The sequence below is a fragment of the Oncorhynchus tshawytscha genome, linkage group LG07, assembly GCF_018296145.1.
Source record: "Oncorhynchus tshawytscha isolate Ot180627B linkage group LG07, Otsh_v2.0, whole genome shotgun sequence".
In the NCBI taxonomy this organism is placed as follows: Eukaryota; Metazoa; Chordata; class Actinopteri; order Salmoniformes; family Salmonidae; genus Oncorhynchus; species Oncorhynchus tshawytscha.
The window spans coordinates 21,301,830-21,373,918 of NC_056435.1; the positions used below are offsets into that span (position 1 = coordinate 21,301,830).

The window sequence follows — 72,089 nt, forward strand, 5'->3', positions numbered from 1 at the left end:
CTTGTATGTCTTCCATTTCCTAATAATTGCTCCCACAGTTGATTTCTTCAAACCAAGCTGCTTACCTATTTCAGATTCAGTCTTCCCAGCCTGGTGCAGGTCTACAATTGTGTTTCTGGTGTCCTTTGACAGCTCTTTGGTCTTGGCCATAGTGGAGTTTGGAGTGTGACTGTTTGTTTGAGGTTGTGGACCGGTGTCTTTTATACTGATAACAAGTTCAAACAGGTGCCATTAGAGGTTTAACGAGTGGAGGACAGAGGAGCCTCTTAGAGAAGTTACAGGTTTGTGAGAGCCAGAAATTTTGCTTGTTTGTAGGTGACCAAATACTTATTTTCCACCATAATTTGCAAATAAAATCATCAAAAAATCCTACAGTGATTTTCAGGATTTTTTTCCTTCTCATTTTGTCTGTCATAGTTGAAGTGTACCTATGATAAATTACAGGCCTCTCTCATCTTTTTAAGTGGGAGAACTTGCACAATTGGTGGCTGACTAAATACTTTTTTGCCCCACTGTATATTATGACTACATTTTGAAGTTTTTGTTTTGCATTTTTTTTTTTTTTTGCTGTTAGAGCACACTAAATGTTTTCTGGACGTAAGGCGAAGTTGTAATGTAATGGCGACTGTGCTTGTATCTAAAAGTGCAGCAATGGAAGTGTGTGATAAGGAATGGAAAGTATTTCAATCAAAGAATGGAACAAAACGAGCAAAAGTTGTAGTAGAAGACAAGGACCGGTCAAATTTCTTAATGGACTATGTTTTTTGAACAAGGAGATTCATCTGGGAAATCCATTTGTAATATCGAGGACTGTGAATAAACCAGTGGGAAAGGTGGATGAAGAAGGTGGATGAAGTATGTGCTGGATCTGGCAAAATATTCCATGTGTTGATCTTCGGAGCAGGGCGCCTGCCAAAGGAGTTATAGCTGGAGTGTTGTTGGATATAGATGATGAGTACAACTTCATCAGAAAATCCCAGGAGTGGTGAGTGCACGTCGCCTGACCCGTATGGTAAATGGAAGGAAGGAGAAGCCTGTCAACATTGTTATTTGAGGAGACTGGATATGTGAGGTATGTGATGAAAGCATGTGTCCAAACCATTACAGTATGGAAAATGTAAAGGATATTATCACATGTCAAATGTTTGACTGGAGAGGTATTATATTGAAGAATCTGTGAATGGAAAATGTTGCAACTGTGGTGGGGATCATACTACGGACTTCCTTTAAGGTTGCGCAGCGGATCTCCTATGTGGAAGCCGGTGAAGAGAGTCGAAGGAACAAGAGGCAGCATTGTTGAAGATATAGCGGTGGATGCATTGCAACCTGTTGCTAGTGTTTCAAGTCAAATTGGGTGATCTGGATACACTCATTTTGAAGAAGGTGGATTTTGGGACACTTATAGCCACAGTGATTCATTGTACAGCACAAGTGTCTAAGAAGTCCAAGAATCTGGGTATCATTATATCTGCAGCCGAGAAGTTTTTGGGGCTCAAAGACTTCACGACAGAAGCATTACAAGGACTACGAATTGTCCCGCCCTCACAGGAGGCTTCTGAGCCTGTGTTGGGACCTGATTAGAATGAGGTTTTTACTGAAAGCAGGTTGATTTTGTTTTAGTTAATACATTTTTTGGTAGTTTGTATGATATGTTTACCCAAATGGTTTTTCCTTTTTGGGACCCTTCTTATCCACCTGCACAGTAGGTGGCGGAATGCACATATAATTGTTACGAACGTCATTATACCATAGAAGAAGGAGCGATTACTTGTTTTCATGCAAGTTTTTTCACAGAAAAATACTCCATCAAACATCTTAGTTAGATGTAAATTTGCGTGACTAAGCTCCCTTCAGCAAAAACAACTCATGTCAATTTTGATATCTTAGATTAGTACTTTGAAGAAGTGTATACTGACTACGGCATCTCAAAATGAACAAACTAATATTGCCACTTTTCTAATTTTTCGAGCGAAGGTCTTAAGGAAGTATGCAAGCACAATTGTTCGGTTTGGTTAGCCGACAAAGTACTTCAACAAAGTACTGAGTAAAGGGTCTGAATACTTACGTAAATGTGATAGAATAAGGCTGTAACGTAACAAAATGTGGAAAAAGTCAACAGGTCTGAACACTTTCCGAATGCACTGTATATACAAAGAAATATCAATAGAAAACAGTTCAAACAAAAAAGTGCAGCCAGTTTGCAGTCTTTCCAGCTTCAGATCTCTTGTGGCATGTCTTGTAGGGTATGCATGGGTGTCTGAGCTGTGAGACAGTAGTTCAAACAGACAGCTCGGTGCATTCAACATGTCAATACCTCTCATAAACACAAGTAGTGATTAAATCAATCTCTCCTCAACTTTGAGCCAGGAGATTGGCATGCATATTGTTAATGTTAGCTCTCTGTGTACATGCAAGGGCTGACCTGTTCTGAGCCAATTGCAATTTTCCTAAGTCCCTTTTGTGGCACCTGACCACACGACTGAAATGTAGTCCAGGTGCGACAACTGGGGCCTGTAGGATCTGCCTAGTTGATAGTGCTGTTAAGAAGGTAGAGCAGCACCTTTATTATGGAAAGACTTCTTCCCATCTTAGCTACTGTTGTATCAATATGTTTTGACCATGACAGTTTCCAATCCAGGATTACTCCAAGCAGTTTAGTCACCTCAACAATTTCCACATGATTTATTACAAGTTGTTGAGGTTTAGGGTTTAGTGAATTAGTTTTCCCAGATAAAATGCTTTTAGTTTTAGAAATATTTGTACTAACGTATTCCTTGCCACCCACTCTGAAACAAACTTCAGCTCTTTCTTAAGCATTGCAGTCATTTCAGTCGCTGTAGTAGCTGACGTGTATAGTGTTGAGTAATTTACTCAACGCCAATGGCATGTCGTTAGTAATGATGGAAAAAAGTAAGGGGCCTAGACAGCTGCTCTGGGGAATTTCTGATTCTACCTGGATTATGTTGGAGAGGCTTCCATTAAAGAACCCTGTGTGTTCTGTTAGACAGGTGACTCTTTATCCACAATATAGCAGGGGGTGTAAAGCCATAACCCATGTTTTTCCAGTAGCAGACTATGATCGATAATGTCAAAAGCAGCACTGAAGTATATATATATACACAGTACCAGTCAAAAGTTTGGACACGCCTTCTCATTCCAGGGCTTTCCTTTATTTTTACTATTTTCTACATTGTAGAATAATAGTGAAGACATCAAAACTATAAAATAACAAATGGAATAATTTAGTTACCAAAAAAGTGTTAAACAAATCAAAATATACACTGCTCAAAAAAAATAAAGGGAACACTAAAATTACACATCCTAGATTTGAATGAAATATTCTTATTAAATACTTTTTTCTTTACATAGATGAATGTGCTGACAACAAAATCACACACAAATTATCAATGGAAATCACATTTATCAACCCATGGAGGTCTGAATTTGAAAATTAAAGTGGAAAACCACACTACAGGCTGATCCAACTTTGATAATGTCCTTAAAACAAGTCTAAATGAGGCTCAGTAGTGTGTGTGGCCTCCACGTGCCTGTATGACCTCCCTACAACGCCTGGGCATGCTCCTGATGAGGTGGCGGATGGTCTCCTGAGGGATCTCCTCCCAGACCTGGACTAAAACATCCGCCAACTCCTGGACAGTCTGTGGTGCAACGTGGCGTTGGTGGATGGAGCGAGACATAATGTCCCAGATGTGCTCAATTGGATTCAGGTCTGGGGAACGGGCGGGCCAGTCCATAGCATAAATGCCTTCCTCTTGCAGGAACTGCTGACACACTCCAGCCACATGAGGTCTAGCATTGTCTTTCATTAGGAGGAACCCAGGGCCAACCGCACCAGCATATGGTCTCACAAGGGGTCTGAGGATCTCATCTCGGTACCTAATGGCAGTCAGGCTACCTCTAGCGAGCACATGGAGGGCTGTGCGGTCCCCCAAAGAAATGCCAGCCCACACCATGACTGACCCACCACCAAACCGGTCATGCTGGAGGATGTTGCAGGCAGCAGAACGTTCTCCACGGTGTCTCCAGACTCTGTCACGTCTGTCACATGTGCTCAGTGTGAACCTGCTTTCATCTGTGACGAGCACAGGGCACCAGTTGCGAACTTGCCAATCTTGGTGTTCTCTGGCAAATGCCAAACGTCCTGCACAGTGTTGGGCTGTAAGCACAAATCCCACCTGTGGACGTCGGGCCCTCATACCACCCTCATGGAGTCTGTTTCTGACCGTTTGAGCAGACCCATGCACATTTGTGGCCTGCTGGAGGTCATTTTGCTCCTCCTGCTCCTCCTTGCACAAAGGCAGAGGTAGCGGTCCTGCTGCTGGGTTGTTGCCCTCCTACGGCCTCCTCCACGTCTCCTGATGTAATGGCCTGTCTCCTGGTAGCGCCTCCATGCTCTGGACACTACGCTGACAGATACAGCAAACATTCTTGCCACAGCTCGCATTGATGTGCCATCCTGGATGAGCTGCACTACCTGAGCCACTTGTGTGGGTTGTAGACTCAGTCTCATGCTACCATTAGAGTGAAAGCACCGCCAGCATTCAAAAGTGACCAAAACATCAGCCAGGAAGCATAGGAACTGAGAAGTGGTCTGTGGTCACCACCTGCAGAACCACTCCTTTATTGGGGGTGTCTTGCTAATTGCCTATAATTTCAACCTGTTGTCTATTCCATTTGCACAACAGCATGTGATATGTATTGTCAATCAGTGTTGGTTCCTAAGTGGACAGTGTGATTTCACAGAAGTGTGATTGACTTGGAGTTACATTGTGTTTAAGTGTTCCCTTTTATTTTTTGAGCAGTGTATTTATATTTGAGATTCAAACTCTAAAATGTCTTTACCTATCACATCTATAAATAGTCAACTTATTAATCATAACCATGTTTCATATCATCATGCTGAACAGCCGTACTTATGATTTAGCACTACATAAATTGGTTTAATTATTTACTTGCTAATTAAAATGGGAACACATTAGAAATATACACACACTGGACTGGTTATTGACTGGAGACGTAATACGCTGAAAACAAGTCCCTAGTGGAAAGACAATAACATTGATGCTTGTTAAAGAAGAGATGGGGAGAGAGAGACCGAGACACTTAACATTGGTACATTCAGAAACTACTCTCACATACAGTAACCACATACTCTGCACATGAATTGCAGCCCGCTTTGAGTAAGAAATGCCTGGGTTCGCTGGGGATCTCTCAGTGAACAGTGCAGCCTTGGAAAGGAGGTTGGGGCCTCCTGAGTGGTAGTGGTCAAAGGCACTGCATCGCAGAGCTAGCTGTGACACTAGAGATTCTGGGTTCGAGTCCAGGCTCTGTCACAGCCAGCCGCGACCAGGAGACCCATGGGGCGTCGCACAATTGGCCCAGCATCGTCCGGGTTAGGGGAGGGTTTGGCCGGCAGGGATGTCCTTCTCCCATCGCGCACAAGAGACTCCTGTGGCGGGCCGAGCGCAGTGCATGCTGACACGGTCACCAGGTGTACTGTGTTTCCTTCAACACATTGGTGCGGCTGGCATCCGGATTAAGTGGGCATTGTGTCAAGAAGCAGTACGGCTTGGTTGGGTTGTGTTTTGGACTCATGGCTCTCGACCTTTGCCTCCCGAGTCCGTACGGGAATTGCAGCGATGAGACAAGACTAACTACCAATTGCATACCACGAAATTGGGAAGACGTTTGTAAGGCTCTGATTGTTCGAAATGGTTCCAACAAGTCTTCTATTGTTGTCCTTCTTTATGCAGTGCCTTGCAAAAGTATTCATCTCCTTGGCGTTTTTCCTAGTTGTTGCATTACAACCTGTAATTTAAATGGATTTTTATTTGGATTTCATGTAATGGACATACACAAAATAGTCCAAATTGGTAAAGTGAAATTGTAATTTTTTAAACGGAAAAGTGGTGCGTGCATATGTATTCACCCCCTTTGCTATGAAGCCCCTAAATAAGATCTGGTGCAACCAATTACCTTCAGAAGTAACAAAATTAGTTAAATAAAGTCCACCTGTGTGCAATCTAAGTGTCACATGATCTCACCTGTTCTAAAAGGCCCCAGAGTCTGCAACACCACTAAATCAAATCAAATTTTATTTGTCACATACACATGGTTAGCAGATGTTAATGCGAGTGTAGCGAAATGCTTGTGCTTCTAGTTCCGACAATGCAGTAATAACGAACAAGTAATCTAACTAACAATTCCAAAAAAACTACTGTCTTATACACAGTGTAAGGGGATAAAGAATATGTACATAATGATATATGAATGAGTGATGGTACAGAGCAGCATAGGCAAGATACAGTAGATGATATCGAGTACAGTATATACATATGAGATAAGTATGTAAACCAAGTGGCATAGTTAAAGTGGCTAGTGATACATGTATTACATAAGGATGCAGTCGATGATATAGAGTACAGTATCAACGTATGCATATGAGATGAACAATGTAGGGTAAGTAACATTATATAAGGTAGCATTGTTTAAAGTGGCTAGTGATATATTTACATCATTTACCATCAATTCCCATGATTAAAGTGGCTGGAGTAGAGTCAGTGTCATTGACAGTGTGTTGGCAGTAGCCACTCAATGTTAGTGGTGGCTGTTTAACAGTCTGATGGCCTTGAGATAGAAGCTGTTTTTCAGTCTCTCGGTCCCAGCTTTGATGCACCTGTACTGACCTCGCCTTCTGGATGACAGCGGGGTGAACAGGCAGTGGCTCGGGTGGTTGATGTCCTTGATGATCTTTATGGCCTTCCTGTAGCATCGGGTGGCGTAGGTGTCCTGGAGGGCAGGTAGTTTGCCCCCGGTGATGCGTTGTGCAGACCGCACTACCCTCTGGAGAGCCTTACGGTTGAGGGAGGTGCAGTTGCCATACCAGGCGGTGATACAGCCCGCCAGGATGCTCTCGATTGTGCATCTGTAGAAGTTTGTGAGTGCTTTTGGTGACAAGCCGAATTTCTTCAACCTCCTGAGGTTGAAGAGGCGCTGCTGCGCCTTCCTCACGATGCTGTCTGTGTGAGTGGACCAATTCAGTTTGTCTGTGATGTGTATGCCGAGGAACTTAAAACTTGCTACCCTCTCCACTACTGTTCCATCGATGTGGAAGGGGGTGTTCCCTCTGCTGTTTCCTGAAGTCCACAATCATCTCCTTAGTTTTGTTGACGTTGAGTGTGAGGTTATTTTCCTGACACCACACTCCGAGGGCCCTCACCTCCTCCCTGTAGGCCGTCTCGTCGTTGTTGGTAATCAAGCCTACCACTGTTGTGTCGTCCGCAAACTTGATGATTGAGTTGGAGGCGTGCATGGCCACGCAGTCGTGGGTGAACAGGGAGTACAGGAGAGGGCTCAGAACGCACCCTTGTGGGGCCCCAGTGTTGAGGATCAGCGGGGAGGAGATGTTGTTGCCTACCCTCACCACCTGGGGGCGGCCCGTCAGGAAGTCCAGTACCCAGTTGCACAGGGCGGGGTCGAGACCCAGGGTCTCGAGCTTGATGACGAGCTTGGAGGGTACTATGGTGTTGAATGCCGAGCTGTAGTCGATGAACAGCATTCTCACATAGGTATTCCTCTTGTCCAGATGGGTTAGGGCAGTGTGCAGTGTGGTTGAGATTGCATCGTCTGTGGACCTATTTGGGTGGTAAGCAAATTGGAGTGGGTCAAGGGTGTCAGGTAGGGTGGAGGTGATATAGTCCTTGACTAGTCTCTCAAAGCACTTCATGATGACGGATGTGAGTGCTACGGGCGGTAGTCGTTTAGCTCAGTTACCTTAGCTTTCTTGGGAACAGGAACAATGGTGGCCCTCTTGAAGCATGTGGGAACAGCAGACTGGTATAGGGATTGATTGAATATGTCCGTAAACACACCGGCCAGCTGGTCTGCGCATGCTCTGAGGGCGCGGCTGGGGATGCCGTCTGGGCCTGCAGCCTTGCAAGGGTTAACACGTTTAAATGTCTTACTCACATCGGCTGCAGTGAAGGAGAGATCGCATGTTTCCGTTGCAGGCCGTGTCAGTGGCACTGTATTGTCCTCAAAGCGGGCAAAAAAGTTATTTAGTCTGCCTGGGAGCAAGACATCCTGGTCCGTGACTGGGCTGGGTTTCTTCCTGTAGTCCGTGATTGACTGTAGACCCTGCCACATGCCTCTTGTGTCTGAGCCGTTGAATTGAGATTCTACTTTGTCTCTGTACTGGCGCTTAGCTTGTTTGATAGCCTTGCGGAGGGAATAGCTGCACTGTTTGTATTCAGTCATGTTACCAGACACCTTGCCCTGATTAAAAGCAGTGGTTCGTGCCTTCAGTTTCACACGAATGCTGCCATCAATCCACGGTTTCTGGTTAGGGAATGTTTTAATTGTTGCTATGGGAACGACATCTTCAACGCACGTTCTAATGAACTCGCACACCGTATCAGCGTATTCGTCAATGTTGTTGTCTGACGCAATACGAAACATCTCCCAGTCCACGTGATGGAAGCAGTCTTGGAGTGTGGAGTCAGCTTGGTCAGACCAGCGTTGGACAGACCTCAGCGTGGGAGCTTCTTGTTTTAGTTTCTGTCTGTAGGCAGGGATCAACAAAATGGAGTCGTGGTCAGCTTTTCCAAAAGGGGGCGGGGCAGGGCCTTATATGCGTCGCGGAAGTTAGAGTAACAATGATCCAGGTCTTTCCACCCCTGGTTGCGCAATCGATATGCTGATACAATTTAGGGAGTCTTGTTTTCAGATTAGCCTTGTTAAAATCCCCAGCTACAATGAATGCAGCCTCCGGATAAATCGTTTCCAGTTTGCAGAGAGTTAAATAAAGTTCGTTCAGAGCCATCGATGTGTCTGCTTGGGGGGGGATATATACGGCTGTGATTATAATCGAAGAGAATTCTCTTGGTAGATAATGCGGTCTACATTTGATTGTGAGGAATTCTAAATCAGGTGAACAGAAGGATTTGAGTTCCTGTATGTTTCTTTCATCACACCATGTCACGTTGGCCATAAGGCATACGCCCCCGCCCGTCTTCTTACCAAGGGGCACCACGAAGACCAAGGAGCTCTCCAAACAGGTCAGGGACAAAGTTGTGGAGAAGTACAAATCAGCGGTGGGTAATAAAAAAACTTTAAAACTTTTAACATCCCATGGAGGGAGCTCCATTAAATCCATTATAAAAAAAATGGAAAGAATATGGCACAACAAACCTGCCAAGAGGGCCACCCACAAACTCATGGACCAGGTAAGGAGGGCATTAATCAGAGGGGCAACAAAGAGACCAAAGATAACCCCGAAGGAGCTGCAAAGCTCCAGCAGGAGACTGGAGTATCTGTCCATAGGACCACTTTAAGCCGTACACTCTACAGAGTCGGGCTTTACAGAAGAGTGGCCAGAAAAATACATTGCTTTAGAAGAATAATTTTTTTTTGTTGGTGTTCGCCAAAGGCATGTGGGGGACTCCCCAAACATATGGAAGAAGGTACTCTGGTCAGAGTAAAATATAGCTTTTTGTCAATCAAGGAAACGCAATCTGGCGCAAACCCAACACCTCATCACCCCCACAGTGAATCATGGTTGTGGCAGCATCATGCTGTGGGGATACTTTCATTGGCAGGGACTGGGAAACTAGTCAGAATTGAAGGAATGATTTGATGGCGCTAAATACAGGGAAATTCTTGAGGGAAACCTGTTTGTCTTCCCGAAATTTGAGACTGGGACGGAGGTTCACCTTCTAGCAGGACAATGACCCTAAGCATACTGCTAAAGCAACACTCGAGTGGATTAAAACCTGTTATGGCTGCGATCCCTGTACAGGGACCAACATCAGGGGAAATTTCAGAGTGACAACTAAAAATACAACATCGTAACATTAAACATTCTTGAAAATGCAAGTGCCTTACACCCTTCAAAAGATTAGAATCTTGGTAATCAAACTACCATGCTTTTGTTTGAGAAGAGCAATCAACAACAAACATTTTCCGCCATGACAGTTTTTACACATTCACATCTGAAGGTAAAATTATGACTTACATTCTGATATCTTGCTCTTATTCCTCTTCCTGAGGGTCCCAGTGATCAAATGAAGTGCAGTTTTCTTTGATAAAATCCATTTTTATAGCCTAAATCGAAATATTTTGTAAACCGTTTGTGCCGTGAATTCCATCTATCATTTTTTTACGGAGGATTCGACGTGATTACACACCGTAAACAATTGTTTATCTAGTCATGGTTGGTTTCAGTGCATTCCTCTGGATGTTTGCGACACAGCCAAACGTCATTGTTTTTTTTGCGGGGAGTATTGACCGAAGTGAACTGATCTGAAGACAACGAGCAATGACTACCTTACGCATAATTTTAGCGACGCTTCATTGATTGACTATATTTCTGCCCAATGATCTTCTTGAAATCTAGCTGGGTAGATAGCCAATAAGCTGAGGTAAACGCCAGTATGTAATGGTTTTTGGTTGGACCACCATTCCTTGTTTGTAATCGCACGCGTAAGGAACTCCATTCTCGCCTTGACGATCAGAGGAGTTGCTGTAAGGCTTATTACGCGCAGCTGTATTTCGGAAAGTTGTATTTAACGATTTCATTGAAGATATCATGGCGAATAAATCAGGAAAAGCCAAGTCAAAGTCTAAAGTGAAAAAGTGAAAGTGAGGCTTTTTGTTTGAGGAATCTTGGAGTGTTATGATTCAAACGAACTGAGGAGCTGTTTCTGCAAGGACAGGATGTACTTCTGGACGGGTAAGTGCTAATACCGTTGTTAAGGTTTTCTTCCGTCGAAGGAGAGTCGGACCAAAATGCAGCGTGGTAATTTTCATACATGTTTAATGACGAAGAAAAACGAACAATACAAAAACAACAAACGGAACGTGAAAACCTATACAGCCTATCTTGTGACAATAAACACAGAGACAGGAACAATCACCCACGAAACACTCAAAGAATATGGCTGCCTAAATATGGTTCCCAATCAGAGACAACGAGAATCACCTGCCTCTGATTGAGAACCGCCTCAGGCAACCATAGACTATGCTAGAAAACCCCACTAAGCCACAATCCCGAAACCTACGAAAAAAACCCATACACAAACACACCACAAAATAAACCCATGTCACACCCTGGCCTGACCAAATAAATAAAGAAAACACAAAATACTAAGACCAGGGCCTGACAGCCGTTTTATGAAATATAAAAATATATATATTTTTTTTTTTGCAATGAAATGTGTGGTTGGTGTGTGTGTGTGTGTGTATATATATATTTTTTTTATTGAAACGGAATGGAGTAGAACAGCAAACACACATGGCCACTGCGCCTGCTACTCTCCATTTCCATATGAAATAGCCATTGGGTGCTGTTCAGGAGGGCGCAGGCCCACAACAATGGCCGGAGTTGAATGGAACAGCACTTCACCTTAGTGACTGTTCCCTCTGCTCTATACAACACATATCTGTTTATTTTATGTGATGATAAAAGGCTCATACAATACAAATATTTTTTAAATGTTTTCTTTTACAGTGATAGCGACTCCGACTGGGAGCCCCCGGTGCCAAGCTGCCCGCTCTACCTCTGCCCCCAGTGGTGTTCATACGCCATAGTTCATTACTGCAGGCATGACTGTGCCTCAGGGCCAAAAGGGCACAGCATGGAGGCGTCGTTGTGTTCTGTGTTGCATGAACGGCACCACTTGTTCAGTTTGCCTCTGCTTTACATCAGAAAGAGACTGCTATGGGACATGGCACAGGTAGCAAAATATTGAGTCGGCACTTTAAAAAAATATATATTTATTTTCTAATATTTTTTAAAACTTTGTGTGTTAGAATTGGTTTTTGATATGTTGTATATAGTTATTTGCACTGTTGTATATAGTTATAGGTAATTTCACCAATTCGGCCACTTGGGTACATTTGGGCAACTTGTGTGGGACACCTGGGTGACTTCATGCTAAATGCCATGTAGCTCACCCATTCCTGAAGTTATCAGTCTGAAACGTTGCACACCTACAGTTGCCCTCTTGTGTTATCCATCAAAATTATCTCCAGCATCCTATTCTAGTACATGTGAAAGATGCTACAACAATAAAAAACAGAAAATGTATGCTCTCTTTTCTTCCACCAGATCTACTGTGTTATATTCTCCTACATTCAATTAACATTTCCACAAACTTCAGAATGTTTCCATTCAAATGATACCAAGAATATGCATACCCTTGCCTCTGGGGCTGAGCTGCAGGCAGTTCGATTAGGGTATGTCTTCAGGCGGAAATTGAGAACAAAGGGATGCAGCCATAACAGGTTAAGGGGAAACATGTAAATGTCTTGGAATGGCCTAGACAAAGCCCAGACCTCAATCCAATTGAGAATCTGTGGTACGACAAAGATTGCTGTACACCAGCGGAACCCATCCAACTTGAAGGAGCTGGAGCAGTTTTGCCTTGAAGAATGGGCAAAAATCTCAGTGGTTAGATGTGCCAAGCTTATTGAGACACACTTCAAGAGACTTGCAACTATAATTGCTGCAAAAAGTGGCTCTAGAAAGTATTGATATTTGGGGGTAAATAGTTATGCACGCTCAAGTTAATTTTTTGGGGTCTTATTTCTTGTTTGTTTCACAAAAAAAATATGTTGCATCTTCAAAGTGGTAGGCATGTTGTGTAAATTAAATTATACTACCCCTCCAAAAAATCTATTTTAATTCAAGGTTGTAAGGCAACAAAATAGGAAAAATGCCAAGGGGGGTGAATACTTTCGCAAGGCCCTGTAGTTGTCTAGTATCCAGTGACTTGTCATGTAGTCCTGAACAGAATTACAGAGTGGACTTTTCTTTCATTCACTCTTGAGGCTTCTTTGAAGATAGGCTAGCCAGCTGTATTGATGGTTGGAGCAGAGCAACAGGATGGTCATACTTAAATTCTCTTTTGAAGATACTTTACTTAGGACAGCTAATCAGCAGTACCAGTGATTGTCCGGGAGATGAGTTTATCGTCTCCACCTGATGTTGAGATTCAAAGTTCAAACCACTTTAAAATGCGCAGCTGCAGCTTCACGCCTTTGGTCTAATGTGTTTTTTCTTAATCCATCATTTTATTCAGATTGCTTGAAAGCTGCAGCTCCGGCCGGCTAGTCACTGTGCAAAGTTTGTGGAAAACAATTATCTCTTACAGCTTCTCAAATCACATCCCTCTCTTAACAAAAACACTCATCATTGTTCATATTACATGCACAATGCATAGTATGGAAACATATATGTAGTGGGTATACTATCCAAGGTACAGTATTTCCTTTGACATTTTTTCATGAAATCACAAAATAACAAACTTACATTAGTAAGTCTGACCATTCCATATGATCTATGTTAGAAATTTTGTTCCAGTATTTGCATTTGAATGCTTCAGAGTTTCAGCTGGAAAAAGTATTGAAAAAGTACATTCCTTTGGTGAATCTTGAGAGTGCAGACCTGATTTACAACAGAGCGTAAGTTGGTCCTCATGAGAGCCAGTTTCATCATAACGCTTGATGGTTTTTCCGACTGCACTTGAAGAAGCTTTCAAAGTTCTTGTAATTTTCTGGATTGGCTGACCGTCATGTCTTAAAATAATGGACTGTCGTTTCTCTTTGCTTATTTGAGCTGTTCTTTCCATAATATGGACTTTTACCAAAAAGGGCTATCTTCTGTATACCCCTCTACCTTGTCATAACACAACTGACTGGCTCAAACACTTTAAGAAGGAAAGAATTTGTGGAATTTAACTGAATTTGAATTGTTTGTTGAACTCCCTTATCGACAAGTGTCCCAGGAGCCTAGCTTCACCCTCTCCTCAAGCTAGGTCACTTAAAGCTATTTGTGATGATCTGGGGTATGCTGATGTCTGGAGAACCTTTCATCCCTCCAACAGAGTTCACCTTTTTCTCTGCACCTCATGGATGTCAGACTAGAATAGATTACTTTTTTATGCCCAGGATGTCTTTGCAGTCTGTTTTATCTGCTAATATAGGAAGCATAGTCATATCTGATTATGATCAGATATGACTATGCTTCCTATATTAGTAGATAAAACAGACTGCAAAGACATCCTGGGCATAAAAAAGTATTTACTAAGATTGAGCTCCAAACTATTTCCGAAGAACAGAGGTCTCTCCTTAATGCCCCTATTACAGAGGAAGAGATAATGTTTGCAATTGAGAATCTGCAAAATGGTAGGGCCCCAGGGACCAGATGGGTTTAGTTGTGTGTTCTATAAGGAGTTCCATGGACTGATAATTGAGCCATTGCTTGATATGTTTAACCACATTTTCAGATGACCGCCTCCCTCAAACGCTGAGGGAAGCTAACATATCACTTATTCTCAAAAAGGGAAAATGCCCAGAGTCTTGTTCCTTGTACAAACCTATTGCTCTTCTGAACGTGGATAGAAAATTGCCTTCTAAAATCCCAGCCACATGACTAAAGGACTTAATGCCATTAATTGTGAAAGGGGACTAAACTGGCTTCATTAAGGGCCGTAACTCATGTAATAATGTCAGGTGGTTTCTTAATGTTATTCAAGTCTACCAACGAAGTGCTGTGGATGGTCTTGTGCTCTCCCTAGATGCTGAAAAAGCATGACAGTGTGGAGTGGTCCTGCCTATTCTTTGCTCAAACTACATTTGGTCGAGGTGACAACTTTATAAAATGGGTTAAGGTTCTAAATGATGATCATCAGGCAGCTGTCCTTACTAATGGGCTAAGGTCAAATGGCTTCACCACACACAGAGGTGCTAGACAGTGCTGTCCTTTGTCCCCTGTCCTATTTGTGCTCTTTAAATCAAAAATAACAAATCTTTATTTAACTAGGCAAGTCAGTTTAGAACAAATTCTTATTTTCAATGACAGCCTAGGAACAGTGGGTTAACTGCCTTGTTCAGGGGCAGAACAACATATTTCTACCTTGTCAGCTCGGAGATTTGATCTTGCAACCTTCCGGTTACAAGTCCAACAATCTAACCACTAGGCTACCTGCTATTATAGAACCACTGGCCCAGTCAATCTGAGTAACACCTGCTATACAGTGTCTGCTTGGTAATGTTCATCATAAAATAAGCTTGCTAATGATGTTTTGATATTCATCTCCAGCCCAGAGACTTCCATTACATATCTTGTTAATAGGCTACAAGAATAATTTAACTAAATCAGAAGCTATGCCACTTGGTAGTATTCACTCTGTACCTTTCCCCCCTTTCCTTTTAAATGGCCTCCCTCAGGTTTTACATATCAGGGTATATTCGTAACTCCTAAGTTCCAGCAAATGTACAAAGCCAAATTTGTTCCCTTATTTGATACAATAAGGAGCGCTGGAACTCTCTTCTGATTTCATGATTGGGTAGAATATCCCTCTTGAAAAGGAACATTTTACCTAGACTACTTCACCCAATCCAAATGATCCCAATCTTTCTTTCCAATAAGGTAATAACATATTTAAATGGCTGGTTAAGTTCCTTCATATGGAGAAAATGCAAGCCAAGACTTAAGATGTAAATATTGCAGCTGCCAGGCTTGATCTGCCCAATATTAGGCTTAATCAGTGGCGTGCCCGCCTATGTTATATTTCTGACTGGATCCCAAATGATGATGACTCTATTTGGTTAGATATTGAGACTTCTTTTTCAAAATACCCCTTGCAGGATCTTTTATTTTTCCAAAGCTTCAAGTCAGCAAAAGTTCACTGCAATAATCCCATTACACTTAACACAAAGCAAGGAGATCAGTTCAACATTTTTTGGGGAAGGTCCAAACTAACCTTTGCTCTTACCTCGATTCTTAACCACCCAGATTTTGTACCATGATTGCTGGATGCTGGCTTTAACATTTTGGCTCAACAGGTTATTCTGTTACGATGTCGCCGAAGAACCATCTACTAGCCCCTGCCCGCTAGCTTTTCTGAACGCTGTGTCACCTGCTCGCCTAGCGTAGTAGTGACTACCGAACAGCACCCTGACTCACAGATTGCTGCTCTTTTGACACTATGATCACCCGGCTACACCACTGATGCCCCCTGGACTGTTTCAATAACACAGTACCTAATACTCACATCCTACCATACCCTTGTCTGTACATTATGCCTTTAATCTATTCTACCACGCCCAGAAATCTGCTCCTTTTACTCTGGATGCCTGGTTATTCTTTAAAAGTGCTTTCCTCGCCATCTTAAATAAGCATGCCCCATTCAAAAAATGTTGAACTATGAACAGATATAGCTCTTGGTTCACTCCAGACTTGACTGCCCTTCACCTGCACAAAAACATCCTGCGGCGTACTGCATTAGCATCGAATAGCCCCCACGATATGCAACTTTTCAGGGAAGTTAGGAACAAATATACACAGGCAGTTAGGAAAGCAAAGACTAACTTTTTCAAACAGAAATTTGCATCCTGTAGCACAAACTCCAAAAAGTTCTGGGACACTGTAAAGTCCATGGAGAATAAGAGCAACTGTGAATAAAAGCAGTGAATAAAACACACTTAGGGAGGAGGCTTTTTGAAACCAAGGCTTTTACAGTTACAGAAGTCAACAATTGAGAACGCCTGGGGAATAGGAGTGGTGCTGGGGGCTGCAGGGAATGGGTTAACCTCTACATCACCAGAGGAGGAGTAGGATAAGGGTACGGCTAAAGGCTATAAGAACTAGTCGTCTAGTGCGTTAGGAACAGAGTGTAAAAGGAGCAGATTTCTGGGTGTGGAAGAATAGATTAAAGGCATAATGTACAGACAAGGGTATGGTAGGATGTGAGTACAGTGGCATTGAGTGACGATGAGAGAGGTTTCGTCTCTAGAGGCACCAGTTAAGCCAGGTGAGGTCACCGCATGTGTGGGGGGTGGAACAAAAGGGCTATTTAAGGCATATTGGGCAGGGCTGGGAGCTCTACAGTGAAATATGACAATCACGAACCAAAACAGGCATATTGACATTAGGGAGAGGCATGTGTAGCCGAGTGATCATAGGGTCCAATGAGTAGCAATAGGTTGATCAGGGAGCCGTTCAGTAGTCGCTACGATGCTAGGCGAGCTACTATCACTACCGCTCTGAGACCAAGGACTGTCGCCTTGCAGATTTGATCATCTGTCCACCAAAGCCTTTAACGGGGACACGACTGTCAGAATTGGAGGCTGTTTTACTAGCTTCTTGAAGATTACAACTAGCTAACTGGTAAATTAGACTTTTCCCTAAAGCTCATTGCCAAGACTGCCAATACATACTCACCTCGCACAAAAGGCTTGAAATGCTTCAGGTTGGTTATTACTATGTGGCAGTGTTCTCTCTCCTTTTCAGAAAGGTCCATCGCTAAGTTTTTCTCCCAAGTTTTAGTTAGCTAGGCAGGTAGCCTAACTTTAGCTTGGCTTGTTTACTTCTCTAGTGGGGTCATCTCAAATTTACGAGGAAGCATGTGCCTGCAAATAGTATGCATATGACAACCAATCATAAAGTCATTCATTAAAATCACACTTTAACCAACACACATCTATTTTTGTGACGACCTGGACCGACCGCTTGGTTTTGAAGTATTGAAACCAAACCATATGGATTTGAATGAAAAGTATTTGAATAAACATGAAAAGGTGAATGTAAGAAGCATAATTTGAAATAGGCTACATCATATTAAACAGCATAAACACACTCTAAACAGGTCAGTAACCAGACAGGGAGCGTAAGGAACAAAAATAAATGATTTAAGCTATATTATTTCAAGGCTATAAGCTACATTGTGAAGCATGTCCGAGTGCTACACAATTGGCTGGTAGGAACATGAAGCGCTCAGTGTTTAAACAACATTTTGTTGTATTAAATCATTATAGTCTATAAATTGCAAATATAAGCTGTAATTTACAAATTAAGTGAAAAATGATTTACTGGTGCCTTTAAATAAAAAAAATTGAAACACAAGTTTGGCCAGTCTGTGGCTTCAAGCTCATGCAATGGTGCCTGGAGAGCAGGCCAGCAGTGGAGAATACCCTCTCCACACTTGCAGAGCCACTGGGGATGCTAAACACTATTTTGGCCACTCTAGGCAGAGATACAGTTTTTTGTTGTTGTTTTCTATAGGTAGACCTAAAGGTTATTAGGCAAAATAACCCAATCAAAACGTAAAACTATTTGAATGTGGGAATATACCAGGTGTATTGGGCCAAACTCAATTATGACCTATTGTAAAGATAATGCAACAAAAATGAGCTAAACATTTAAGAGATCAGATTTTTTTGTTTATAAATACTTTGCTATAATGACACACTTAGTTATCTACACAACTCATTCCTTTCTTTTATCATGTGCACATAGTAAGTACAACATCATGCTTTAGGGTACGCGTCTTTTCAGATTCCACAATGATTATTTAGTTATGGACACTACATCACCGCACTCCCTCTTTTGCTCTTGTTCCTGTGTGTTTATCAGTTTCTTTATGAAAATGTAAACATTTTGCTAACTCCATGACAGTAGCTAAAGCAGCACACAAGTACACTACAATGCATGCTGGGCCAGGCATGCCCTGAGCTGGTGAATTTAAAACATTTTTATTTATTTAACTATAAGTCAGTTAAGAACAAATTCCTATTTACAATGACGGCCCACAGTGGGTTATCTGCCTTGTTCAGGGGCAGAATGATAAATTCTTACCTTGTCAGCTCGGAGATTCTATCCAGCAACCTTTTGTTTAATAGTCCAATGCTCTAACCACTAGGCTACCTGCTGCCCCGTGAAGCGAGCGCTACTGCAGTGAAATTGGAATGGGCGAGAAGGCCGACGGTCCAGCCTTTGGGGATATCGCTCAAATTGAGCATAATGAGCGTCTCCTCACAAATGTATTTTATTTATTTAACTACGCAAGTCATTTAAGAACAAATTCATATTTACAATGCCAGCCTACACCGTCATTGTCACATACTCTGGTTGGGGAATGCTGCCAGCATGGCCGTTGCCTTTAAAACACATAACTCATTGCTTCAAGCCACACCCACCAAACAGGAGCAAACGTACGTCAAAGTCTGTTCAATAACGTACATTAACGTTTTTGGGAAGTGTTTAGTTCAGTACAAACCGTTTCGCAATGTAGCAAATGCGAACTGAGCGCACCTCAGAACAGTGAGTCACAGTCAATGCTGTATATATAAATCATAGGTCACAGCTCGCCGTGTATATACATGGTTTGCGCATCAGCCAAACTGTATCCGTGCAACGAAACAATGTTAGCTCGCTAGATCAGAATGGTTCGTACGAGGCTAGATGTGCTTACGCATGGTCTAAAGTTTGCGGGGAGCTGAGTACATAATTTAAAAAAAATAAATGCCAACTTTTGGCGCACACACATTTTGGGGTGTATGTTGTAAGTATGCACGGTTTATAAATTAGGCCCCTGGGGTGTAATCATTAGTCCAAACTAAAACAAGTTTCTAATGGAAAAATTCAGGTAGATCCCTCGCCGTTTCATTCCGTTTGCTTCTGGGTTAAGAAACATTTTGCAACAGAATCGGCGTACTGAATACAGTCATTGTTAATGTGTCAAGTCATTGAGATACCAGTACCTGGTATTTTATTAGGATCCCCGTTAGCTGTTGCGAAAGCAGCAGCTACTTTCTGGGGTCCACAAAACATGAAATAATACAAAACATTAATATACAAGAACAGCTCAAGGACAGAACTACATCATTTTAAAAAAAGGCACATGTAGCCTACATATCAATAGACACACAAACTATCTAGGTTTAAACGGGAGGTGTTGTGCTCTTCTCCTGCCCCCAATGAAATATCAACCTATCCGGAGCATTGGAAACTGTAAGGCTGGTGAATGTAAAAATACTTACTGGAGTATAAGTATAGAAGTAGTTGTCCTGTATTTCATAAAATAAGAGTTGGCTACACCATAAACAGTTTTCCATTCATACGTGTCTGGTACATTTCCACAGTAGATTTGCCATGGTAAACGAGGAAATACTTTATTCGAGTTGTTCGGAATGATTGTCAAACAGATAAATCGCCTGTAGTCTGCTCATAAAGTATGACTTAGATGTTTTGATGATAATACCAACCAGAGGACGAAATAGTCTGGAAAAATGTTGGCTGCAATCAAGATTAAAAGATAACCTCAACATCCACATTAGAGTGGTAAATTGCTGGCAAATGTTGGTGGCAAATGAGATCAACTGTGCCAGAGATTTTAGAGCATATTGATGGTTTGAGAGATCAGCTGGCGATAATCTGGTGGCTTTCGATGGTTACAATTGGCCCTGTATCTCCTTGGACACCAGAGGCTCATCCCAGCCTACAACAAGTTAATTCACCTTCAAGAAAACACCTAATGCTTAGGTTTAAATGTTAAATGTGTTTGTTACCTGTCAGGTATTTTATGTCTGTAATATCTATTTGTTAACATTTGTAATGTCTTCAATGTAAAATGTAAGCATTTTTATTGATGTGTTGGACCCCAACAAGATTAGCTGGCATCATGACATCAGTTAATGGGGTTCCTAATAACTTCAAATTCCAGCCTACAATATTACTGATAAAATATCATAACTGCATTGATTTCAATAAATAGTTTCCTCAGTCATTTACTGTAGACAGAACCAATTTCTTATTAAGTCTTAATGTGCTCTAGCATTTCAGTGTGCCAGGTTTTTTCAAGCCCCTTTCATTATTTATTTGCATTAAAAAGTTCAGGCTTTAGTGGTCAATGTCAAATTATATTTCTGAAAAGTTGTGTTTGTATAACATTCTTACTGTGGCTCCAAGATGTCGCCCCCGCCTGACCACCTGAAACAAGAGCCTGCCAGAGGCTGAGGGCTGCAGCTCCTCTCTGGGGCTCCCGCCATGAAGGAACTGCTCTCCTTGTGCTACTCCTCCCCTGTGTTGCAGTGAAGCTCAGGCTCCAGTGGTACATTTTGTGTCCAATTTTGTAAGACATAATTCAGACATAATTTGAGTGAATGTGGTCAAATTAACACATTTTCTCACTCACCCTTTTGAAATCAAACGACTGGTTATTCCCTAGAGTTCTTAGAAACAAATACATGTGGAACCTGTCCAATTTGAGCCCATGGATCTGGTTGGGTGAAATGTAGTGCTTTATCACAAAAGGGCACAATTCTTTGCTCTAGCTTCTCCATTATTGCAGCACAAACAATATGCTTCGAACCACAGCATATGAATCAAACAAACACAAAGGGTAAAATAGTGATTAAAAAAAAGTGTGACAAAGGCAAACATCTGTTTTCAACAAATGTTTTATTGAGTGAAATGGAAACCTCGTTGGCCGTGGAAAACAATCACACTTGGCATTACAAGTTTGCTTTGCATATACCGACAAATCCCACCTGCACTTTTTGCGATAGAGCTTTGGCAACTTCATTTGTCAACCAGAAATAAAGGACAATCATGAAAAATTAAAAGAAAACAAATAATTCAAAAGTAATAAGAAAAATACAATGTGTCTTTCAGCTCTGGTACTGGAGTTGCAAAGAGAATGGAGAAACTGCGGTAATAAACAGTTAAACCTTATATTTAAATTACGTCATGCCTAACCATTCCTTAAGCCACCCCCCAAAATGTATATATTTTTTCAATTACTTATTTAAGTATACATCATCTCTGCCATATGTGACATTTTCTTGGGAATATAAAGATAGTATTCCATGTAACCAGAAAGATCCTCTATTGTGATGTCATCAACATAGGCCCGAGCCTGTTCGGAACAGGAACGCGGGGAGGTTGATGTGGTGGACCCATCGGTCTGAGTTCTCTGTTGCAGGGAGGTCTGGGACGTATCCTCTGGGCTCGCCAGGTTCCTCTCGCACTCTGAGAGGATGTTACGGAGGCCCGTGAAGGAGTAGACCTCTATGCCCTGCCAGCCCGTGCACTGGCACTCGCTCTGAGCGCAGGGGCACGGGCCTCCACCCTCGTGGAGCTTTGACAGGGACCTGAAGTCAGAGGGCACAGCTCCGGTTTTGGCTTCAGCCCCTACGCAGTGAGCTGCCTCTGGGACATCCTTGTCGTCAGACAGGGGCTGTCTGGGGCTGCCCTCCAGCTTGGCTGTGGGGCCTTCCCCAGAGGCAGCGGGGATGTGGGGCTCATAGCCAGCACCGCCAAACACAGGGGAGGAGTGGCCCGAGGAGAGCAGTTCCTTCTTGGCGGGGATCTCCAGGGAGGAGCTGCAACCTTCAGCCTCTGGCAGGCTCTTGTGTTTCAGATGGCCAGGTAAGGGCGACATCTTGGAACCACAGTAGGTGAACTTTGGAGGATGGAGAATGGGAGACTTGGATCTCCGGCGTCTTTGGCTTCTCACGGCTCCTCTTGACGTCTTCCTCATACAACTACTACATAGAAAAACAAAAATGTTAAAACCAAACATAACTATGATGGTAAAATAAAAATGGACCAAAACAGTCATTCGGATTACCATGCCTTTTGAGTGACAAATAAAACGCATAATATTTTGGGGGAATAGAAATGCTGTAAATTAGAAAAAGCACTCCGTCTCGTGGCTATATACCAGGAAGTTTGAAAAGATAGGCTGAGTGGGCGGGGAGCTTACAGTCATGGTCTCGCCTTGAGTGACAGTTCTTTGAAATGCCCATGTCAAGAAACTTGCAGTGAACAGTTGCAGTAAAATCATCAAGCAAATGTTGTGATACACAAAGCAACTCAAACACTGAAATTGCATCAATGATGCCAAACAAGTGTTGTATATTTTTTTTTTTGACATGTCTCTTGTGATGCGGTTCATAGCAGCACTGACAACTGCATCAGAACTACCCTTTCGCCCTTTTGTTCCATGCTGGCTGAATACCGAGCTAGCCAGTAACTAGTTAGCACCATACACAAATGAAAAGGGAAACATTAGTATCTAGCTGAATAGTGTACATTTTTAAATATATTTGCCGACACCCTACAGTCAAATTTTGGGACCAGTAGTATAGCTATCTTGCTATATAAACCCCACCCCTTTGCAAACACACTTTGCGGATGTTGGTTACAAGGCAGTACTTATAAACCCACCTCGTGAACCCAAGTGTTTTACATTGGGGGTGGAATTGTAACTTTATGATCAAACTTTATCAATGTAGAAAGCAACAGCAATTTTTCACACTTTGGTCATCATAGTTTGATTTGGTGTCATCCAAATATAACATTTAATGAAAAACATGATTTTGAATGTTGATGAGTCTTTAAAATGGTACAAAGTAAACATTAACTGTACTTGGTTGACTTCCGCAGCAACAAAGAGCACGTAGCAAGATGCTAATCTCCTTTGCAGTTCTTGTCATGCAGCTATCAAGCTGCAGAAGAGTGGACCATACTTTCCTGCACATGCGCAGATGCTCTGTGTGGGTGCTTTAAAGTGCTGCCTTTTGCATTGCTCTCACTCTGCAATATCTTTGGTTCACACTGATGTCTTATTAACTGAATCTATTGTTTGGTATGAGCCATTGTTTACTTGTGTAATGACATTAGGGCTGTCCATGTATTTTGTTATTAGAATCAGATTAGTCATTTCTTACAAATATTTGTCAAAGATTTGCGCCCGTTGCTCGTGACAAAATGTTATTTTGGGAATATTCAAAAATCAGCAAAAATTATTTGAATCAGAGTGAAGGAGTGGAATCAGAATATATTTGGATCTTTGTGGTTAGCCATAAATGACCTCGATAAACAATGAAGTTATAAATTGACAAGTTGACAGATTTTACTTAGCAGCATTACATTCCTTTTGGTATTCCAGAATACAGTATGTGTGAGATGTTAGCCGCTGCTGTGTGTTAAATCGGTTGTTTTTTCAGCTGAAAAAAATAGTTTGTTTTCCCTAGGATTCTTTTCAGCAGTGGTGACAAAGGAAGCTTGGGGGCCCAGGGGTATGCCCAGCCAATATACTTTTTTGGGGTAGAAAGACAGGTCACTTCTAGTGACTTTTTGAAAGGACATTCTGCATGGCAACAAAAACCAAATGCATGAAAATACATGCAATAAAATGCAAATGAATTACTTAAAAATCATACAATGTGATTTTCTGGATTTTTGTTTTAGATTCCGTCTTTCACAGTTGAAGTGTACCTATGATAAAATTACAGACCTCTACATGCTTTGTAAGTAGGAAAACCTGCAAAATCGGCAGTGTATCAAATACTTCTCCCCACTGTATATCCACAGTAAAACGAGTCCTATATCGACATAACCCGAAAGGCCGCTCAGCAAGGTAGAAGCCACTGCTCCAAAACCGCCATAAAAAAGCCAGACTACGGTTGGCAACTGCACATGGGGACAAAGATCATACTTTTTTGGAGAAATGTCCGCTGGTCTGATGAAACAAAAATAGAACTGTTTGGCCATAATGACCATTGTTATGTTTGGAGGGAAAGGGGGGAGGTTTGCAAGCCGAAGAACACCATCCCAACCGTGAAGCACGGGGTGGCAGCATCATGTTGTGGGGGTGCTTTGCTTCAGGAGGGACTGGTGAGCTTCACAATATAGATGGCATCATGAGAGAGGAAATTTATGTGGATATATTGAAGCTACATCTCAAGACATCAGTCAGGAAGTTAAAGTTTGGTGGCAAATGGGTCTTCCAAATGGACAATGACCCCCAAGCATACTTCCAAAGTAGTGACAAAATGGCCTAATGACAACAAAGTCAAGGTATTGAGTCGCCATCACAAAACCCTGACCTCAATCCTATAGAACATGTGGGCATAACTGAAAAAGCGTGTGCGAGCAAGGAGGTCGACAAACCTGACTCAGTTACACCAGCTGTGTCAGGAGGAATAGACCAAAATTCACCCAACTTATTGTAGGAAGCTTGTGGAAGGCTACCTGAAACATTTGACCCAAGTTAAAGAGTTTAAAGGCAATGCTACCAAATACTAATTGAGCGTATGTAAACTTCGGACCCACTGGGAATGTGAAAGAAATAAAAATATCCTATTATTCTGACATTTCACATTCTTAAAATAAGGCGGTGATCCCAAATGACCTAAAACAGGGAATTTTTACTTGGATTAAAAGGTCAGGAATTTTGTTAATAACTGAGTTGAAATGTATTTGGCTAAGGTGTATGTAAACTTCCAACTTAAACTGTATACGGAACTAGTAAAAAGTTTGGACACCTCATTCCAGGGTTTCCCTTTATTTTTTAAAACTATTTTCTACATTTTAGAATAATAGTGAAGACATCAAAACTATGAAATAACACATGGATCATGTAGTAACCAAAAAAGTGTTAAACAAATCTAAATATATTTGAGATTCTTCAACGTAGCCATGCTTTGCACACCCTTGGCATTCTCTCAGGTAGTCACCTGAAATGCATTTCAATTAACAGGTGTGCCTTGTTAAAAGTTCATTTGTGAATTTTTTGAGCCAATCAGTTGTGTGGTACAGACGATAGCTCTATTTGGCAAAAGACCAGGTCCATATTATGGGAAGAACTGCTCAAATAAGCAAAGAGAAACAACAGTCCATTACTTTAAGATATGTCAGTCAATCCAGAAAATGTTAAGAATGTTTCTTCAAGTGCAGTCGCAAAAACCATCAAGCACTATGATGAAGCTGGCGCTCATGAGGACCGCCACAGGAAAGGAAGACTCAGTTACCTCTGCTGCAGAGGATTAGATCATTTGAGTTAACTGCACCTCAGATTGCAGCCCAAATAAATGAATCAGAGTTCAAGTAACAGGCACATTTCAACATCAACTGTTCAGAGGGGACTGCGTGAATCAGCCCTTCATGGTCAAATTGCTGCAAAGAAACCACTACTAAAGGACACCAATAATAAGGAGACTTACTTGGGCCAACAATCACGAGCAATGGACATTATACCGGTGGAAATCTGTCCTTTGTTCTGATGAGTCCAAATTTGACATTTTTGGTTCCAACCACCGTGTGAGACGCAGAGTAGGTGAATGGATTATCTCCGCATGTGTGGTTCACACCGTGAAGCATGGAGGAAGAGGTGCAGTGGTGCTTTGCTGGTGACACGGTCAGTGATTTATTTACAATTCAAGGTACACTTATTAACCAGCATGGCTACCACCTCATTCTGCAGCGATACGCCATTCCATCTCATTTGCACTTAGTGGGACAATCATTTGTTTTCCAACAGGAAAATGACCCAAAACACACCTCCAGGTTGTGTAAGGGCTAATTGACCAAGGAGAGGGATGGAGTGCTGCATCAGATGACCTGGCCTCCACAATCACCCACGATCAACGATCAACCCAATTGAGATGGTTTGGGATGAGTTGGAACGCAGAGTGAAGGAAAAGCAGCCAACAAGTGCTCAGCATGTGGGACCTCCTTCAAGACAGTTGGAAAAACATTCCTCATGAAGCTGTTTGAGAGAATGCCAAGAGTGTACAAAGCTGTCATCAAGGCAAAGGGTGGCTACTTAAAAATAATTGCTGGTCAAATTGTCCACGGCAGAAAGAAAAAAAAATCCATAGCAAAATAATGCTTTTTATTAATTGATGGAAATACCAGTCGATGTGCTCCAACTTCGAAGGCAAATATACTTCATAGGCTAATAAATCCCCAAGCTGCTTGGAAATTAGTGTCGAGTGCATGTTTCAGTTTTCACGCAAGGTCCTCTTAAGGGACTTAGGCAAAGTGTACCCCAACTGGGCAGAATTGGCAAAGATTGTGTTAAGTTCCAGTGTGCCCGCTGAGAGGTGATTTTTCCTCAGAGTAAAGACTGCCTCAAATCGCACCATCTTGAGGAAAAAGGAACAAGGGTGATGCGCAACGGAAGCTGCTCTGAAGAGTTGGACAGTTTTGACTTCCCAACAGCAGCGGCTCACTTTGAGCATTGAGCAGGCCCAGATCCAACGCAAACGCAAGTAAATTAGAGGCCATTTATTGTGTTCGTCAGGCCTGGTCCTAGCACTTCTGCTGCCGCCCTAGGCAAGACCAACATGTGCCGCCCATCTCATGTATAGTATAAAGATTTGGAATTGATTGCTACACTAGAGTAGCAAGACTAATGATATGTATCATGTGCAATTGGTGACTTTCAGTTCAGCAGAACCTGGAAACGAAACATCGTTGCCAACTATTCACGTCAGTGACAATGTTGCAATCACAAGGCAGTCGACTGCCTATAGTAGGAAACAGTTATCAATTGATCCCCACAGTGGAGGAGTCATAACACCCATAAAAACCTAGCAGTCAAACCCAAAAATGGTTCCAATTGTTTTTCCACCATGGATTTAAAAAACAGTGTTTCGTGTAGGTGTCCTATAAAACTGTGCCAATTTTCTGTGGTATTTTCTTTCTGTATTAAACATATGACGCGTGGTCGGCCGCTGGACACAAACAGTTATCTAACCTTGGATGCTTGCAGCGGTGTCTAGTTTTCTTTGTTTTATTAACGAAACGTGTTCCTGGTTACAAGGGCAAATGTCTGCATAGGATTCCAAATCCGCCAGCTGATAAACGCATTCTCTCATTCCACTAAGGATCTCCGTCTACCAGTAGGAAAACACATTTCTTCATTTGATCCCCGTAGGTATGGCAACTAAATCAACAAATGCTAGCATCCATGACATAAAATGAGAGATTTAAGGCAACGAGTGAGGAACTGGCACGTAACCATACGTTTTTAAGCAGGCAAGTCAGTTAAGAACAAATTCTTATTTACAATGACAACCTACCAGGGATCAGTGGGTTAACTGCGTTGTTCAGGAGCAGAACAGATTTTTACCTTGTCAGCTAATCCATTCAATCCAGCAACTTTTCGGTTACTGGCCGAACGCTCTAACCACTAGGCTACCTGCCGCCCCAAATATTTAAGAGCTTAAACTGTACATTTGGTCAAAAGTAGAATTGAGGCCATCTTTACATCACTAAATATGCATGTAGAGTTGTGAAACTTCGTATTGTACTCTTGAATATGTTAAAGTATAAGACCTAAGACCTGGGGGGGTTTAAAATCGTCACGAGAAAAGAGAGGGAAATATGTCACGGGTATGCGTGTCCGAGCATAGATGACGTGCTACCTTGATCCAAAATGAAAGATATATTGAACATTTTAATTTACAGTTACATATTTTATTTAACTAATATTTGTTGTTTTATTGACCGTAATTTCCGGACTAAAAGCCGCTACTTTTTTCCCACGCTTTGAACCTCGCGGCTTATACAATGACGTGGCTAATTTATGGATTTATGGATTTTTCCCGCCTTCACAAAAAATCTGGAGCACCGTCACATAATTTGACGTAAATCGAGCGCGCTCAAACTTCCCATCATTTTGATTACGGTAGTCATTTTGTCACCCTCATCATGGCAAAGACACAGAGAAATTAATTGTTGTGAAAGTCAACAAGAAAGGATGGATGACGGAAGGCCTAATGCATGAATGGCATACAGAGTGTTACGGCAAGCGACCGGAAGGATTCTTTCACAAGAACAAGGCATTGCTCGTGTTGGACAGCATGAGGGCCCACATAACAGATTCTGTGAAAGAAGCCATCAAGAGGACAAACTCAATTCCAGCTGTGATTCCTGGGGGCACAACAAAGTATTTGCAGCCACTCGACATCAGTGTAAATCGTGCATTTAAGGTGGCGCTCCGTTGTTCAGTGGGAGGCTTGGATGACAAGTGGGGAGAAATCCTTCACTAAAACGGGCCGCATGCAAAGAGCAACTTATGGTCAAGTCTGCCAGTGGGTCCTGACAGCGTGGAGCATTGTCAAAAAATCCACTATCATCAACGGGTTTCGAAAGGCTAGACTGCTGCGTGTTGAAGAGGGCAGCATGAGCTCAGCGGGGAATTTGCCTCCGGATGAAAGTGACGAGAGCGACAATGAAAACGATCCAACATTGGATGAAGCAATTCTGAGGCTATTCAACTCCGACACCGAAGGAGATGACTTCAGTGGTTTCAGTGCACAGGAGGAGGAAGATAGTGACCAAGGACTTTCTTGTTAGGCTACTGCTATTTTTTTTTTTACAAGCCGTGTTTCGTTTAAAAGCCTATTTATTTTTGTTACAAGCCGTGTTTCGTTTAAAGGCTGTGTAAAGTTCATTTGTTTCAATGTACCGGTAGGCACCTGTGGCTTATAGACATGTTGCGGCTTATTTATGTACAAAATACATCTTTTTTTCAGTGGGTGCGGTTTATATTCAGGTGCGCTTAATAGTCCAGAAATTACGGTATGCATTTGGTCTTGTACGGAATACTATTCTAGTAGCAGTCAGATATGTATAATGTTCCGTGAATACTACTTGGTTTTTGCAAAGAAGCTATATATCTAGTTAGCTAGATGATATTAGCAACATACCTTTATTTTACCAGATACTCTTCTCCTTCAGACAGAGGTCTTTATTTAATCCATTATCATTTCTGCCAACTATATGAACAAGGTCAAATCTACTTCAATTAATGCTGTCAGAATGCACTGCTGTATTAAAGCAGTTCAGATCTAACTTGACATGTTCTGTTTGCAGATTCAAAGCCCAATTAACTCATTGCAGAATATATCCATAATCATGAATGAATAAACATATATTTGACAAAAATAGTTTAGTGTCACCCATGAATCACAGACACCCAAACTCCAACAATCACATTGTATTAAATTTAAAAAAATGTTAACAATGCATACATTTTCGTATATGTTATGTTAAGCAAACATTCAATGATTTACTCATCAATGCCACACACCTGGGACATCAAAGAGCACCATATGAACTATTATTACTATCTGAGAGCGAACAGATTCTTCTATGTTTCCCATTTTTAGGAATTAGGCCAGCACAAATAATACATGTAAAACAGCATATTGTGATTTTGGTGGGTGGGTTACAAATGGAAAAACTGGATGCGTAAGGTAGGTTTTTATATAAATTACTAGCCAACTCCAGCAACAACAAAAATAAAAGTATGAAAATGTATGCACTCACTACTGTAATCGCTCTGGGTAAGATCGTCTGCTAAATTACTAAAATGTAAAATAGAAAAATGTAAAATGAGAAACGCACTTAAGACTCAACAAGTTAGCAGCAATATCAACACCCTTCTTGTCAATGTTGCTTGTCAATAGCAAAAACAGTACACCACAACACTTAATATGTGTTACTGAGTATAGAAATAATCAAATCAGAAGAACAAGTGAAGGAGGCAGCATAGGGGAAATGGGTGAAGGTGGGGTAGAGAGTTCCAAAGTGTCTGAAGTTGAAAGACAGTGTGGATTAAAGGGTAGCTAGAGAGCTTGTTGGCCATGGAATAAAAATAAAATGGGGTGCTGGTGTGCTTCTGCACCCCTAGTAGGTAGTGGTCACAAATATCCGGACCATGTCCAATCATACTCGTGGTCTCTGCATATGTCCCTCGACATCATTACGTCTCAGTTTCAGCATTCAAATCATGGCCATCTTGTGTCTGTGGATCACAACATTAAAGACGATGAGCGATCACAGCATTTCCAACAAGTTCAACTTCAATTTGAGAGTGGAGCATGTGTTATAGCAATAACCCCACCCAAGTGTACCCATAGTGCAGAATGGACAGCTCCAGATCTGAATGGCAAGAGCGTGTATAGGCTTTTGTTCCAGCCCAGCCCATACCTGACTACAAATCATAGCCTATCGCCATGATTCGGTATGTTGCTTATTTAAGTCAGTTGTTAGAGCAGGGCTGGGACAAAACCCTTCACACGCTCCTGTTCCTCAGGACTTCTTGCAATGGCTGAAACAGACAAAAACAGGAGAATGGTGTTCGAGGTTGAAACAGCTTACCTAGTTGAGAAGACTCAGGCACACCAATTGGTTCTGGAATAGACCAGGTGCAAATAAGGTTAGCAATTTGGAATCATTAACATTACAGTAATTCTACCTCAAAAAACAAATGTGTGAATATCAATGAACGTAAAACCCACCATAGCAGAAAGCACCAAATAAGGTTACATAACCTTGCCTACTACCTATACTAATGATCTGCTTTCCAGCGGGTAACAGCACACAATGTTTTCCCGCAGTACAGTAAGCACACTGACTCGAGAGAATGCTAAATCAGTCCATCTATGAAGCCTCTCAGAATGCCAGACTAAAATAATACAGGGTAGCTACAAGTAAAGTAGTACTTGAAGTAGGCTACCCACAGACGCAAACAAACATGATCAAGAACTCCTAGCGCTAGAGCTTCACCATCTAAGCTAGCTTGTTAGTTAATTAGCGAGCTAAACTGCTGACTAGTGAGCTATTGTTGGTTTATAGAAGCCAAAAGAAAGCTAAACTTGTTTTTCTGAATTTCTCATGCATTTTAATGGCTAGACAAATAGACGGCTAATGTAGCCATCTAGCCAGGGTAATGTTGCTAACTAGCTAACCATGAGCTAGCTAGATAAAGACATTTTCTATGTAAAACTTGCCCAAGACATTTGGCAATTCTGCGAACTGAAACAATTTTAGCCAATGTATTAACTAATAAATGTAGCTAATATGGTTAATCCAGCGATGCTTACCTTTGCCTCGATTCGGCAGTCTCGTCTAGATCATCATGGCCCTGGTGAGTGACTTGAAGCTTGAGACAGGAATTTGTAGTTCTCTGACAGCCACACTGAATACAGGTGAATATATTGATAAAAAAAAAAGTAACCTTGTCCAGGAGACTTACATGGTTATCAAAACGCCATACCAGGGTAAGTCTCCAAAAAACACAGCCCTTATTCGAAGTGTTTCTAAAATCCACAATGGATAAATTGAAATGGTGGAAAAACAATTGGAACCATTTCCGTGTTTGACCGATTTATGGGTATTGTGATTCATACCGTGGTAGACTACACAACCCCACGATAGTTCAAATTACAGTAAATATACAATTTATTAACATCATCCAGTAGAACTGTAAAAAGAGTGACAGAATTTGAGCTTTGCAAACTAGTGACTTCATAAATGCATGGCATGGGCCTTGTTTCACAAGAGCATTGTAAAATAAGCTTTCTCTCAATGAACCAGCCTTAACGAATTTCATTTATGTACAGTGCCTTGCGAAAGTATTCGGCCCCCTTGAACTTTGCGACCTTTTTCCACATTTCAGGCTTCAAACATAAAGATATAAAACTGTATTTTTTTGTGAAGCATCAACAACAAGTGGGACACAATCATGAAGTGGAACGACATTTATTGGATATTTCAATTTTTTTTAACAAATCAAAAACTGAAAAATTGGGCGTGCAAAATTATTCAGCCCCTTTACTTTCAGTGCAGCAAACTCTCTCCAGAAGTTCAGTGAGGATCTCTGAATGATCCAATGTTGACCTAAATGACTAATGATGATAAATACAATCCACCTGTGTGTAATCAAGTCTCCGTATAAATGCACCTGCACTGTGATAGTCTCAGAGGTCCGTTAAAAGCGCAGAGAGCATCATGAAGAACAAGGAACACACCAGGCAGGTCCGAGATACTGTTGTGAAGAAGTTTAAAGCCGGATTTGGATACAAAAAGATTTCCCAAGCTTTAAACATCCCAAGGAGCACTGTGCAAGCGATAATATTGAAATGGAAGGAGTATCAGACCACTGCAAATCTACCAAGACCTGGCCGTCCCTCTAAACTTTCAGCTCATACAAGGAGAAGACTGATCAGAGATGCAGCCAAGAGGCCCATGATCACTCTGGATGAACTGCAGAGATCTACAGCTGAGGTGGGAGACTCTGTCCATAGGACAACAATCAGTCGTATATTGCACAAATCTGGCCTTTATGGAAGAGTGGCAAGAAGAAAGCCATTTCTTAAAGATATCCATAAAAAGTGTTGTTTAAAGTTTGCCACAAGCCACCTGGGAGACACACCAAACATGTGGAAGAAGGTGCTCTGGTCAGATGAAACCAAAATTGAACTTTTTGGCAACAATGCATAACGTTATGTTTGGCGTAAAAGCAACACAGCTCATCACCTTGAACCCACCATCCCCACTGTCAAACATGGTGGTGGCAGTATCATGGTTTGGGCCTGCTTTTCTTCAGCAGGGACAGGGAAGATGGTTAAAATTGATGGGAAGATGGATGGAGCCAAATACAGGACCATTCTGGAAGAAAACCTGATGGAGTCTGCAAAAGACCCTGAGACTGGGACGGAGATTTGTCTTCCAACAAGACAATGATCCAAAACATAAAGCAAAATCTACAATGGAATGGTTCAAAAATAAAACATATCCAGGTGTTAGAATGGCCAAGTCAAAGTCCAGACCTGAATCCAATCGAGAATCTGTGGAAAGAACTGAAAACTGCTGTTCACAAATGCTCTCCATTCAACCTCACTGAGCTCGAGCTGTTTTGCAAGGAGGAATGGGGAAAAATGTCAGTCTCTCGATGTGCAAAACTGATAGAGACATACCCCAAGCGACTTACAGCTGTAATCGCAGCAAAAGGTGGCGCTAGAAAGTATTAACTTAAATTAAGGGGGCTGAATAATTTTGCACGCCCAATTTTTCAGTTTTTGATTTGTTAAAAAAGTTTGAAATATCCAATAAATGTCGTACCACTTCATGATTGTGTCCCACTTGTTGTTGATTCTTCACAAAAAAATACAGTTTTATATCTTTATGTTTGAAGCCTGAAATGTGGCAAAAGGTCACAAAGTTCAAGGGGGCCGAATACTTTCGCAAGGCACTGTACCTATATTGAATTTGATTGCACAACATCAGTTTAATATCGTATTAATTTTGTGGCTGCCTAGAGTGTCCTCGTTCAACTGCTTGTGTTGCTGAATCGCAGATGGAATGGAGGGTGGTGGGACAGCCAGCCCGGTCATGGCTAAAAGGGATCCCAGCTTTTGTCAAATTAACATCAAAAGTAAAAAATAAACAAAATTGCATTTTAGCTAACCTTAACCTAATTCTCCTAACCTGCTGCTATAAAGTGATTTATAGCAGGGATGAACAGACAACGGGCAATGTTTTGCTTTTCTATAAAACCTGTCATGTTGGTATAAGAACATCATTCTACTTTATTACAACTTTACAGGCAAAATTCTATTCTGTTAAGATGAATTACATCTAAATGTGATTTTGAGCACCGTGGGTGGATGCCCTAATGCGTTACGCACCCAATGCATATGGATGTCTGGACAATTTTTCAAATGTCCAGTAAATTAAAATCTTACTGGTCAAGTTGTCCGGTGCCAAATTTTCCTAACAGAAAACCTGACATATAGTGTACAAAACATAAGGAACACCTGCTCTTTCCATGACAGACTGACCAGGTAAAAGCCATGATCCCCTATTGAGGTCACTTGTTAAATCCACTTCAATCACTGTAGATAAAGGGGACGAGACAGGTTAAAGACGTATTTTTGAGCCTTGAGATAATTGAGACATGAATCTGCGGCGGTTACAGTCAGGACCAAAGTTATTGGCACACCTTGATAAAGAAAACTGGGAAAAAAAGATTGTATACAATAATACCAATTCTGAGCTTTTATATGCCAAACAATTTTAATTATATGATTATTTTATACCAATAAATTGCTCAGATGGCAATGTTAACAATCATTACGTTTTTTTCCTCTCAAAAAGATAGGGGTCAAAATTATTTGCATCACCTTGCAAGGATAACAGCACTGAGCCTTTTTCTAAAATGTTTTATTGGCGAACACATTAGGAGGGATCTTAGACCATTCCATCATACAGAATCTTTCCAGATCTTATGGCCTGCCCTTTTCAATTCAAACCACAAGTTTTCAATAGGGTTCAAGTCCAGAGACTGAGATGGCCATGGCAAAATGTTGATAGTCAATTAACCATTTCCTTGTGGATTTTGATGTGTGCTTGGGGTTATTGTCTTGCTGGAAGATCCACTTGCAACCAGGTTTTTGGCTAAAATGTCCTCATACTGGGTAAAGTTCATAATGCCATTGACCTTAAGGGCTCCAGGACCAGTGGAAGCAAAATTGCCCAATAATATCAAAGATCCACCACCATACTATACAGTAGGTATGGGGTTATTTTATGCTTACGAATCCTTATTATTTCAACGCTAAACCCACCACTGATGTGCGTGGCCAAAGAGTTCTATTTTCATTTCATCTGACCATAGCAATGGTTCCAATCCAAGTGCCAATGCCGTTTAGAAAACTCCAAGCGTTTACTTTTTTTGGATGACATGAAAATAGAGCTCTTTGGCCACACACACCAGTGGTGGGTTTAGCATTGAAACAAAGATTTATAAGCAGAAAATAACCCCTAACCTACTGTAAAATAGGATGTTGGCTCTTTTTTGTATTACTTGCTAGGCCAAATCTTTTTCTCTGAGCATTTATATTAGTATAAAATAATATCATTTCATTTTTTTTGCATACAATATAGCTCAGTATGTGTAATTTGTTTTATACAGCCTTTTTTGCACTCATTTTAAACACAATGTGTTACATTGTATTACAAAATGTCTACATTTTACAAATATAGAATTTATAAAACTGAATCTGGCCCTATGGGTTCTAACAAGTTATTATACTTAAATAATAAAAAAGGAACAGACAATGGAGAAGCATAGCAAGAAGATACTTATAAAACAGTGGACAATGATTGTAAGAGGGCCTTTCCTTACCCATGCCAGTTCTCCTTGGGGCAGCTAAGTTTGGGCTTGGCACCCTCTAGAAAGGCTCGGCTAACCACTCTTGGAGTAATGGTCTCACAGACGTGCAGCGTAGCAGGCAAGCTAAAGAAACCAACAAAAACTCAGACCACAATATACTGAACAGCAGAAGAACTTAACGGAGACTTCAAATTTTCAAGAAATATTACATTAATCCTGGAAACTGACCCTAGATCAACCAGTAAGGAAGGACCTAAAACGTGAAAGAATTAAATGTAATAGCCATTAACAGTACTACGAACCTTTCAGCATCTACCCGGAGCTTTTTAAAGGCAGTTTGTAGGGTCTCGTCCTCACAGTCTTTTCCTCCTGCCTCCATAGTGGGAGGAGGTTGTAGTGACCAGCCACCCAGCTATAAAACAAGAACACTTCATTAGCGAGGTATTACTGCTGACTCAAGATGTGAGTGACTGACTTGCTAGTGTAAGGTTGGTTATAGACATGCTGGCTAAAGTTGTCATGTTCTCACACTATAGCATCTAACAACTGGCTTAAATACTTTCTTGTGAACTGCTCGGTGATGATGTAAGGGATGCAGATTTAATGAAAACTATCTACCGACTACGGATATTCCTTCCGAAGTGGGATGTCGCTAAACAGGTACAGACTTAAAGAGATAGTGCGAGATGTTGGAAATTAAGCAATTTTTCTACTTACCCAGAGTCAGATGAACTCATGGATACCATTTTTGTCTCTGCGAGCAGTTTGAAGGAAGTTGCTAACTAGGTTTGCACAATGACGAAGTCTATGAGGTCAATTAGCATCCACTCACTCGCTAAACTACCTTCACCTGACAATCTCGCACTATCCATTTAAATCAAACACATTTGTAATGCCGTTTGGAGATGGCTGCCATTTTACGATCCCCTAACCAATTATACTATTGTGTGGGTTTTTTTGCGTTATTAGTAACTTATTTTGTACATAGTTTCTGCCACTGTGTCTTATGACTGAAAAGATCTTCTAGATATCATGACAGTGATTATTCATCCCGTACTGGAGGAATAGTTTTTCTTTAACGAGTCAGACGGGAAGGATTTATTTCAGACGCCCGACAAGGCCCTCATCCACCTCATTCGCTGGACAAATAGACAAAGATATTGGGGACAAAGGTCTGGGTGGCTTGTAAGGATCCGACGACGAGTGGGTAATCTGCCTTTACCATCAGTCTTATTAGCCAATGTACAATCATTGGATAATAAAATAGATGAGCTACAAGCACGTATATCTTAGCAAAGGGACATTAAAAACTGTAATATCTCATGTTTCACCGAGTCGTAGCTGAATAACGACATGCATAACATACAGCTGGGCTGGTTTTAAGCTTTTTCGGCAGGGTAGAACAGCGGCCTCTGGTAAGACAAGGGGTAAACAACAGCTGGTGCACGAAATCTAAGGAAGTCTCGAGGTTTTGCTCACCCGAGGTAGAGCATTTCATCTATATTCTTCGTAGCTGTCTATTTACCACCACAGACCGATGCTGGCACTAAGAACGCACTCAATGAGCTATATACGGCCATAAGCAAACAGGAAAACGCTAATCCAGGGGCGGCACTCCTAGTGGCCGGTGACTTTAATGCTGGGAAACAAATCTGTTTAACATAATTTCTAACCGCATGTTAAATGTACAACTAGAGGAAAGAAGAAAAAAAACTATAGACCCCCTTTACTCCACACACAAAGCTCTCCCTAAATTTGACAAATTTGACCATAATTTACAAGCACCAGTGACTCGGTCAATAAGAAAGTGGTCAGATGAAGCAGATGCTAAGCTACAGGACTGTTTTGCTAGCAGACTGGAATATGTTCTGGGATTCTTCTGATGGCATTGAGGAGTACACCACATCAGTCACTGGCTTCATCAATAAGTGCCTCGATTACATCATCCCCACAGTGACCATACGTACATACCCCAACCAGAAGCCATGGATTACAGGCAACATCCGCACTGAGCTAAAAAAGCTGCCACTTTCAAGGAGTGGGAATCTAACCCGGAAGCTTATAAGAAATCCCGCTACACCCTCATACGAACCATCAAACAGGCAAAGAGTCAATACAAGACTAAGATTGAATCGTACTACACCGGCTCCGACACTCGTTGGATGTGGCACGGCTTGCAAACTATTAGACTGGAATGGTATTCATTGATTACAGCTCAGCGTTCAACACCATAGTGCCCTCAAAACTCATCACTAAACTAATGACACTAGGACTAAACACCTCCCTCTGCAACTGGATCCTGGACTTCATGACGGGCCAACCCCATGTGGTAAGGGTAGGTAACAACACATCCACCACACTGATCCTCAACATGGGGGCCCTCGGGTGCGTGCTCAGTCCCCTCCTGTACTCACTGTTCACTCATGACCGCATGGCCAGGCACGACACCAAAACAATCATCAAGTTAGCCAATGACAACAGTGTACGGCCTGATCACCGACAACGATGAGACGGCCTATAGGGTTTGATTGTGGACTACAGGAAAAGGCCCCATTCTCATTGACGGGGCTGTAGAGGAGCAGGTTGAGAGCTTCAAGTTCCTTGGCGTCCACATTACCAACAAACTATCATGGTCCAAACACACTAAGACAGTCATGAAGAAGGCAAGACAAAGCCTATTCCCCCTCAGGAAACTGAAAATATTTGGCATGGGTCCTCTGATCCTCAAAAGATTCTACAGCTGCACCATTGAGAGCATCCGGAGGGTTGCATCACTGCCTGGTATGGCACTACGGGGAGAGGGTAATGCGTACTGCCCACTGGGGCCAAGCTTCCTGCCATCCAGGACCTCTATACCAGGCAGTGTCAGAGCAAGGCCCTAAAAATGGTCAAAGACTCCAGCCACCCTAGTCATAGACTGTTCTCTCTGCTACCGCACGGCAAAATTACATTATAAAATAATTACATTATACAATATGTCACAATAACGCGGGCATTGTCTGACAAAATAGAAAGCATGCTCCCGACACAAACACACTAATAAAGAATGTACGTGTGGTAGCTAGTCAGTCATGCCGTTTGAGATGTTTAAAGAGTTATTGATGAGTTATTGTATCATGTCCTAAAACGAGAAAGCGACCAAAAACTGGGTTCCCTTTCTAATGGAACGCATTGTATGTAAAAACCAAGTTGAGGCAAACATTCAACGTTGTCTTGGTAATAATAAATGGACATGCTTTTACCGCAACAGAATAGTTACACCCTTAAATTGAACCATTTTGGTAAAAACGGTCCCACCCATTACAAGTTAAAATGTAATTGGTTGATTCCACTGTCACTCCAAAGTTCTGCCCTAATACAGTTGAACAGCAGATGCCTTCTATCTAGCTTTTGATGGCCTAGCCAATGGCTGATTTAGCTAGCTAGATTTATCCCCCCCAGAGATCACTAAAGAAAAATCGTAAAATGCAAGCACCAGCTGTTTGAGAGTTGCGCGTGTGTGATAAATAAATCGACATAAGGAACAGCTTAAGGAATCCATCTGTTTTTTATAAATTATATAGCCTAGATTAAAAATACCATTATTACAACATTTTGTTCACTGGCCCAAGCGGGTCACTGATGGGGATGATCGAAGGGTTTCCAAAACCTCTCCTGTATGTTGAGTCCTGACACACAGACAGGGGCACTCCCGTGCCATTGTTGCCTCTTCATAAAGTTGGTTTATTATGGTCAATTGCACATCATAATGACAAAACAATTGCAAATTGTGAACCAAAAACTAATGTGACCATGTCATTTATTTTCACTGGCCAATTCAAAATGTGTGTCGCACTGCCAAGTCAAATAGCCTCAAATGTGACTGTTTTTGTCGCAGTATCAAACCCTGTATACGTTCTGCACGTAGGTGCTGCGGAGAAAAACCTGTCCCTGATAATCACACCTCTTCTCAATACAACAGATTGAATTTAACTCCACACTTTCTACTGTATAATAGAAAAGGCTACTGCAGAAAATAGCTGATTTGCTCATATCCAAAAGGTCTACCTGTGATTGGGCAGGACAGACATAGTAAGGAATATAAACACAATCTGCATTTTCATTTTGGCAATAAGGGGAAAACACACTAGCCCTACATGAAACCATCTTTAGCCTACTCTTCAGACACCTTTACACACAGCAGACATACTCCCCCACCCACACTACTCTTTCTCACACACTGCTCCCAAAAGTTAGGCACCAAACAGAATTGAATTAACACCAAAAAAATAGATTGACTTTTGATTCAGATTTAGCTTAAAATTACATTGGCATATGCATCCTACCTTTGAAGTATCTCTTTAAGTAGGCTATCTATCCCGTTTCCCTGTGCCATTCAAATGTGTGCATAGCCAAGTTAACACGTTGTTAGCTAGCTAGCCAGGTAACATTACTAAACAAGGTTGTTTGATATCAAACCAAAAACTCTGCCCATGAGTAGTTAATTCTTAGTAATAGCTACTGTGAATTGGAGATATGCAGATATAGTGCAGATATATTAACAACAACTTCAGCTTTCAGACGATATAAGACACTTATATGTACCAACATGTGTTGTTTCTCTAATCTGCGATCGTGACACAAGGCACTGCATGATTTACAACTGTCCCGTTGACGGGACACGTATCCCTAACAAGTTTTAAAAGCTTTTTATCTTCATTTTAAAACAGATGGAGATTATAAAACATGTGCGCCAAGGGTTTGGGCTAGAAACTTGCGTTTTTCTGTAACAAAGGCACAAGCACGTGTCACAGTGCTCGGTTTTAAAACATTTTAAAACAGATGGAGATGCACAGAAACAACAGACAGAGAAGCAGCTGAGTAGGCTAATGGCTGGAGATGTGGCTGGCTACTCAGCTGTCACATGTGATATTGGATGGAGGACTCATTCTGATATTACATATTGCGATCTGAACTCTGATATTCTATTTGTAGGACTCGTAGGAATACATTCAGTGCTCACTCACTTTCAATATGAGTAACATACATCATTATTCATTGACGAGTGGTAATGTTAGTAATGTTAGCTGGCCATCTTAGTTGCAGACGTGGCTAGCTAACGCCAGCTAGCTAAAGTTTACTTTGAGTGTAATAATTTGCTATTGAAACATACATGCAACTATAATTTTCTTCTTATCAACTCTCCACAGCATTATTGTGACCATAGGTTGCTTACCTCGAGTTGCATTCCAAATATCCCAGTCAGGGACAATGTTGCGTGGAGTGTGTGATGACACAGCCGACAGAGAAGGTAATGTGATCACACAGGGAGAAGATCTGATCGCCCCGTTCTTTTATAGATCCATGGGTGATGCACTCTGCGTCTGTTTACTTTTCACGTGGATGACCTATTTTGAAATCAAAAAAGCAAATATCATCGAAAAGTGACGAGTTTGCATTCCTGTAGCTAGTAGCAATAGCCTAATCATATTTAGGAATAGCCTAATTAGCAATAGCTTAATCAGATTTTGTATGAATAATACGAACCATCTCTGGCCATAATATGGTGAATAGGCTTTACAAATAGGCTCTGCTACTGTGACGCAACCCCTTTCAAAACAGCAGCGTGCAGATCTTAAACACAGACCAGTTTAGAAAAACTGATTTCATTAGCTAGCTATCACAATCGCCACAGCTAGCGGATAGCTAGGTTCATTTCTATTTAAAATGAACCCATGAGCACCAACATGTGAAATTCATAGGTTCATATCAAATTGGGTGTCAAATGAAAGCAAAGAGTATATTTTGGGGAAATGAAGGCATAGATACATTTTTCAACTATTTTCCATCTTAAAAATTGGTTAGTTGGTTAACTTTTTTGACTTTGTCAGACCTAGTGATCGCACCTTGTGAATTTGGATTTGTGAACTAAACGCGTGAACAGAAAGGAGATATTTGGACATAAATTATGGACTTTATCGAACAAAACAAACATTTATTGTGGAACTGGGATTCCTGGAAGTGCATTCCAATGAATATCATCAAAGGTAGGTGAATATTTATAATGCTATTTCTGACTTCTGTTGACTCCACAACATGACGGGTATCTGTATGGCTTGTTTTGGTCTCTGAGCGCTGTACAAAGATTATTCCATGGTGTGCTGTCGCTGTAAAGCATTTTTTTTTTAAATCTGACGCAGCAGTTGCATTAAGGAGAAGTATATCTTTAATTCCATGCATAACACTTGTATTTTCATCAACATTTATGATGAGTATTTCTGTAAATTGATGTGGCTCTCTGCAAAATCAATGGATGTTTTGGAAGCAAAACATTACTCAGAATCATAAAACACGGGACGAGATGTTAAAAACTGTCCAATGTGCCAATAGATGGAATGCACTCACATGAGATTTGCCATGATGTTGACAGAGTGGCATGGGAGGTTTATTTCTTAGACTGGGTTAAGATGTCAATTTTGGGACACATCCTCAGTAGTGTGCCTTCGAATCAGTGGGTGTTTCGGCCTTTAATCACTAAACACCCTCATCAAAGGTGGCCAGCTAAAAGGTGATCAAGCCTTAGCTTGTGTCCCATGCCCAATTAAGAAGTCCCACGGGACTATGCAAGGCAGGGGCGTCCTCTTCCCTGAGCCAGCCCTACAGCTGACCGCATACCTCATATGCCCTCCTCAAGTTGGAGGGATCTGAATTGGGTTCTCAGGTGGGGGTGGGGGTCATGAAGTTATAGCCCAGCAAGGGTCCTTCCGTTTGATCCAGATCCACTGGCTGCCTCTTTCAGCTGCTTGAGAAACTGCTCTGACGGTCTGCCGCAGAGCCTGTCCATGGATTCCAAGTTCTTTTAGCAACCTGATGGTGGAAGAAGCCACGAATCCTCTGCATCCCACTTCAACTGGCCAGACTTTTGCATTCCAGCCACGCTGAGTTGTGTCTGCTGCCAACTCTGTGTAACGCAGTTTCTTACGCTCGTAGGCCTCTTCAACAGAGTTTTCCCACGGGAATGTGAGCTCTATGATGTACACAGCCTTTCGTGAAGGGGACCAGAGTACCATGTCTGGCCTAAGGTTGGTAGAAGCAATCTCAGATGGAAAAATTAGTTGCTGGCCAATATCGACAAGCATCTTCCAGTCCCAGGCCATGGCTAGGTGTCCAGTTTCTGGCTTCGTAGGAGGATACTCTGGCCTTTTCTGTCCATCCCGGATGAATGTTGTTGTTTTGACGGGATTGCTTGTTTTTGGAGGTAATGAATTGGTTGCACTCCTCTTGGTCTCAAGTGCTGCAGCCAGGCTCTTGAGGACCTGATTGTGCCTCCAGGTGTAGCGGCCTTGTGAGAGGCTGGTCTTGCAACCTGTCATTATATGCCTGAGAGTCGCTGGAGCTGGGCAGAGGGGGCAGGTCGAGTCCTCGCCATACCATTGATGTAGATTTTTTGGTGATGGAAGCACATCATAAACAGCTCTTATGATGAAGCTGATGTTGCTTGCCTCCATTTGCCAAAGCTCACTCCAGTTGATCTTTCTCCTCTCCAGGCCTTCCCACCGCGTCCATTGCCCTTGTTTGGCAAGAGACAGCTTTTGCACTTCTTGCAGTCTCCTCCTGTCTGCGCACCTCCTCGACCACCAGCTTCCTGCGTTCAGATGTTGTTGCCTTATGGACTGTTGGTTTGCTTGCTGCCAGGCCAAAGCCTCCTCTTCCATGCTGGATATTCCCCACAATGTCTTGGTGTCTCAGGGCTGATGTTGCTTGCTGCACAGCCTTGGATGATGTCCATTTCCGTCCTGTTTGTAGGGGAGGTGCAGCCTTGCTAATGGTCTGGTCTTTGGAGTCCTTCAATGTCATCTGAAGTCTTACTTTAGAGCACTTGTACTCCTCCGTTAGACTTGTAAGAGGTAGTTCAAGGACCCCTTTGCCATAGAGGCCGATGTTACTCAAGCATCGTGGGACACCCAGCCATTTCTTCACGTATGAGGTAATGGTTCGCTCCATCTTCTCCACTGTTGTTATTGGGACCTCATAGACGGTGAATGGCCACATTACCCGGGGGAGAAGTCCAAACTGTAGGCACCAAAGCTTGAGCCTCCCAGGCAGTAGGGTCTTGTTGATGTTCTCAAGACCGTCGGCGATATCCTGCCTTACTTGCTGAACTTGATCTTTATCCCGGAGGCTTTCGTTGTACCATCTACCCAGGCTCTTGATGGGTTGCTCAGACACCGTTGGTATCGGGTCATCTCCAATGCAGAACCTCACATCTTTAAGCTGTCCCTTGACTATGGAGATGCTTTGAGATTTGCTTGGCTTGATTTTCATCCGGGCCCACTTGATGTTATCCTGCAGTTTTGCAAGTAGCCGCCTGGTGCATGCTGCAGTGGTGGTCAGTGTAGTCATGTCATCCATGTATGCTCGGATAGGTGGAAGACGGAGCCCTTCCTTAGTTCTCTCACCACCGACCACCCATCTCGATGCCCTGATGATGACTTCCATGGCCATAGTGAAGGCCAGAGGAGAAATTGTACAGCCTGCCATTATGCCTACTTCAAGCGCTGCCATGTTGTTGTTGTGAAGTCAGGTGTTGTGAAACACAATTGCAGGTCTTGGAAATAGGCCTTTACCAGTGTAGTGATGGGTTCTGGTACGTGGAAAATGTTGAAGGATTCCCAGAGGAGTTCATGGGGAACTGAGCCAAAGGCATTGGCCAGGTCGAGGAAGATGACATAGAGGTCTCTCTTGTCTTTCTTAGCTGTTTGGATCTGGTGCCAAATCATACTAGTATGTTCCAGGCAACCAGAGAAACCAGGAATGCCTGCTTTCTGCACAGATGTATCAATGTACTTGTTCCTTTCCAGATAAGTGGACAGCCTCTGTGCTATTATACTGAAAAAGATCTTCCCTTCGACGTTGAGAAGGGAGATTGGTCGGAATTGACTGATGTCTGTCGCATCCTTCTCTTTTTGGGATTAGCACACCACCAGCCCTTCGCCATGCCTTTGGTATTATTTCCTTCTGCCACACTATCCTCATGAGCCTCCAAAGAAAGTGTAGAACATCCGGGGCGTTCTTGTAGAGCTTGTATGGTGCTCCATTAGGCCCAGGAGCCGAGGCCGCTCTTGCTCTTCGGACAACGTTCTCTACTTCCCTCCATTTTGGAGGGTCAGTGTCCAGATTGAATTCTGGTGATTGAATAGGTGGGATGTCATGTGGGATGATTATCTGCTCATGTCCTGGTGGACCTTTTCCAGATGTTCTTCCAGTTCAGGCTTTGGAGTTTTTAGGATTCCGCACTTTTCCTTTGCAAAGAGATCTTTGACAAACTTAAAGGGGTTTTTATAGAACCGTGTTCTTGAGTGTTCCTTCTTCCTACGAAGTTTCCTTAAGTTTTCCGCTCTTCGCAAGGTTGCCAGCCGACATTTAATGTCTGCTTGGAGTAGCATGAGACCTTCTCTCTCTGCATCAGAGGCCTTCTTCCACTGCTTCCTCAGCTGCCTTCTCTCTCTGACAAGTATCTCGATCTCCTGCTGCCTCCTAGATTTGGCTGGCGCGGGTGGTGTCTTGCCACTTCTCCTTTCGTTTACTCCAAAGCGCTCTTCTCACTGAACATAACGCGCCTATGTAAACTGAGATTTTTGGATATAAATATGAACTTTATCGAACGAAACACACATGTAACATGAAGAAGTCCTATGAGTGTCATCTGATGAAGAGCATCAAAGGTTAGTGATTAATTTTCTCTCTATTTCTGCTTTTTGTGACTCTTTGGCTGGAAAATGGCTGATTTCTGTGACTAGGCGCTGACCTAACAATCGCATGGAATGCTTTCGTTGTCCGATTTCAAAAAGGCTTTACACTGCGGTGGGATTAACAACAAGTTTATCTTTAAAATGGTGTATAATACTTGCATGTTTGAGGAATTTTAATTATGAGATTTCTGTTGTTTGAATTTGGCGCCCTGCACTTTCACTGGCTGTCAAATCGATCCCGTTAACTTCTTACAGCTGAAATCCCGTTATTAAGCCTAAACTTAACCCTTACCATTTTAAATGAAAACTTCAATTGGGTAACGTCAGATTCCAGATAACAAGCACCCTTAAAAATTAGGCGTAAGTATTGGCTTTGATTTCTGGTCAAACTGAACGAAAAGGGGTCTTACAAAACTTCTACCAGAAAAAGTCTTAAAAGGTATTACAAATACATGTAAAGACCCCTGCCAACTAATATCAACAAAAAAATTGGTTTTGTAGAAATTATTTGCCTTCTGTAGGTTTAAAAAAACATTGCCGTGTGTCTTGTAATTCTGTTACCAAAATGTTTTACCTCATGAGGAAGGACAATGAAAGTTAACAGAAGTAACAAGGTAAACCTACCAATTAGTTTGTGTTGGTACTAATATAATTTTTTGTTTATTAAGTGATGAAAACTCATAATTTAGTTACCAAATCGATAATAAAATTACCTATACATTTATTTATATTTTTTTCCCTTTTTAAAATACGCTAATACCTCAATTGATTTGGCTACAATGGAAAATCATAGTAGTCACAAACCACAGTTGGGTCAACTTTTACTGTTCTTCCTTCCACTGGCATACTGTTAGACACTGCATCTCAGTGCTAGAGGAGTCACTACAGACCCTGGTTTGATCCCAGGCTATATCACAACCGTCCGTAATTGGGAGTCCCATAGTTGGCGCACAATTGGCCCAGACGTTGTCCAGGTTAAGCAGTCTTTGTAAATAAGAATTTGTTCTTAACTGACTTGCCTAGTTAAATAAAGGTTACATTTTTTTTTTTTTTTTAACATGTTCAGCTCATAACTGTTTTCTTTCTCTTTTAGTCATATGGTGGTCAAAGTGAGTGTGAACAGTCTGAAAAAACCCTCGCTCTCTAGTTAATTATACCTCTACCGACACTTACTGACACCTACCCATGACCCCCTCTCTTTCCACTTACTGTAACCAGCATCCACACCCACTGAACATGGACGTTGAGGTTTGGTCAGTCCGCCCTGGCCTTGATTTCAACATCCACAAACGTCTATTTTTGGGCCGGTCCAAAACAGCCTTGATTTGGCCCAAACATAGACATTGGGGATGCACGATATATCGGTAAGCATATCGGAATCGGCCAATATTAGTTAAAAATGCCAACATCGGCCCAATGTCTGGTTTAAAGCCGATATGCAAAACCGATGTCAAAGCTGACCTGCATACCTATATAATGTAGGTAGATGACGTAATGACGCCACAGAAAATACAGCGCTACACAGAACAAAAGCAGAAAAATACTAAGCGCACACTTCCAATCAACTAAACAAGTTCAAGTCGAGCCGTCATTTGAAAGAGTAAGAAACTTTCAGAGAGACAACTCAAAGGTGAAATCCATTAACACCAAGATAATGGAATTCATTGCCCTTGACAATCAACCGTTCTCTGTCGTGGATGATGTTGGCTTTCGCCGACTGGTCGAGCACCTCGAGCTATTTTTCAGATGTTGCCCTACCGGAGTTACACAGTATTGTTGAAACGCACATCCCTGAGCTACTTGTTATGGGCATCACTGCTATTAGCTTCACGACTGACATTTGGACTAGCAATGTCAGCCCCATGAGCATGCTGACTGACAGCACAGTGGGTCAATGAGGATTTGGTACTGAGGAAAGCGTTATTGTATGCTCAAGAATGTGCTGGTTCTGATACCACTGCTGCCATTTCAATGGCACGTGAGAACATGTTTGAAACTTGGAAACATGAACACACTCTTAGCTCCATTCGAGCTGAAACGAACAACTGACTCAAGAAATAAGCTAATCCGACTATGTCTGCAGGAGACGCAATACCCTCTGTAATAGCATTGAAACACCCGCTCAACAAAACTGCCGACACATACCGTGGGGTTAAAACTTGCAAAAGTACTCTACGATTCGGTGACATACAGTCTCTTTATTGTGTCGCCACCATGCTCGATGCTAGGTACAAGGACCGCTACTTTGATGCAATACCCATATAGGCAAATAATGATATTGCATATTTCTTCCATGGTGAACCTATTCAGGATAAGTTATCATGAAGACAATGACATTCATATCCATAATTATGCACTTCTGTGTAGTACAGATCAGGGGCCGGATTCACAAAACATTACTTACAAAAAAAAAGAAGTTTATGGGAAAAAATAAAAAGTTCATAAGATAGTTTGTAAATGTAATTCCTCAAAGTTCTTAGGAACCTCGTAAATATCTTATCTGGCATTGACATTAGTGACGTGCTTGAAACCAATAAATAAGCCTGTGTGACAGGATTTGGTTATTTCTCACACATTATAGCCATCAGACTAGCTATATCAAAACCAAAAATAATAACCAAGGAAAGAGCAATAAAAACTTCAGCAAACAAGAGCTTGAAGTGACGGTGGAGGAAATAGCAGCCAGGAAAAGGTTGCTGTTGGGGAGACTTGATAACTGCGGGGGAGGGTGGGGTCACTGCAGAGACCAAAAAGAGAGGATGGGCGAGATTGGCCGAGTCTGACTCTGCATTCGGGGGTATGGCAAGGGACAGTGACGCCGTAAAAAAGAAGTGGTGCGGAGAGACCATTCATGTGGACCAGCTGGAGGAGAAGGTGTCGTCCATGATAGGAGAAACGATGGTAGAGGGACTGCGCGACCGGTAAATTAGGTAGCTACGTTAGCTAACTAACGCGTAACGACATTATAGCCAACATAGCTAGCGAAGGTTAACGTTAGTTAAATTCTTTACAAATTGACGAGATAACGCTAGCTATTTAACACTTCTAGAATATTGTAATATATTGTTAATTACTAGCTAGCTAGATAATGCACATTTAATTTGTTTTCTTGCTGTAATGAAATATCAGGTAGCCAACTGTGATGCAAGAAAACGTTCATGTTTACAAAAGTATCCATTCAAGTCAAGACAAGGCCTTAAAATTAAATACATTTCCAAGAAGAAATCCTAAAACATTATTTTCAAGAATCCCATTTCTTAATTTCCCCCCTGTTTCTTCCTAGGAGAATAGGTAATAACACTTCAAATAACTTTGTTGAGGAATTGCAACTTTGCTTAAATGTATTTAAATCTATAGTTAAGGATAAAATGGCGGTTAAGAAATTAATTTAACAAAATGTTGTGGATTATGTAATTCCGTTACCGTAATCTGATACCAGGTGTAAATACACTTCTCTCACTGTAGACTAGTTCAACAACAACAGTATATTTTTTCAAACTCAAGGTGTCATATCATAGCGGACACCCCATTCTTTCTGTAGTAGACGTCTTTAAATCTTAATTCGGTGCAGATATTTAAGAGTTTTTGGTAAACGTCGCATAAAAAAACCTGAGATTTTAGCATAAAGATTCTAAATGTTAACTAGCCACCAAACTTTGCATCCACAGTTCTTCCAGTAAATTCGTTTTTCTTAAATGTTGTAAATTGTTCAACGTACTGCTAGTGCATAGAGTTGTACGGTTTATTAAGCTTTTAAATCAATGGTATTTGTTTTGTACATTTTAAAGTGAAAATCGTGGAATTGCTCCTAGCTAGCCTATCGTGTGTGGATGAAGTTGCGCATCAGTTCCATAATAATCAACGTGGATACTAGCTAGCCAGGCAATATCGAAGTTTGACATCGTGTGAGAATTGGGGTACTCACAACTCAGGATCTCCTGTCCACAGTCCAGATTGAGGATGGCCTGGACATGCAGGGTCTATCAGGCGCTGCGACAAACGGGCCTCAAATGCAGCAAGCTATTAAGCAACAGTGAGGTGGCTAGCTAAAGTAGCTAACTCTGTTAGCAATGTCTCATCGATTGATGAGACGCGACAGACGCGAGCTATTGCATTTTTCGATTAGGTTTAGCGTTCCACAAGCATCACACTACAATCAATTAAGTTTCATTCTAATCTATTATTATTTTCAAAAGCAGTATTTACTTGGCTAGTTCCAGACTTTTCTTTCTCCAACATCTTGTTTACACACGAACCACCTCGCAGTGACTCTGCAACAACGCACTCTGCCCTGACGTAGAACACAGACGCTTCTTCTTCGGTGGGGTTTATCGGCGGTTGGCATCTAACGTTAAGGTGCATTACCGCCACCTACTGTACTGGAGTGTAGGCCAGAGATAGGGATAAACTAAATCCTACCTGCCTGCCCCATTGCTCTTAAAAAATATTTAAAATGTGTGACTATATCTAATGACGTTCTACTCAATATACTCTTTAAACTAATTTCCTGTATCCCCTTCTCCCTCAAACTAGATCTCATCCTCTCTCTTTCCCTCCAATAATGCCCACATTGTATCAATACATGCTCCACGGTCTCTGTTTCCTAGCAATACTCACATTTTCCTGTTGGATGCTTTCCTATCACATGTAAGGTCTTATTCAACTGGCTGTGTTCCACCCTTAATCTTGGAAATACATTCTCCTCTCTTCTGTTTGAAATAAATGCCTGCCCCTAGTATCTCTATTCCACTGCTCCTGCCATTTCTCCACCATCACTATCCATATCATACTTTTTGCCTCTTACCTTGCTCATTGATACTACCACATCAACATCTCCACTACTGGTAAAGAACACTGTCTGAGTTTTCTTTACAGAGAACCTGAATCCTCACATTAATACCCACCACTCTACCTCATCAATTGCTTCCTGTACCTTCCTGACTATTGTCACGGCCCCTCCTCTGCAGTGCAGGGGCGGTTCCTCCTGCAGGCAGAGGAGGGTCGTTAGTGCTTGGAGTCACCTGGGCTCAGGGTATTTAAACTGCTTCACTAATCATTCTTGTCTCTCTCTCTCTCTGCTCCTCCAGGTATTATCCTGTTTGTTTGTTCCTTTGTAGTTTTACTTAGTTTTCACTCAGTCATATTCACACACACAGATTCATGCATCCCTGCACTTTACATACACCTTACATTATGATACTTGCACACCTCATTCCTTTTTCTTTGTTTAAAGTTAATAGTTTTGGTTTACAATAAATAACCTTTTTGATTGGCCTATACCTGTTGTTCGTGTCCCCTCATTTTTGCCACAGGCTATGAGCTGGCCTGTGACACTATATGGCACATTTCTTCCTCTCTTCCATAAGGCCCCATCATTTGCAAATACCAACCTCCCAATATCTGTCTGTACTTGAGAGTAAATCATTGATCATGACTGAGAACAACAGAGGACTAATCACGCTTCCCTGTGGTGTACCATTATCCACTGTGTAGCTGTCTGAGGGAGACATCCCCACCCGAACAGGAAATCCTTATGCAGTTGTACGTTCTTCCTCCTACCCCCATAATATCAAGCTTGATTAACAACCCCTCCTTCCATATCATATCATATGCCTTCTCCACATCAAAAAATACAGTTAACAACAGTCTCCTTGTTCACCTGAGCCTTCCTGACCTCTGCTTCAAAGCAGAGCACTGGGTCCATTGTTCCCCTACCCTTCCTGAATCCACTCTGATGTGGCAATACTAACCCCCTGCTCTCCAGGAAGTAAGTTAGCCTCCATTATCATACATACATGTGATGTTAAGGCTATTGACCTTGTTGGCCTCGTTGGGTCCTTCCCTGGCCTCCGGATTGGTACCACTACTGCCTCCTTCCAGCAGCCTGGTAGTGTCCCCTCATTCCACACTGTTGTACAACACCAATACCTTATCCAGTGCCTCATCACTAAGATGGGCCAACATAACATAGCACACCTCATCTTTCCCAGGTGAAGTTAACCCAGTACATCCTCCCTCCTATCCAGCAGTCCCGGATGCTCCCAACTCCCATCTTTTAACACTTTAGTATTGACATCTTTCCCAATCAACTATTTTATCGCAGCTGTCAACCTTATCATACTCATCACCCCTACACCCCTTCCTCCCTAAACTTCAGAATCACTATGCTCCTCCTCACCTCCACGCTCCCATCGCGTCTTATCTTGCCCTTCCTCTGCACTTTCTACCTCTGAACTGCCGCTGGCATTAAACTATGTTGCTTTCCTCAAACTTTTCTGCCTCCTCTCCACCTCCATAGACCTCTTGCTCCCCTTCAAACCCCTACTCCCTTTCTCTCCTGCTTTATTTTACTCTTTCTTACTCCCTCCTTTATTTGCACCACTATGCTCCATACTTGCTTCACTTTCTTCTCCATCACTATCTCCTACCATCTCTAACCCAGTCATAGCACAGCTGAGCCGAACTATCACCACACAAGTAAAGTTTGATTGTTTGTTTTTCCGCTAATTCTAACTGTTCACACAACGTCTCTTCGAAAATGCTGTCCCCAGCGAGTGTTCGTTCTTTGCTCTACCGCCAATGAATCCAGTCGAACACACACACCAACGTCATGGTGCTTTCAATGCCACATTCAAACAACTGGGAACTCGGAATTCTCTGACTTCCGACTTCAACAGTCACCCAACTCGGAATTCCATGTCGGAAACTCTGGCATCTTTCTAGAGCTCAGACTTTCCGACCTGAAGATCACTGACGTAATGATTTAACTTAGTTTTTTCCCCCGAGTTTGCAGTTGTCTTGAAAGCACCACATTCGTTCAACAGATTTGAGGCACGTTTGCTCCAGTTTTGTGGGTGTGGCGAGGTGTGACTTGAAGCAATGAGTGAAGTATTTAAAAGAGCAGTGATTTGCAGTGGCGGAAAAAGTACCCGATCGTCATACTTGAGTGAATGTATAGATACAACAATAGAAACAAAGTGAAAGTCACTCAGTAAAATAACATTTCAGTAAAAGTCTAAAAGTATTTGGGTTAAAATATACTTAAGTATCAAAAATAAATGTAATTGCTAATGTTTATTTAAGTATCGAAAGTAAAAGTATGAATAATTTCAAATTCCTTATACATAGGCGGAAATCCCTGGGGGGACACGACCCCCCCATCCTGGGAAAAATATGATTTTTTTCCACCCAATATATCACTGTAAATATAACTATGTAATTTCAATAATACTTATAATACGCAATGAAAACACTTGTGCTGATTATAGACAAACATTGCAACCCCAGTAGTGGCACATGATGCAGGTACAGTGCATGTGTGGGAATCTGACAGGCTGTCGTTGGTGGCTGACCTCCAGTAAGTAGTTCAAACAAAGGATATGTTAGACATTTCTTTACTTCTACCACTCAATACAATAAAACACATTTATAACCGCCAGCCAGCCAGAAAAATACACTAAAATGCAAAGTAAGAACCCTAGTAGCCTAATATCTCAAAGACTAGTTGATAAAATGTTCATAAGAAAGAAGTGAAATGCTAATGGAATTGTTTCATGATGATGTCATTAGGCAGAGCAGGCAACAGATGGCACACAGACGGCAGAGCTGGGGACAGATAGGCAGGGACACACTGGCAAAGACAGGGAGTCTCAGGTAAGTTTGGGTCTTTGTTTGACAACATTATGAAAGGTCCCCTCTTTCTTTTAGACCTATAAAATAGGGACATAATTGGACAATGCCATGTATACCCCCACTCTCAACTTAAACTGGTGACTGAACCAAGATTCATTTAAGGCAATGGTATTACTGCTGTGATTAATTGTGTAGTTTTGGGTACCGGTAGATAGAAGTGTGGCAAACACCTTCTTTATTTTCTAGGAGGCAAAATGTGAGTCAGCGAGGGTGGTGAAAGGGAAAGAGCCAGGGAGAGAGACTTCAGATGACAGTGTCACAGCCACGGCAGGACGAGGTGTCAACCTTGTTGCCAGCAGCACCAGTATAGGGGACAGTTACTTCAGTTACTTCAGTGATGGCACAAAACCATATCAGCCACACCAACAATTTATAGAACCACAAACTCTTGCCAAAAGAGTGTTGACGTTTCAAGATAAATGGTTTTGCGATGTCCCCTGGCTATATTATAATCCATCAAAAAAAGGAGTGTTTTCACTGTAGCCAAGGGTTTTCAAGCTGGCCATATTTTGGCCAAAGAGTGGATTCTGCCTTCAATAGTGCAGGATTTAGGAACTGGAGAAAAGCCATTGTAAAATTCACAGCACATCAAAACAGCCAAACCCACCGCCACTTTGTAACTGTAACAGCACACCAGCTAAATCCAATCAGTTCCCAGTTATCCAGTGCGTGGGATAAACAGCAGGAGTTTGGTGCGGCATGTAGCAAGACAGGGACAAGCCTTTAGAGGCCACATGGATGACAGTGGGAATTTTAACCAGCTTTTGAAACGTAGAACAGAAGAGGATGATCTAATTTTACTGAAGTGGTTAACAGAGCATACCACAATGTATACAGGCCCTAAATCACAGAATGAAATTCTGAACGTCATGGCGAATACAATCATTCGAGGCATTGCAGCTGAGATTAGGTCTCTTCCAATTGTAAAATTTTCAGTAATTATAGATGGTACTCAAGATGTCTCTGGTGCTGAACAGGAGTGTGTCTGCCTGCGCTATGTTGACCATGACCTTGTCCATCACGAGGAGTTTATTGGGCTATACAGAGTATTGGAAACAACAGGCGAGGGCATTGCGAAAGTGTCAACTGTTGTTGAGGCTCAATTTGCCCATGTCTGGCTTACGTGGGCAGAATTACGATGGTGCCTCAAACATGGCAGGAAAATACACAGGTGCACAGGCAATTGCGAAGAGGCAGCAGCCATTAGCCCTCTATGTGCATTGTGCACACTGTGTAAATCTGATTACACAGGCTGGCCGCTCAGCCTCCCCACTGATCCGTGATGCCCTTTCTTGGGTCCATCAGTTAGGTGTCCTCTATGGCCAGTAGGGTTGCAATGAGTCGGAAAGTTTCTGGTAAATTTCTGGCATATTTCTGGGAATTTGGGGAATTTGCTTAAATTCATTAAAAAAAGTTTGCTTATAACAGTGAACACTTTTTGTGGGATACATATAAGGCAATTCTAGGTCTTGTGGCATATTTTGGTTAAACTATTCCTGATTTAATGGAATTGCAACCCTCTGCATGCACAGTTCATTCTTCCATCACATGTCCAGTGCATTCTTCCATCACATGTACAGCTGATTCTCAAGATCTTGCACACTAAAATGAGATGCTATTGAGCCCACACTACTACGCTGTCTGAGCCAAGGACTACATGCTTTCTGGTAAGTTTTGATTATAATACTGGGTGGTGTGAATATATTTTAGGACTTTTTGTTAACTAAAATAGTCTGATGTTCAAGAGGTGGACATTAAGGAGCCCCAGGGAGAAGACATGGAAGCCTGAGAGGAAGACAATCAAAGCTTTTGTTTCTAGACTATAATTTTACAGATGTATGCTTGAAACATTTTTGAGAGATGTGATGGATCATGAGGGATTATTCAATATTCTCTTTATTTTGTTGTTCAGTGAAATCATCCCATGTGATGTCAAATCATTTAATTAAAGTTCAATTCGTAACTAAATTGTTTTTTTTATTTCTATTGGAAGGATTTAATCTTTGACTGATCAAGAACCTATGCTGCAGGTTCAAATATAGAACAGAGGCACACCCATGATGATAGATACTTGAGCCACTTACGGTACACATGTGTAAATCCAAATTATGCTTCTCATCTCCCCATGTCTAGTAAATATTCCAAAACTATAGGATTCTCGGGACAAACTCAGCTAATTCCAATGACAACTCCAGTCCGTTTAAAATTTCTTAGGGATCAAATCCCTTTAGCGGGATCGATTTGACAACATCCGGTGAAATGGCAGGGTGCCAAATTCAAATTAAATATAAATATTTAACTTTCATGAGATCACAAGTGTAATACATAAACTTAAACCTTAACTTCTTGTTAATCCAGCCACCATGTCAGATTTTAAAAAGGCTTTACGGCGAAGCAAACCATGTGATTATCTGGATAGTGCCCCATCATACAAGGAAACATTTTTCAACCAGGGAGGTGCGACACGAAAGTCAGAAATAATGATATAATTCATGCCTTACCTTTGAAGATCTTCTGTTGGTACTCCAAAATGTCCCAGAAACATCACAAATGGTCCTTTTGGCTTGACACATGGAAACAACAAGACTACTTCTTTATTACTCAAAAGAAAAACATAAACCAATTTATAAAGACTGTTGACATCTAGTGGATGTAGTAACTGCAATCAGGTTCCTCAGATCTCTAGTTTCCCATAGAAAAACAATTGAAAACACAGTGAACTAAAATAAAATTCCCTGGATGGTTTGTCCTCGGGGTTTCGCCTGCCAAATAAGTTATGTTATACTCATAGACATTATTTTAACAGTTTTAGAAACTTTAAAGTATTTTCTATCCAAATCTTCATATATATATATATATATATATATATATATATATATATATATATATATATATATATATATATATATATATATATATATATATATATGCATATCCTAGCTTCTGGGCCAGAGTAGCAGGCCGTTTACTTTGGGCACACTTTTCATCCGGATGTGAAAATACTACCCCCTATCCCAAACAGACCCTTCCTATATTAATGTCAGAACATACCCCAATTAATCTACTGGGAAGGGATGCTCTATGCAAAATGGGCATACACATTAAGTGCTCTCCTGAAAGGGCAATTACAGATAAAACAGGTCTAAACCTACAAATGGTAATGACAGAAGGAACAGCAAATGTGTATTGGTTAGGAGAAATTTAGACAGAAATAGATGAATGTAAAGAAATGGGGACGGTTTATCCAGGTTCAGATAGCTGAAGCAAAATCAGAGTGCACAATGCAGTAGATAATTTATTAGAACAACTTTGGATAATAAATGTAAATGGAATATCAGTACCAATTATGTCCCAGTACATAATTATAGGGAAACCGGGGGAAGCAGACTTGGTGAAAAAATTGTATACTATTTCTGATTCTGTTCCACACATTACATTGCTAGAAAGTAAGGGAGCAATAGAAAATGATTTAGGTCCCATGATGAAACAAGCAAAAATAAGCAAGTGGAACAAAACAGACAATCCACTGATTTATCACTCCACAGATGAAGCCTTTATTAAAATACTGGTCACAACAGTAAGGAATGGGGACCCAAAGGAGGTCGAAGTTACAGCTAACCAGCAAGTACAATTAGGAGATCGCACCAGATAACCAGCAAAGGCAGGGAATGGAAGAAAGTGTACCAAATGAGGTATGTTCACAACATGATACAGATGTTGGATTGGTAAAATCAGCAAGTCCTGTGTGCATTAAAGTAAAACCAGATGCTAACCCCCTGTGGAAAGCCCGATACTATATGAAACCTGAAGTGGAAGAAGGTATAAGCATGACTATTGAAGGGCTAATAGAAGCAGGGGTATTAATAGAAACACAGTGCTGCTGTAATACACCTCTATTGCCAGTCCTTAAAACAGATGGAAAGATATGGAGACTGGTACATGACTGAAGAGAAATAAATGACATAACACAGGACTGGCTTGCGGAAGTTCCAAACACTAATACGCTGCTGACCAATGTTCCCTCAGATGCCAAGTATCTTACAGTGATTGATTTCTGTTGAGCATTTTTTTGCGTGCCCCTGGCGGAGGAATGCAGACATCTGTGTCATGCGTTTACGTACAAAGGAAAAACAGTAAACATATATACTAACTCAGAAAAGTGATGGAACACCCATACAACACCACAAACAGATTGTTAAATGAATGACTGCATTAATGTACAGCCCAAAACTGGCGCTCGTGAAGTGTCAAGCATACAAACAGGGTAATGATTTTATTAGAGGTAATAATGTGTCAGATGAAGTGGCTAAAAAAGCATCAAAATGCACCATTCCAATATTAACAGACCCAATGGTTATCATTGAATCTACACCTCAGCCAGATGACATCATTAGAATACAGGAACAAGCTGGGCCCTATGAGCAATCCATGTGGCACCAAATGGGGGCAAACAAAGATGGCAAGGGACTATGGAGATCCCATGAAGGAATCATAATAGCACCCACTATGTTGCTTAATTTGCTTATTACTGATGCACATGGTTTTGACCATTGCGCAAGGGGCGGACGTGATAGAAGTAAATAGAAAAATTAAATAACAAGGATACTGGTCACCATATCTATTTACAGGCAATGGTCGATGATGCACTAATGAGATGTGAAGTATGTGTGCAAAACAATGTACAAATAGGGATAACCACACCCATAGGCCACATACCAGTCCCAGACGGACCATTCCGACACTTATTAAACGACTATGTGGATATGATAAAGAAGGTAAATGGTAAAAGATACATGTTGGTTAAAATAGATAGATTTAGTAGATGGGTAGATGCAGTACCATCAGCAGATATGGGAACAGGAACAGTGATACATTGTTTTTACCAGAGAAGTAATACCCAGAATAAATGGAGCCCTCAAGGCTAAACTGAATACAATCTGTGCTAGCGCGAAGCTTAATTGGGTGGATGCACTAACACTTGCTCTAATGAGTTACCGCATGCAAACTGACAGAAATATGCTTCTAACCAACCCCACACGAAATGCTTACGGGTCGTCCCTATGCCAGTGCCAGTTCTTAGAGGGCCCTATAAAGGTCCCTCATTAGAGCTATTAGAAATGGAGTTAAAAGTATATGTGAGACAACTAACTGCTATACATTAAGTTATTTATCTCCAGGAAAAAGAGTGAGAACCTGAAACAGGACCAGAGGTTCCCGGTCCGGTGATCCCAGGAGACCGGGTCTACATCCGAGTGTTCCGGAGGAAGTGGAACAAGCCAAGGCAAGAGGGTCCCTACAAGGTGGTCCTAGCCACACCAACAGCCATCCAGGTGAAAGGAGGCACTACATGGTGCCATCTAAACCACTGCACCAGAGATCCGGAGGGAATCGGCACACCAGCGAGCCATGAGGAAACTGAGGATATTGATACACCAGAAAGGAGCCAGGAAGAAGCAGAGGGAGAAGAGGACCAAACTGCAATTACTGAGAGTCAACAGGCACTCCTTCCTGAACACCCAGAGAATCAGAGGATGGGGGATAGTGACATGTGCACTATTATTGATGGGATATCTACTCTGGCAGATACCCCAAACGCAGGCAATGATACAGGAGAAGGAGAAACAACAGGACATGAATGGGATTTCCCCGCCATCGACTTCTCTGCCCTCTCATGGTCCCCCTAACAGGGATCTGGTAAAAGAACAACTATGGAGTGAAGCAGAAGAAAACAACTGGTATGAATGGGCTCATTATACAGCGTCTAAATTAAGACAGACAAATTACGGCTTCTCCACTGAAATAATTAATGGTGGTACCTAATCCTTATGATTATAGGGACTGTGCTGACTTTAATCAAAACTCTTGCTATTTGAGAAGATCAGAAAGGCCTTATTGTCCAGCTGAATGTTTGTCATATTTGGGTAATCCACACAATCAAAGATAATACAACCAAACAGGCTGGGGAAAATCTGTTAAGAATTGGATGTACAGGTGGAAGCAAAGAAGTTAGAGACCCCACATAAATATTTAATAGATTACAAACAACCATATGAATGTTTTAACAGCACAGAAGGACAGCATGAGATGGGGAAGTTTAGAGGCACATGTGAGACCACATGGCACTTAACTAATAACACCAAATGAAATGCAGACACACCAAAAAGGGCTACGTATCAAGCAGCCGGAAGTTGGGTGGGAAAAGTAATTACTCACGATAGTTGTCAAAATCAAACTTTAGCACTACCATTAATTGCACCATATGAAAAACAGACTGTGGTCGTGGCAGATTTTTCTGGATATGTGGAGTGAAAAGATTAAGGGCAACATTACCAAAAGGATGGACAGGCCTTTGTGCAAGGGTTAGGTTGATTCAACAGATAACTGTCACTGAATGGAATCCTAGTGATACTATGCAACAAACTACAAAACATAGAGTAAGGAGAGAATATAAGTCTGACCCCAAGGTCTATTTGGATGCAATAGGCCAACCTAGAGGAATCTCCAAGGAATACAAAGAGAGAGATGAGGTTAAGTCAGGATTTGAATCAATATTTCTCTGGAAAGCACCAAACAAAAATCTAGAATGTTTAGTGCCCTAAAAGAGGGTATTGTAAGTGGTGCTCAAAGGGATGGAAAGAAAGAGATGGACATTATCATCATATTGAACCATTGGATTGTGCAATGTGTCAAAGGGGTGATTACCCATTGTGTTGTGATGAAGGGTGTGTTTAGTGAATATACATATATTCAGTATATCAATTGTTGAATGACAATATAAAGGAAATACCTTCTGAGTATTTGTTTCATCTAAACATGTAACATAGGGTTTTTTCAGTTACAAGAGTCCTCGGGCCATGCCCTTAATCCTCTGACAGATTTATAACTTGTGCTAAAATGGTTGTTGGAGAGGTGTCCGTGAGGGAGGGCCACATGTTTAGGTGTCATATTGAGAATTATGTTATCAGGATTTAAGAGGTTGAGTTGATTGTTTTTTATTGTATTCTACATAACAGAGAACCTTGGGCAAGGCAAAGCAATGCATGCACATGCTTATACACAGTGTGTTAAAGGATAATTGGCTGGAGGATGGATCTTTTACTTCTTTCTAGCTATATGTGAAAGGAGATGTTTGGTCCTGATTCCCCAGTATGGATGAGGAAGAGGAGCAATGGTTGATCAGGAGAAAGGGAGGCAGTGTTACGGTTCTCTTGTGGTGAAGGATAGTCGGACCGAAATGCAGCATGTAGATTGCGATCCATGTTTAATGAACAACGTGAAACACGAATAAACACAAAACACTACAAAAACAAAGAACGTAACGAAAACCGAAACAGCCTATACTTGTGTAAATAAATAAAGCGATAGGAACAACGACACTAAGGACAATCACCCACGACAAACTCAAAGAATATGGCTGCCTAAATATGGTTCCCAATCAGAGACAACGATAAACACCTGCCTCTGATTGAGAACCACTCCAGACAGCCATAGACTTTGCTAGATAACCCCACTAGCTACAATCCCAATACATACACACCAAAACCCCAAGACGAAACACACCACAATACAAAAACCCCATGCCACACCCTGGCCTGACCCAATACATGAAGAAAAACACAAAATACTTAGACCAGGGCGTGACAGGCAGATTGCATCCATAGCAATACATACAGAAGGTGCTTCTCCTTCTCACTTGTACTGGATCAAATTTAAGGGTTGGAACTTAGTAAGTCCCAAAGGGGGGAATATATGTGTTACGAATAACTATGAGTGGTGGGTGGAATCAGGCGCAGAGAGCAGGGTTCTGTCGTTTATCAAATTTATTTCACCGGTGCAACCAAAACGATCACACCAACACACAGGGCGTATATAAGTTGCCAGTCCAAAACAACAGGACAAAATAGACCGGAGAATAAAGATATGAAAACAAATCACACCATCAAACATAGAGTAACAATTAACAAGCCCGCACAAATACCCAGCGGGCCTATTGCCCTTAAATACCCTACAAACAAACCCTAATACAAAACAGGTGTACCCAATTAACCAATAACCAACACAAACGGAAAAAGGAATCGATGGCAGCTAATAGGCCGGTGACGACGACCGCCGAGCCCCACCCGAACAGGAAGAGGCACCCTCTTCAGCGAGGTTCGTAACAATATGGGTGTTTTCTGTTAAGAGAATGTTTTTCTTGTTAAAAGGTTGAATAGCACTAAAGGGAGTAAGCAAGGGCACTATGTGTAATCCTGTGATTAAGTATATTTATTGGTATAATTCTATAACGGCCTATTTTAATCTGTACTTAATCCTATAATAGCCCATAGTAATATTATAGTCCGATAATGGCATGTAGCAGTCTTATAATTGCCTATAGTAATCTGTACTTATTATTTGTTGGAAATAATGTATAGACGTGCCACCAATACACCAATATAATTGATCCAAGAAACTAGAGAGGGGGGAAACCCCACCTAGAGTAAAGAACTTAGATTTGGAAACAATAGTGGAGTCAATCTGAGGAGATATGGTTAATTGCATAAAGTGGAGGGACGATGAAACTTGTATAAGCATGAAACTGTATAAAAGGAGTGGACTGAGACGGAGTCCGGCAGTTGCTCAATGGACCAACTCGGCCTGTTACTTTGTAATAAAGTCTATTTGAATTCACAGGCTCCGGTATCTGAGAGATATTATTGAACCAATGTTTCCACGACAGTCCTCAGGAGACTTCCAGTGGAGGTGCTGGGGTTGTTTGACCAAGTTGAGGTGCTGATCAGAATTTTTTTGTGGTGCCAGTGTCTTCATGTGAGGCTGAGAGGAGTTTCAGTGCACTTCGCAGGTTGAAGACTTGGCTACGGGCTAGCATGGGCCAAGAGAGACTGAATGGCGTAGTTGTCTGTAATGTACTTAAAGACAGGCTGGACAGTCTCAAGAGGGAAGATATCGGCCAGCAAATTGTTGGATCCATTGAAAACCGCAAACATATGTTTGGTTATTTTGTTCAGTAGTGTGTATAGCAGTGGTTCTCAACTTTTTTGGGTACTGGAACCACTGCATATTTTGAGGCAAGACAGGCAAGGTTTTGATCGGTCTTCAGAGACCCCAATCCCCTCTATATTATATGTAAGTTACTGGAAACCTTGTGGTACTAAATACATTCATTATACATTTTTTTTTCAAAGACCCCTTGCAATTACACCAAGGACCCCTAGGGGTCCTCAGACCACTATTTGAGAACCCCTGGTGTATAGTATGATATTTGTTTAGTAATTTTCAGTTTTTAGTACATGACAGGACACTTACTAATTATTTATTTTATGTTATTTGATTTAAAATTGCATACTTTGTGTGACATACTTGTCCATAGCTGTTGTTTGAAGAGTTGAGACAGTGACTGAACAATAAGGAAGTATTTTTGAAGGATATTTTGGTTGATATATTTGGGTTCTTTCACTTTTAGAACCGTACTTATTTTGAGCTTTTTGTTCTTGTACAGCTATTGTGGTAGACTCAGGCCAGTGGCACATATTTAATGACTATATAAATGTATCAGAAAAAGTCAAATAAAAAGGTCAATTCAATACTGAGACCAACTTTGTGATGGTTCTCAATGGAGATTCTTTGAGATGAGATCGCACCATGCTCATAGTATTTACGAAAACTGCACCCTTACACAGTGTACAGTACCATTGCCACCAATTGACCTTTCTTGGTGTTGCTGGTTGTAAATACAAATACCTGCATACATACTGGACTGATAAGGAACACTGCTAACTATTATTAGCAGTAATATTATAATGATTTAAACATTCTAACAAGTTTGGACAAACCTTCAGTTAACTACCTATAAATTATCCAGTAGTAGTAATTATGGATCCTCAATATACATTTAACATATTACATCGTAGACTGTGTGTTACAGCAATACCTTTGGTGTCCCCTTCAGGAATTTCTGTTGAGAAAATGTCATGTATTTGTCCCCTCCAAAGTTGATAACAGATTTTCACCCCTGATAACAACATTACATGTGGCATGAGTATGTGGGTTGCATTGTTTGACCTTGACAGACGTACCTGTATCTGTGTGGCACAAAAGGTACAGTAGACTTTCCATAATAATTTCCATAATCACTAATTGGAGTCTGTTTTGTGTCAAATCTAAGAAAAAAATCTATCATACTTTTAATAAAGATTTACGATGGGACATGAAATATCGGAATTGGTATATTAAATCAAACACCTTAATTAATTGTGGAATATCTTATAAATTAAACTGTCTCACATGTCTGTTCTGGATGAGTTGAGACTAACCGGGTGAACTGCAGATTTCCACCTGCAAAAAGCCTGTGATATATCTAGTACAGTCCACTGGCCAGTAAACAAGAAATGTCATAGGTTCAAGCGATCTCCAACAACTATACTTTATTTTTGGATATATCATAAATATTAAGGGCTATTTGTTGGTGGAAATTTTTCATAATAATACACCAGTGCTGTCAAAAATGTGGTTGTCCTTTGCTTTATATATATTTCCGCACTCTGAGGTTTGAGTGATTCTGTGAAATTGTGAAAATTAGGATAGTGACATTTTAGTGTAAGAGCTGTTTGAAAAGACCACCTAAAATATTCACCTGTTTTGGTGGGATGGAGTTTTAATAGGGTAGTAAGAAAGAGAGTTCCCACCACCCATTACCAGACAGTGGTGGCGCCACTGTTCTGAATATGAGGCCTCATCAGTTCACCTGGTTGCTGTGAGCTCGTCCAGAAGGGACACGTGAGAATGGATATCAAAGTAGTAATCTATTAAAAATAGTAAATACTTTACAAAAGATGACTGTTTTTGCAAATAATGTGTGCATAAGGTGTGCATGTTTGTATGTGTGTTGGCCTGTTATGTAACATCCTCTAGGCCAGCCAGGGACACTTGGTGCATTGGCAGTCTCCAAACCTCTGAGGGGTTCCACATATCTGCAGAGTGGAAAGTCCTGCAAAAACAAACCCACACTTCATGGTGTGCCATTACTCAATTTATCGAGACGGCAACACACTATACACAGTTCTCTATTCATTAAGACAATGTCAGCCTTTTCTTCTCTGCCTACCCTTTAAATCTCTCAAGGCATGGTGTAAATGGATGTATATGTATATGGATGTATATGGATTTGAGAAAACCAGGCATTGGAACTGAAATAAGTACAATCACATTCTAACACTAACGAGTTTGTTGTGGTTACTTAAATGATTGAGGATAATATATTTAGTGTATTACCCAGAAATACATTAAAAAACAGAGGTTTCCTAGGGCTTTTGAAGACTGTTTATTTTTTAAGGCTTTAGACTATTACAGCATGTATTTTCTATTGAATATGATATATTTAAGCCTTGAATTGTAAAAATAAAAGGAAAAACAAAACAAATAAAGCATGTTCAGCATTTACAGTAATACCAGTACCACTCTACAATGTAGATGAGGACATCTGATATTCTTCTTACAGCTGCTAAAAATGCTGGGCAGTTCCTCAAGGAAGGAAGTTCCTTTCCCTGACTATATTACTATTGCTGCCTAAATCACCATCCATTCTTCAGGATTTGGTTTTAGTTTCCTCCAATCCCAAATAAACAATCATTTGAGCCCCTTGATATTGAGATCTGAGAGACTAAAGGCCATTAATTGACATTAAAATACTGTATGTAAATTGTTCAAATCAGAATTGATCCGGCTATATTTATTTATTTAACCTTTGTTGAAGATGGTGGAGTTTGGAGAACACAGCATCACTTTGGGACATGGACATTATACAGTCATAATTACCATGACATTGGAAAATAGTCTGTGTTGATTCTAAACGTCTGACTTCCTTTAGGTTCTTGAATTGAAATCAAAAACAGGTCATTTCAAAAGTAAATGCATCTTACAGGTGAGTTAAGACTCGCATGCTATAACCGTCATACATTTACTATCTTATTACCTTACAGTGGTTCCTCCTTTAAAAGTTGCGACCTTATGCTGCGGGACTTAGAGGTAATTTGTGGTTTAGTACGGTGCCCTGCGTCACCACTTCATTGCTCCAGACCAGCGCAACGGGAAGTTAGAGCACTGCTTATGCTTTTGGGTCCTACTGTGTCTCTAACGGGAATTATACACTAGCACAGGATGCCGCGGCGGTGAAACACCGCTTCCATTAATTTCAAGGAAGGAAAGAGGTGAGAAGTAGAGAGGGCGGGGGAACTTTGGGCGGTGTGAAAGTGGCGTGGCAGGCGGTGAAATAAACTTTTCCTAACCTTTATGCAAATCCCCAGCGGCGACCGCTGGGCGATGACCAATCATATCGAGTAGTTCCCATGACGACCCAAGGCTGGAAACTTTCTTCAGCAAAGATGGCTGACAAAAATACTAGGATGGAAGCAAATGTAAATGATTATAACATCATAACGAATCATGCAAAAAATGTATAGTTGACAGGAAAATTTTAGTTAATGTAGAGACAAACGATTATGCATATTTTTTTTATCATAAAGTTAATTTACAAAAATCTCGATTTAGCAAGCTAGCTGACTAGCGAACAATAGCCAGCTAACATTAACTAACTGGTCCGTACAATTGACCTTATTTAGCGGCCCCAAAAACGTGATACTTCCAGATCAACTGCAATATCAATACCACTGTAAAGCACAATTTCTCCCCTTTCCAACAAAATCAATGACGAGACCTTCATGATTCCCATCTCTGCATGATTCAAGAAGGCAATGAGCTACGTCGGGTCTTTTGAAAAATGGCGGGTGGGGAAGCGAAGCGGCTTATTTTACTCGATCTGTCCAACTTATCACCTTATCACCTCTAAAATGTAAATAAAACACTAAAAAGAGTTTCTATAATGTGTCATTGCATACCTATTTGAAGGTTTGTGTCGAATTGAATCGGGTTTTTAGGACGGTGCTAAAGTGATGTTCAGAAGTAAACAGAGGCTTTTGAGTCATGATAGCTTGTAGTGATGACGCAAATAATGACTAGGTATCCCCCTTACCCCCACCACTGTCCCTGTCTTGTTTTTAAATGGTGAGAGAATTGCTACACCTGGTGGAGAGAGGCTGTAAGACAGAATTAGTTGCTTTATGCGTGCTGTACATTAGGTTACGACATGTCACAATTTAACGTACAGCGTCAGAGGGGTCAGTTTTTTCAACTTTTCTCCAATACTATTAAGCCATTACCATGTCAATCAATGCTTGAATAAAAACGTAGTTCACACCCCAGATTTTGATGTCAACACAGTTTCTACAGTCCCATTAGTTTTCAGTGCAGCCTCGTTTGAATGTCGTGGTTGCGCAAATTTGTACGGAATGAGTTTAGTCACCATTAGTTTGCTAGCTTTATGGGTGCTGTGACATGAGTATGAAATTGTAATTCTGATTGTTTAATGTTTTAGGGACTCCTGAAACAACCAGCAAACCAGGATGTTGTCTTGTGAAACAGTGAATGTAAAGAATCTTGCTAGCTAAAGCATTTACTGCAAATTGAAAGTACAATTTTGTAAGCTTGCCTTGCTGATATTTGCCATGCAATGTAGTTAGATAAAATAACGTAGCTAGATATGTTCTTGCTATTGTGCAGAGGAGGATAAAACATACCTGTATGCCTATGTATGTTTTGCTAGCTATCTAGCCAATCTGTGTATGGACCCAAATGTTTGGTATACATATTAGTTCAGAACCTGGCTATGAACCTCAGCCATTTGTATCAACTTCAAAACAGTCTGAATGACATTAAATAAGCCTATGGATTGAGTAGTATATAATTTAACTTTGTGCCAAGCATGAAAGTCTTGTATACATGTAGTTATTACCATGGATGTAATCCCCACATTGTAGCCAGTACATTTAATATATTCACTGATTGTGTACTCTACCTTGGCAAATAAAGGTGCAGTTCAGGTATCACAGTTCTGTGATTATTTTTCAGTCATATCCAATACCAGGAGTATCAAATTCCAGTCTTTGAATGATGCTGTGTCTGCATGTATGTATGACAATTATACACTTCAACAGTGTTTACCAATCTTGGTCCTGGGACATCAATGGTTACACATTGTAACTAATACACTAGAAACAGGATTTAACTAGTTAATGGCTGATTTGTAATTCATATATACAGAAATATAATAAATACAAACAGTACACTACACTTCCTATGCATCATGTAAATACTCTCAAACTGGTTCATCTCAATATCTATTGCCCTTCATCGGCATTGATCTGATAAACAGGATAGGTGTAGTATTTCATCAAATGAGAGACTTAATTTCAACCAGTAGAGAATGTGAAACACTTTATTGAAAGAAGTTCATTATCCAAGTGTTATAAACACATGCATTATAAATATTATAATTGTAATATTATAAATACAAGTTCAAATTGTACTTCAATGCACATCTGTTGTGCATTGTAAAAACAGAGGAAGAAAGAGGTGACGAGAGAGGTGTAAAAGACAGACAGGGAAAGAGGTAAGAACATAGGAGCTGGGAAGGCAGCATATGATTAATGAATCACAGTGCAACCAAAATATTCTCACAGTTCATCACAATTACATAAGTGTCTAGTCAGCTCGAAGGTGGGATGTTAATAAAATAATGATACAAATACTCTTTCAAAATGTAGATCTTGATTTAGTTATGGAACCATAATGAATTACAATGGGAATAAAAATCACTGAATTACAGAAATATTGGAATAAAGCTGAAGGCAAACAAATTGTTGCTTACTGGAAAGTACTCTTTCAAACACACATGGTCATGTTGTGCAGCGTCATTATGGCTATTAGCAGGGCTATATTTTGACCTTTATAAATATTATTTTTGCCTTTATTCAGATTACAATCAGCGGAGAGTCACAAATATTTGTAGATATACTCTAGGCCTACCATATGCAAAATGAGTATTGGTTACACTAGAATTAGGGTTTGGAAATATTTTGCCCCTTAGATATTAATTTACTATCCTCCAATCCTCTTATGCAGTAGCCTACACCCGACCGTCACATTGTAATATTTTGAATTCCATCCTAACAGAAACACTGAGGGCTTCGTTTTCCGTTTTTCTCAGAATAGAAACACCATTATATTAACTTTTTAGTGACAGGGGCAGTATTCGGAAATTCGGATGAACGATGTGCCCAAAGTAAACGGCCTGTTACTCAGGCCCAGAATCTAGGATATGCATAGAATTGGATTTGCATAGAAAACACTCTAAAGTTTCCAAAACTGTTCAAATAATGTCTGTGAGTATAACAGAACTGATATGGCAGGCGAAAACCTGAGGAAAATCCATCCAGGAAGTGGGATTGATTTCATGTGGGATGTTTTCAATTGAATGCCTATTGAATATCTAATGGGTTAGGACCCATATTGCAGTTCCTATGGCTTCCAGTAGATGTCAACCGTCTTTAGACATTGTAAGGCTTGTTTTCTGAAAAATGAAGAAGAATAAGACCTTTCTGTCAGGGGACTGAGGAAGCATGCGGTGCTGGTTTGCGCGCCCTTCGTTCTTTTTCCTTTCTATTGAACACGCTATTGTCCTGTTGAAATATTATTGCATGACATAAGTATTTGATACATCAGAAAAGCAGAACTTAATATTTGGTACAGAAACCTTTGTTTGCAATTACAGAGATCGTACGTTTCCTGTAGTTCTTATCCAGGTTTGCACACACTGCAGCAAGGATTTTGGCCCACTCCTCCATACATACCTTCTCCAGATCCTTCAGGTTTCGGGGCTGTCGCTGGGCAATACGGACTTTCAGCTCCCTCCAAACAGTTTCTATTGTGTTCAGGTCTGGAGACTGGCTAGGCCACTGCAGGACATTGAGATGCTTCTTACGGAGTCACTCCTTAGTTGCCCTGGCTGTGTGTTTCGGGTCATTGTCATGCTGGAAGACCCATCCACGACACATCTTCAATGCTCTTACTGAGGGAAGGAGGTTGTTGGCCAAGATCTCGTGATACATGGCCCCATCCATCCTCCCCTCAATACGGTGCAGTCGTCCTGTCCCCTTTGCAGAAAAGGATCCCCAAAGAATGATGTTTCCACCTCCACGCTTCACGGTTTGGATGGTGTTCTTGGGGTTGTGCTCATCCCTCTTCCTCCAAACACGGCGAGTGGAGTTTAGACCAAAAAGCTCTATTTTTGCCTCATCAGACCACATGACCTTCTCCCATTCCTCCTCTGGATCATCTAGATGGTCATTGGCAAACTTCAGACGGGCCTGGACATGCACTGGCTTGAGCAGGGGGACCTTACGTGCGCTGCAGGATTTTAATCCATGACGGCGCAGTGTGTTACTAATGGTTTTCTTTGAGACTGTGGTCCCAGCTCTCTTCAGGTCATTGACCAGGTCCTGCCGTGTAGTTCTGGGCCGATCCCTCACCTTCCTCATGATCATTGATGCCCCACGAGGTGAGATCTTGCATGGAACCCCGGACCAAGGGTGATTGACCGTCATCTTGAACTTCTTCCATTTTCTAATAATTGTGCCAACAGCTGTTGCCTTCTCACCAAGCTGCTTGCCTATTGTCCTGTAGCCCATACCAGCCTTGTGCAGGTCTATAATTTTATCCCTGATGTCCTTACACAGCTCGCTGGTCTTGGCCAATGTGGAGAGGTTGGAGTCTGTTTGATTGAATGTGTGGACAGGTGTGTTTTATACAGGTAACAAGTTCAAACATGTGCAGTTAATACAGGTAATGAGTGGAGAACAGGAGGGCTTCATAAAGAAAAACTAACAGCTCTGTGAGAACTGGAATTCTTACTGGTTGGTAGGTGATCAAATACTTAAGTCATGCAATAAAACGCAAATGAATTACTTAAAAATCATACAATGTGATTTTCTAGATTTTAGTTTTAGATTCTGTCTCTCACAGTTGAAGTGTACCTATGATAAAAATTACAGACCTCTACATGCTTTATAAGTAGGAAAACCTGCAAAATCGGCAGTGTATCAAATACTTGTTCTCCCCACTGTATGTGATTAATTTTATCGCTATTTCTGACTTTCGTGACTCCTCTACTTGGTTGGAAAATGTTTGTATGCTTTTGTATGTGGGGCGCTGTCCTGAGATAATCACATGGTATGCTTTCGTCGTGAAGCCTTTTTGAAATCTGACAAAGTGGCTGAATTAAACAAGAAGTTCATCTTTAAGCTGATGTATAAGACTTGTAATTTTATGAATGTTTGTTATGACTATTTCTGTATTTTAAATTTGGCTACAGTTTAGATACAGCTCTATGATTTTAAACCCCACTCAGAGTTGTGCCAGAGTTGGGTCGCAACCTCCTCGGCCAATCAACACTGCCCTCAATCAGCTGTTATCGTCGGCCTCTCCATGGTTAGAGATATTTTGGTTCCTGTGGCCAAAAGCATGTGCTATCCTGGGGCACGGGTACAGGATATTACACAACTACTTCCACCCATCCTACACCAGCTGCCGCAGGCTGAAGCGGTTGTATGTAGTCCATGTGGGGTCTAACGACATTGGGCTGGCTAGTTCGGAGATGCTGAAGCGTGATTTTAAAGTGCTGATTAAAACACTGAAAGACTCCAGTAAGCGGCCGGTCATCTCTGGCCCCGTGCCATTGCTGCAACAGGTTCAGCAGGTTACTTGCCTTACAACTGTGGTTGAAAGACTACTGCAGCTCTTTTGAGGTAACGTTTGTGGCCAATTAGGAATCTTTCTGGAAGCAAAGGATGCTTTACGAAGATGATGGCATCCATCCTAACAACCTTGGAGTTTGGATACTCTCGTCCCACTTGAAGGCATCATTAAGACATTACCAGTCCATGCCCAGTTGAGGTAGTCCTGCCCATTGTTTCACAGCATTACCGTTTTACTGCTATCTAGTGGTTATTTATGATAGTGCCGCCAGAGGCCTGCTAGATAATATCTAGCTCTAGTGCGTAAATATTGCTGTGATATTGCTGTATTCATTGATGCTTATACTAGGCCATATTTACACCGCTCTTTATGATGATTAAATATTGCTTTATCATTGGTGCATGTATACTTGTCTCACTATTTCAGATGTTTGTACAGTTGTTGCCAAATATATTGGCACCCTTGCACTTTTCTGAATTAATTCCCTATTTCTTCTAAAATAAGTTCAAATTAAAAAACATTTGGTCTCCACACCTTGTTATTGGATTTAACATTTTCTATTTAAGTTTACAATTGTGATTTAGAAAATAAAGACAAGTGGTATGGGCAAAACTATTGGCACCACCGAGATAGTCCTTTGTTGCACACCCAAGACAACTGCCAATAAATGCGTATTTTGTGCCCTCAAACAGCTGTTTTCAGCTCTCACCATAGGTTATTGATGTGATTCAGATGGACTCTTCACTGGCTACTCCATAACAGTCCAGCGTTTGTTCTTGAACCATTCCAGGATTCTTTTGATTTGTGTTTGGAGTTGTTGTCCAAAACACTGTGATAGTCAGATGTTTTTATGATGTCTTGCACACATTCAAGGCCCCCAGTATCAAAAGTTGCAAAACAACTCTACAGCATTATCCAACCTCTCCTATGTTTGATTGTGGGGAGGGTATTATTTTCTTTGAATTACTGAAACTTCTCATAAACCCACCTAAAACAAGCCTAAATCCCGGGGAAAGTGTTCTGTGGACCATGGAAACAGAATTAGAGCTACAATCGGTGTTGTATTTACAGACGGCCAAATTAAGCATTCAATAAAAATAACACCCTCCCTACAATCAAAGATGGGAAAGGTTTGATAATGCTGTGGGGTTACTTTGTTAATTAAAAACTTCTTAGGGATCAAATCCCTTTAGCGGGATCGATTTGACAACATCGGGTGAAATGGCAGAGCGCTTAATTCAAATTAAATTACTATAAATATTTACATTTTATGAAATCACAACTGTAATACATAACAATACATTTTAACGTCTTGTTAATCCAGCCACCATGTCAGATTTCAAAAAGGCTTTACGCCGAAAGCAAACCATACGATTATCTGGACAACGCCCCATCATACAAATGCATGACAAAAAATTTTCAACCAGGATGGTGCGACGCGAAAGTCAGAAATAACGAT

The 72,089-nt window shown here is 41.3% G+C and overlaps 1 protein-coding gene across 2 annotated transcripts; it reads right to left on the bottom strand.

Moving 5' to 3' along the window:
* Nucleotides 1-21,245: 21,245 nt before the first annotated feature.
* On the bottom strand, nt 21,246-49,610 carry oser1 (oxidative stress responsive serine-rich 1). 2 transcript variants are annotated; one of them, XM_024426399.2, is made up of 5 exons: nt 49,499-49,610; nt 40,777-40,948; nt 35,864-35,973; nt 35,574-35,684; nt 21,246-22,350 (listed from the first exon to the last, which is right to left on the bottom strand). In XM_024426399.2, exons 2-5 carry the CDS (start codon nt 40,786-40,788, stop codon nt 21,609-21,611), a joined length of 975 nt encoding a protein of 324 aa, XP_024282167.1. In that variant the 5' UTR covers nt 40,789-40,948; nt 49,499-49,610; the 3' UTR covers nt 21,246-21,608. The 2 variants fall into 2 exon arrangements, with proteins under 2 accessions (XP_024282167.1, XP_024282166.1); XM_024426398.2 differs by having other exon boundaries at nt 49,218-49,584.
* Between the last annotated feature and the right edge of the window lie 22,479 nt (nt 49,611-72,089).

Excerpts from the sequence above, each read along its gene's own strand:
- oser1 (XM_024426399.2), bottom strand. Across the intron at positions 35,685-35,863 it reads CTCCGGGTAGATGCTGAAAG|CTTGCCTGCTACGCTGCACG; the intron begins GTTCGTAGTACT and ends TGGTTTCTTTAG. Across the intron at positions 22,351-35,573 it reads CCCAAGGAGAACTGGCATGG|TAGTTGTATGAGGAAGACGT; the intron begins GTAAGGAAAGGC and ends TTTTCTATGTAG.